The 71,544-nt window shown below is 45.6% G+C and overlaps 4 protein-coding genes across 4 annotated transcripts; 2 read left to right on the forward strand and 2 right to left on the reverse strand.

Moving 5' to 3' along the window:
* Positions 1-20,833: 20,833 nt before the first annotated feature.
* Positions 20,834-29,028, forward strand: LOC123128671 (pyrophosphate-energized membrane proton pump 3). The gene is made up of 15 exons (XM_044548734.1): positions 20,834-21,143; positions 21,904-22,106; positions 22,943-23,146; positions 23,955-24,106; positions 24,182-24,329; positions 24,425-24,557; positions 25,369-25,541; positions 25,943-26,063; positions 26,358-26,545; positions 26,869-27,306; positions 27,516-27,680; positions 27,765-27,920; positions 28,003-28,114; positions 28,229-28,448; positions 28,656-29,028. The coding sequence occupies exons 2-15, from the start codon at positions 22,017-22,019 to the stop codon at positions 28,753-28,755; spliced, it is 2,400 nt and encodes a 799-aa protein (XP_044404669.1). The 5' UTR covers positions 20,834-21,143; positions 21,904-22,016; the 3' UTR covers positions 28,756-29,028.
* A 441-nt stretch (positions 29,029-29,469) lies between these two features.
* LOC123128672 (26S proteasome regulatory subunit 7A) lies at positions 29,470-33,468 on the forward strand. The gene is made up of 10 exons (XM_044548735.1): positions 29,470-29,748; positions 30,276-30,357; positions 30,836-30,927; positions 31,030-31,107; positions 31,197-31,258; positions 31,810-31,954; positions 32,073-32,291; positions 32,406-32,587; positions 32,769-32,944; positions 33,062-33,468. The coding sequence occupies exons 1-10, from the start codon at positions 29,662-29,664 to the stop codon at positions 33,217-33,219; spliced, it is 1,281 nt and encodes a 426-aa protein (XP_044404670.1). The 5' UTR covers positions 29,470-29,661; the 3' UTR covers positions 33,220-33,468.
* On the reverse strand, positions 33,177-34,847 carry LOC123128674 (beta-1,3-galactosyltransferase pvg3-like). The gene has a single exon (XM_044548736.1). The coding sequence runs from the start codon at positions 34,806-34,808 to the stop codon at positions 33,708-33,710; it is 1,101 nt and encodes a 366-aa protein (XP_044404671.1). The 5' UTR covers positions 34,809-34,847; the 3' UTR covers positions 33,177-33,707.
* A 3,499-nt stretch (positions 34,848-38,346) lies between these two features.
* On the reverse strand, positions 38,347-39,903 carry LOC123131128 (ETHYLENE INSENSITIVE 3-like 5 protein). The gene has a single exon (XM_044550875.1). The coding sequence runs from the start codon at positions 39,848-39,850 to the stop codon at positions 38,492-38,494; it is 1,359 nt and encodes a 452-aa protein (XP_044406810.1). The 5' UTR covers positions 39,851-39,903; the 3' UTR covers positions 38,347-38,491.
* Positions 39,904-71,544: the final 31,641 nt, after the last annotated feature.

The following is a 71,544-nucleotide window of genomic DNA, read 5'->3' on the forward strand; positions in this document are numbered from 1 at the left end:
AGGCCATTGGCAAGGAGGTGGCTCGGCTCTTAGCTGCGGAGTTCATCCGAGAAATCTACCACTCCGAGTGGCTCGCCAACGTTGTTATGGTCCCCAAGAAGGACAAGTCACTTCATATGTGCATTGACTTTAAACATATCAATCGGGCCTGCCCGAAAGATCATTTTCCTCTCCCCCGCATCGATCAAATAGTCGACTCGACTGCGGGATGTGAGCGACTGTCTTTTTTAGACGCCTATTCCGGGTACCATCAAATCCGTCTGTATGGACCTGACGAGATCAAAACATCCTTCATCACTCCATTCGGCTGCTTCTGTTATGTTACCATGTCGTTCGGTCTCAAGAATGCCGGAGCCACATTCATGAGGATGATTCAGAAGTGTTTGCTCACTCAAATCAGTCGGAATGTGGAGGCGTACATGGATGATATTGTGGTCAAGTCACGAAAGGGTTCCGACCTGCTAACTGACCTTGCTGAAACCTTTGCCAACCTCAGGAGGTATGATATCAAGCTTAATCCATCAAAGTGCACATTCGGAGTTCCTGGCGGAAAATTACTCGGTTTTCTCGTTTCTGAACGAGGAATCGACGCCAATCCAGAAAAAGTCGGTACTATACTCCGAATGAAAAGTCCTGTGCGAGTGCACGACGTCCAGAAGCTTACTGGTTGCTTGGCCGCCCTAAGTCGATTCATATCTTGTCTCGGTGAAAAGGCATTGCCTCTTTACCGATTGATGAAGAAGTCCGACAAGTTCGAGTGGACTCCTCAAGCTGATGCAGCGTTTGCAGAGCTCAAAGCTCTGCTCTCCACCCAGCCAGTGCTTGCTGCCCCAATCAGCAAGGAGCCTTTGCTGCTTTACATTGCAGCCACAGGACAAGTCGTCAGTATGGTACTTACGGTCGAGCGGGAAGAAAAAGGAAAAACCTTCAAAGTTCAGCACCCAGTATATTATATTTCTGAAGTCTTGATCCCATCGAAGCAAAGATATCCTCATTATCAGAAGCTTGTATATGGGATTTATATGACCACAAAGAAAGTTGCTCACAAATTCTCTGATCATTCCATTACAGTCGTCAGCGACGCTCCATTGTCAGAGATCCTGCATAACAGGGATGCAACTAGTCGAGTGGCAAAATGGGCGATTGAACTCCTTCCTCTAGATATCAAGTTTGAGGCAAAGAAAGCTATCAAGTCCCAGGCAATCGCAGATTTCGTCGCCGAGTGGATTGAACAGCAACTACCGACTCAGGTTCACTCAGAGCATTGGACCATGTTCTTCGACGGCTCCAAGATGCTGAATGGTTCCGGTGCCGGAGTGGTGTTGGTCTCCCCCAGAGGAGATAAACTCAGATATGTCCTTCAAATCCACTTTGATTCCTCCAATAACGAGGCAGAATATGAAGCACTTTTATATGGGTTGTGCATGGCCATTTCACTCGGCGTCCGTCGCCTCATGGTCTATGGCAACTCAGGTTTGGTGGTTAATCAGGTGATGAAGGAATGGGACGTCAGAAGTCCAGCCATGACTGGTTATTGCAACGCAGTGAGAAAGCTGGAGAATAAATTCGAGGGGTTAGAGCTTCATCACATACCCCGACTGAAAAATCAAGCAGCTGATGATCTGGCAAAAATAGGTTCCAAAAGAGAAGCCATTCCCAGCAATGTGTTTTTGGAACACATCCACACACCATCAGTTCAGGAGGATCCCTTCACTGAAGAGGCCCCGCAGCCAAAAAGTGCCACGGATCCGACTGAAGTTGAAATTCCAGCTGTGGTCGACCTGATCATGGAAGTCTTGGTCATCACTCCCGTTTGGACAGTACCGTACATCGCGTACATCCTAAGGAAAGAACTCCTAGAGGACGAAGAAGAGGCTCGACAGATCGTCCGTCGATCCAAGGCCTTTACAGACATAAAGGGACAGTTATATAGAGAAAGCGTGACTGGGGTCAGCCAGAAGTGTATTACACCAGAAGAAGGTCAGATGATCCTTGATGATATCCACTCGGGGACCTGTGGTCATCATGCGTCCTCTTGGATCATTGTGGCTAAAGCCTACCGAGCGGGATTCTACTGGCCAAGAGCCAATGAAATGGCAAAAGAGATAGTCGACAAATGTGAAGGATGTTAGTATTACTCCAATATGTCGCACAAGCCCGCGTCAGCCCTGAAAACCATTCCACTCGTCTGGCCCTTCGTTGTTTGGGGGCTGGACATGGTTGGACCACTGAGAACGGGTAGGAGTGGCTTCTCTCATGTACTGGTAGCAGTCGATAAGTTCACCAAATGGATTGAAGCCAAGCCTATCAAGAATCTTGATGCTTGCACTGCTATCAGTTTCATCAGAGAGTTGATATTTAGATATGGAGTTCCACACAGCATCATCACTGACAATGGGTCAAACTTCTATTCTGACAAATCAGGGTCTTTTGCGCCTCTCAGGGCACTCGGGGCGACTATGCTTCGGTCGCTCACCCCCAGTCGAATGGGCAAGCAGAAAGGGCAAACAGCCTAATTCTCAAAGGACTGAAACCCCGATTGATGCGCGATCTCAAGCACGCAGCAGGTGCATGGGTCGACGAGCTTCCATCAGTCCTTTGGGGATTAAGGACAACCCCGAACCGATCGACCGGAAGAACCCCATTCTTTCTGGTCTATGGAGCCGAGGCAGTCTTGCCGAGTGACCTGCTTCACAACGCTCCCCGAGTCGAGCTCTACTCTGAAGATGAAGCAGAACAAGCCCGGCAGGACACAGTCGACCTCTTGGAAGAAGAAAGAGAAATGGCCATGATCCGATCGACCATCTATCAGCAAGACTTGCGTCGATTCCATGCCAGAAACGTGAAGAGTCGAGCCTTCCAAGAAGGAGACTTAGTCCTCCGAGTGGATCAGCAGAAACCACACAAACTCGCTCCTACTTGGGAAGGCCTCTTCATAGTCACCAGAGTCCTCCACAATGGAGCATACCACCTCTACAATGTCGATCGCCAGATTGATGAGCCACGAGCCTGGAATGCGGAGCTCCTCCGCCCCTTTTATACTTGAATTCTCACTCGGATGAGATGTAATAAGAAAAACTCCTGTAGTTTATTTATCAAAGACAAGAGCGTTATAATTTTCCCAGTGATTATTATTGTTTTTGTTTGCGTGAGAAATCCCCCAGTGGGTGGCTTAGCCGCGAATCCGCTTCGCCTAAGTTTGTAAAAACAATTTCCTACCGAGTGGCGAGCCAGCCTCCCACTCGGGGGCTTAGCTGCGAATCCGTTTCGCCTAAGTATTTGAAAAATCCTACCGAGTGGAGAGCAACCCTCCCACTCGGAGGCTTAGCTGCAGTCCAGTACTCGCCTAAGTTCTCTCACTTGGAGACTTAGCTGCAGTCCGGCACTCGCCTAAGTTTGAAAAAATCCTACCGAGTGGAGAGCAATCCTCCCACTCGGGGGCTTAGCTGCAGTCCAGTACTCGCCTAAGTTCTCTCACTTGGAGACTTAGCTGCAGTCCAGCACTCGCCTAAGTTTGAAAAAATCCTACCGAGTGGAGAGCAATCCTCCCACTCGGGGGCTTAGCTGCAGTCCAGTACTCGCCTAAGTTCTCTCACTTGGAGACTTAGCTACAGTCCAGCACTCGCCTAAGTTTGAAAAAATCCTACCGAGTGGAGAGCAATCCTCCCGCTCGGGGGCTTAGCTGCAGTCTAGTACTCGCCTAAGTATCTGAAAATCCTACCGAGTGGTGAGCCAGCCTCCCACTTGGAGGCTTAGCTGTAGTCCAGTACTCGCCTAAGTACGAAACACATCTGAATCCTCAAGGACGACGAGGTGCAGGTCGACTGCCACCTTCTCCGTGAGAGCTTCGCCTCAAATACAATGTGCGCTCCATCCTGCTCTACAGTAACGAGGTGCAGGTCGACTGCCACCTTTTCCTTGAGAGCTTCGCCACAAATACAATGTGCGCTCTGTCCCGCTCTGTAGTAGCAAGATGCAGGTTGACTACCACCTTCTCCTTCGGAGCTGCGCCACAAATACAAAAGTTGTCTCGAATGAAGAACGATTCTCACTCAACGGGGGATTCATGAAGATATTTAACGATAAACCAAGTTCAGATAAACCCTAAAGGTTCCGGACCACAGATCGAAGTGCTCAGGCTTTCAGCCTGAAAGAGATTAACGGTTACAAAAACCACTCGGCATCCCGAGGCAAATTTAAGGTGAGGCATAAAAGTTTGTTCACTCCGCGGGAGGAGGACTAGCAGGCTCAACGAACTCGTCCAGGTCGACGCCGTCGGCGATCCGAGTGGCTGCAGCGATGAAAGTCTCCATAAAAGATCGGAAGTCATGCTTCTGGGTGTTGGCAACCTTGATTGCCGCTAGCTTATCTTGATGCACCTCCTTGCAATGGACGCGAACCAGAGACAGGGCCACATCAGCTCCACACCGGGCAGAAGATTTCTTCCACTCCTGCACTCGATCAGGGATTTCGTTAAGTCGAGTCATCAGGGACTCGAGATCATTCTGGGCGTGGTCTCTGGCCAAAGTGCCGGGTCGATCCGCGACATGGCGACCTTCAGTCGAGCCAAGTAGTCCACGACACCGTCGATGCGGGATTCCAGTCGGAGCAGATTCATGGCAGTTTCATCTTTTATGGGAGAATTGATTGGGTCCAAACCTGGCTCAATCCGCCCAGTCTCCTCCTCGAAGTTCTGGCAAAACTCTGCATCCACGAGGATAAGTCAATTTTCGTACACTGAGTTGACATAAAAAAATTAGTCGGAACAAATTGTGCACCTTCAAGCTTGATGAACAACTTCTTGGCAAGGCTCCTCAGATAGCTCTCCAGATCGTCCCTCCTGCGAGCAATGCTTTCCATCTTCTCGCCCAGGATGAGATTCTCCTTCTTCCAGCGCGAGCACTCCTTGTTGGCGTCATTCAGAGCAGATTTCAACCTGGTATTCTCTTCTTCCAACTGGCCGACCGAAACCAGTTTCTGTTCAGCTAGAGAGGTTCAGTCATCAGCCTCCTTTCGAGCAGCATCCAAATCCTGATCCTTCTTCGCCAGAGCTTCTCTCAGTTTTTCTACAAAGAAATGATGCCTGATTCAGAAAGAGCAGAAGGGTACTCAAGCCTAAGACAGACCAGTCGACAAATTCGTTTTACCAGTGGCGTCGTCCTTGACCCTTTGCAGCTCTGTCTTGGCCAGCTCCAAGTCAAGGTTCAGTTGGATCTGCTGCTTCTCCAAGTCAGCAAAGCGAGCTCCAAGATCACAAGATTTCTGAAATCAAAGGAGAGAAGTTATTTTTACAGCGAAAAACAACAAAGTCAATAAGTACTAAGGCTACGGTCGACTGCCCGCAGTCCACCATAGCCTCGGGGACTACACCCAGTGGGTGCACTTTGCGTGCCCCCACCGGTTCTGATCCCACTCGACCGGCCCGCCGGAGTCGAGTGCAGGGAGTAAAAAAAGAGAAGAAGAGAGAAAGAACTCAGACCACAGTCGACTGCTAGCAGTCGACCGCGGTCTCGGGGAACCCAATGGGTGCACTTGGCGTGCCCCCACCGGTTCTGACCCCACTCGACCAGACCGAGTGGAAGAGACAAACTATCAATTCGGTTTACACTCGACAAAATGCAAAGACTACAGTCGACTGCCCGCAGTCCATCGTAGTCTCGGGGACTACACCCAGTGGGTGCACTCAGCATGCCCCCACTAATTCAAAGTTCAACCAACGCACCCAGTGGGTGTACTAACGCAAAGATTTTCGGAAAGAGTCTTCAGATATCATATCCTAACAGAACAAGCGGCGACCAACTAACCTGAACGTTGCTTTGGGGAGCCGAGCTGGCGTCGTAGGCAGCCTGACTGGCGTCCCGCACCATCTTCATCTTCTCCATCATGACGCCCGCCTGGCGTATCGCTTCCCTGGCAGCATTCACTTCGTCTTCTGGGACATGATGGGTCGCAAAAACTGAAGGTGGGTCGACAGGGGCCTGAGCAGTCGACGAAGAAGGCAAGGCACTCGACAGTGGCACGGCGAAGGTAACAGAACCCCGATTGGCGTCGCTAGTGTCCTGAACGACTGGTTCTGCCCTCGGTGTCGACTGTAGCGCCTCGCTTGCAGGAGCTTGCCTATTCTTCCTCGTCAAAGACCTCTCGGGCTCTTCATCATCATCGGGGAGGTCAATAATGTTGGGAGCTGTGCAAAGTTCAATTGCCAAAATCACGTCACCCAATGATGCACATTGTAGTTGAATCGACCAAACAAAGACAGTATGGCAGAAATCATACCCAGATTAGAAGTGACCGCATCCTCCATCACCTCATCATCGTCCCTGTAAGCTGAGGTCTCGGAAGTGGCAGCGCTGACAGTTCCAAAGTTCGTCCAGTTAAAACAAGAAAAACAAACAGCGCAGAGCATCGAGTGAATACAAAGAGAGACACTCACACGGAAGCGACAGGGATATCAATCTTGATCTTCGGCAACGCCTTCCGAGTCTCCGGCTCTACAACTTTGGGGTGCTTTGGCGCCTTCTCAGTCGGGGTTGGTGAAGAGATCCGAGGACGCTTCGAAGACTGACCAGCCTGAGAAGTTGCCTTTTCGCGGGCGCTCGGTCGTTCTTGGTCAAGCTTGGATCGCGTCTCCCTGCGAGGGGGCGACTCGACTTCTTCTCCATCGCTTGAGTCGTCGCTTCCTCCATCCCCTTCACCATCGAAAGTCCACTCGCCACTGTCGCCGCCACTCGCCTCGCCTTCCAGAGCTTGCTCTTGCTCTCCGTTGGGCATTGAATACATTTCAATAATGGCCTGAAAGAAAGCAGGGAGAACAAAGTCAGTCGACGCAGTATAGGCAGCTGCGCGAGTGAATTCAGATTACAAGCAAAAACTCAGAATCAGACCTTCTCTGGTGCATGAGACTGGTCGAATGGGGGAACTCTCCTGGCTCCCCTGGGGTTATCCTTGTTTCCGGTAATGCCCGACAGCCACTTCTCCAATGTGTCGTCATCGACCTCCTCCGGGTGAATCCGAGTGGAGTCTTCAAGACCCGAATACATCCACATCGAATGGTCTCGGGCTTGAAGAGGCTGGATGCGCCGCTGGAGGAAGATCTCCAAGAGATCCATACCAGTGACCCCGTCACGAATAAGGTGGACCACTCGCTCGACCAGCACCCTCACCTGCGCTTTCTCCTCCGGGAGCACCTTCAAAGGGGATGGTTTCCTCGCTCGGTCCATGGTAAAGGGAGGGAGGCCAGTCGACTGCCCTGACGTCGACTGGTCTTTACAGTAAAACCAGGTCGACTGCCATCCGTGAACTGAGTCGGGAAGAATCATGGCCGGAAAGGAGCTTTTCCCTCTCATCTGGATACCAAGACCCCCACACATCTGGATCACTTGGGTCCTCTCGTCACTCGGATTAGCCTTTTTCACTGTCTGGGAGCGACAAGAGCAAATATGCTTGAAAAGACCCCAGTGAGGCCGGCAACCCAGGAAATTCTCACACAAAGAAATGAAAGCGACGAGATAAATGATTGTGTTGGGAGTAAAATGGTGGAGTTGTGCCCCAAAGAAGTTCAGAAATCCTCGAAAGAAAGGGTGAGGAGGAAAGGAAAATCCACGGTCGACGTGGGTGGCAAGAAGAACGCGCTCACCCTCCCGGGGTTGCGACTCGGATTCCTTCCCGGAAGCCGCGCCGAGTCATAGGGGATCAGCCCTCCCTCGGCCAGGTCGTCGAGGTCTTCTTGGGTGAGCTTCGAGTGGATCCAGTCGCCCTCGATCCAGCCCTTCGACAGGCCGGTTCGCGAGGAGGATCCGCCCCGACTGGTCGCCTTCCCCTTCGACCTTGCCGTCACCTTCTTTGCCCGCTCCAGAGCCGCCGTCTTCTCCTTCCCCATCGTCGCCGGCAAGACGCGTACGGAACGGTGGCGCGAGGGCGAGAGCGAGCGCAGCGGAGGAGTGTGAAGAGGAGAAGAGATAATGGGGACGCACTGTTCGGGAGACCCCGGTCCAACGCCTTATATGAGGCCGCTTCCGAGTGGCTGACTGGTAGGCCCGGGCGGTTCTGTCAAATCCCGTAACAATCGCGCGCGCGATACATGGCAAAAAAGGTGGCGCGGGGATCTAGGCGGCTCCACTCTATCCCATCCGATTACTGCGGCCTCCCCCGTCCCGCGCACTTCCCAAAATTCGGATCCCACGAAATCTGCGGGCAGCAGAACAACTTGTCAGACCAAAGGTCTCCTCTGCACCGTCACTCGGAGCCTTTCAAGTAAAGAAACTCACTCGACAAAAACCTAAGAATGGATCAAGGCGACTGGAAAGGAAGTCGCTGCCATCGCTCAGGTTCATTGATCCGAAACAAGAAATGCTCATGGCATGAAAAATGAGTCAGAGAAGTGCTCAATCCCTTTCCCACTCAAACCTCGATCCATTAGGGGGCTAATGATGAAGCTATGTACCTAGGGTAGGGGCATGGACCTGTCCAAACTGACCTACCCAAGGACATCTCCAAAAGAAATCATCTTTCAATCGACTTGGTGGTGTTCCACTCGACAGACTCAAAGATACTCGACCAAGAAGCAACCACTCGACCAAGACCAAGCCACTTGACAGTCGGGAGACCTAAAGGCACTCCGCATGCTAACGGTCGGTTATTAAGTAGCTTTTATGGTCATCATAGCACTTTATTACTAGCGTTACCAGTAACGCCCTGCCTTAATGTACATTGAACCCTTTGTAACGTGGGCTGGCTGGGGTCCTGGCGCATGCTATATAAGCCACCCCCTCCTCCGAGACAAGGGTTCGCACCCCTGTAATTCATACACGCATAATCCAGTCGACCGCCTCCGGGCTCCGAGACGTAGGGCTATTACTTCCTCCGAGAAGGGCCTGAACTCATAAACCTTGCGTGCTTACAACTTCTCCATAGCTAAGATCTTGCCTCTTCATACTTACCCCCCTACACTACTGTCAGACTTAGAACCACGACAGGCTCGGATTCCCAATTCATCCGTTTCTCCGGGGGCTTCTGGAGTTCTATGGCCTCCAGCTGCACAATCTTACGCCTGCCTCCCTGTTGCATATCGCGGGATTCGTAGCCCTTTGCGAGTTATTTTTGGGCTGTGAGGCTCATTTCGCTCTGTGGAAGAAGCTGTTCTGCCTTGTGCCCCGTTCCAAGAAGGGATCAATATATCAAGTGGGCGGAGCCGAAGTGTGGCGTATCGCCGGGACCGGATACCTGTCCGGGACCCCGAAGAAGATGTCCGAAGACTGGCCTTCAGAATGGTTTTATATAGAAGATGTCCCCCTTCCGGACCCTATTCGGACCGGCCTTCCTGAGTTTGACAACGCCCCTTTGAAGAAGCGTCGGAGCTGGCGTCCACGGAGCTCCCTGGAGGAAGACGACAGGGACATTCTTTATCTAATGAGCCAGATAAGTTCTTTAGCTCGATCCGGATTGACCATGATCGGGGTCATGGATATATGCACTATGCGAGGGGTGCAGCCGCTCTAGTACAGAGGCCACCCCATGTGGGATTTCAACGGGGAGGATGACCCACCCGCCACGGCCGCAAAGGGCCGGGATCGGCTGCTGATCTAATAAAGATCTTGTCCACTTTGTACAAGGAAGAAGAGGAGGAATTCCTCCGTGTCAACCCGCAGGGCGGATTCTCCATGTACAATCCTCCGAGCTGGGTAAGTAGAGATTTTTTTTCTCGCCCATCCGTTTCGTATTCCCGTAGTTTAAGTATTCATTCTAGCGATTTCATCGCAGGAGCTGCGCCAGGCAGTAAAGGAGATAAACAGCCCTCCTCCACAGCCCGAGGACCCTGGACGGTCCCTTGACCTGGCCTCCCAGGAGGATCCGGACATATCCGTGGAGCTGATCGATGGGGTATTTTACCAAGGGAGTAATGACAATACCTTGGTGGCCATTACGGCCGATTACCCTGGGCTAGTTCCAGCCTCACAGGTGACTGAGACCGAAGTCCCAGCACTTAAAAAGGGATCTGTCCTTGTGCTCTTTTTTATTGCTGTATAACAGCTGTGTTTTGCAGTGGAGGTCCTCGGGGCAGAAGGCCGAGCCTGTGGCAACTAGCCAACAAGGGGCCGCTAGGCCAGGCAGGCTAAAAAGATCCACATTCCATATTGAGGCACCGGCGTAGCGGTATGGCGCGCCGTCTTTATTGCAATACATTATTTACAGAGGCATATTAACGCCCATGCCTTCTTTTCAGGAAAAAGAGCGCTCGCCGGACTATACCCGGAGAGGCTACCAACCGCGCCTCCACAAGCCAGGCTCCAAGGCCGGACTCAGGGGTGGGAACAAGTACAAGGCGTGCACCGGGTGCTCCTCCGACAGAGGATACAAACAGACTGTCCGCCACCCATTCCGTGGTGGAAAGTGCCATGAACCATAGGCGTCGCCGGACTGTTCTTCGTGACGCTTGTTTCTCCCAAGAGGCTTTGGATGCCTTCAACTCGGGAGATGCGCACCTCCGTGCCACTCAAAATGGTCTAGCTAGAGCCACGGAGCAGTATGTAAAAGACATATGGGTGAGAAAATTTGATGATTATATATATCAGTAGCTCCTGAGACTTGAAACAGTTAGGATAACTGATTTAAGGATCATTTGTTATGTAGGTTCTTACAGAAAAGATACTCAACTATCCCAGGAGCTGGAAGAGTGCAAAGCCCAACTTTAGGCTGCACTGTCCGCCGCAGGGGAGCCCAAAGAGACCCCCGCTGGTAACATATCCATCAAATGATAAGTATCATATTAGAGTGCGGCTTTATATGCAAATCTAACGATAAAATTGCAAATGACGCTGGAGCGAATCTGGATAAGCAGCAGCTCATACGCCAGCTAAAGGCTGGTGAGAGTGTGCTAATGAGGGTGAGGCAGGAGAAGAATGATCTCCAAGATGCCAACACCAAGCTGGGCGTGGAACTAGAAGATGTTCGTGCCCAATTATCGGATTCGTTAAGGAGAATCGGCGGCTTCGACGCGGCATATTTAGTGAGTGCTTGAACGAACTTTGAAAAAGAGTTCGGCGAGGAAGCTGGCTGACAGAGTTATGTCTTGTAGGTATGCTAACAAGACGTCCTGCCAAGGAGATGCCTGGTTCAATGAGTGATCTTCTTCCCGAGCTCGCACAGTTGCACGAACGAGTTCGACAGGTGATGCAAGGCGTCGCCCAGGCCTTGTGGCCATCCGTCTCCACACCCGCAGGCCTTGGAGAGCTTGCAGAAAAGCTGAAGGGAGCACGGCGGCGCTTCCGATTATGGAAGGTGTCGGCCTGCCGTCAGGGTGCCAGGGAAGCCTGGGCAATGGTGAAGACACGGTACACGAAGGCTGACCCGAACCACATGGCCAAAGTCAGACCTATGGGGCCTGATGGCAAGGAGATCCCTGTGAGTTTAGTGTACGGCCAAGTAGAATTGGCTGCAAAATATTCGCAATAGGATTGTAGACTAGACAGCCTATTGGATGGCATTGAAGAGGAATTTGACTAGTCAAATTGACTATGTAATTTTAAAGTGACATGTATGATGCCTTCTAGCCGGATTGTGGATTGTTTGTCGTGGCGGACCTTTTCGCTTCAACCTCGGGACCCGACAGTCCGGAGTGTATCCAAATACCCTCTTGGTTATGTAAGAACTGGGGCATGCGTGGAGACCAGGCGTAGGGGTCATTAGTGCTTTATCAGACAAGTACCCAACTAGTTATGTCATATTACATGGGTAGTAAGAAACATCTTCCAGAGAGAATAGTTCCATTAAGGGTTCCTTTCCCTGGGTAGGCATGCCCTAAAGTGCATGTCCGGCCTGCGACGAGAAGCGCAGAAAAAACATCTGGGGGCAGATATGGATAATAAATAAAAGTCATCTTTTGTTCACCGACCGAATATTCTCTTAAGAACGCTAGCTTTCGGCTCCCCCAGTCTGAGGTACACATCCGGCTGACCCGGCGGTAACAGTCGCAGAGGTGCTCCCCTTATGCCCTAGCCGAATTAACGGGAACCTAGGGCATAAATACAAGAGCCAGGCAACCCAGCTTGCCAAAACTTAAGTCATATCGATGCATATAATGGTGAAAAAAGGTACATGCAGAAGTATAACGCATGTGTTGGGCGTGATGCCCAGGTAAATAATTTAAGCTTCTGTGAAAGAAGCCCCCAGGTGTAGAGAGTGCGGCTAGCACATCTGTAATGTACAAGTGAGGCACAAGGTGACCCTTGAAGGCCTAGAGGAATAAAAGAAAGAAAGGGAAACAAGACAGATGACGCATATGCAGAAAATGGACAAAGGGAGGGGACTAACATAAAGTTCGATGCTAGGCATAGAATCTTCGAAGCCTGGCTGCGTTCCATGGGTTCGGCTCGAGTCGACTAGTCGATGCATCCCGCAGCCGGTATGCTCCGCCGGTCAGAACTTGGTCGATGATGAAGGGACCTTCCCATTTGGGATCTAGCTTGTTCTTCTTCTTATCCGGCAGCCGGAGAACTAGTTCGCCAACGTTATAAGTTTTGGCTCGTACTTCTCTGCTTTGGTATCAGCGAGCCTGTTGCTGGTAAAATGCGGAACGGGCTTTGGCTATGTCGCGCTCTTCCTCCAAGGTGTCCAGACTGTCCTGCCGATCGAGCTCGGCTTCTCTTTCTTCGTACATGCGCACTCAAGGTGAGTCATGAATTATGTCACAGGGCAGGACTGCCTCTGCGCCATACACCATAAAAAATGGTGTGTATCCGGTACTACGATTCGGCGTGGTCCGCAGCCCCCAGAGTACGGAGTCGAGCTCCTCTACCCAGTGCATGTCAGACTCTGTTAAGGAGCGCACTAGTCTGGGTTTAATGTCGCTCATTATAAGACCATTTGCTCGTTCGACTTGACCATTGGTTTGTGGGTGGTAGACTGAAGCATAATCGAGCTTGATGCCCATTTTGCTGGACCAGAGTTTTACCTCGTCGGCCATGAAGTTCGTGTCGTTATCAGTGATGATGCTGTGGGGGACGCCGTAGCGATGTACAACCCCGGATATGAAATCTATCACCGGTCCGGATTCGGCTGTTTTAACCAGTTTGGCCTCTATCCATTTGGTGAATTTATCCACCATGACCAATAAGTATTTTTTCTTGTGGGTTCCACCTTTAAGGGGTCCAACCATGTCAAGCCCCCAGACCGCGAAGGGCCATGTAATGGGGATTGTTCGGAAGGCGGTGGGTGGCATATGGCTTTGATTTGCAAAGAGCTGGCAACCGGCGCAACGCTGGACTAAGTCCCGTGCGTCTGCCCGGGCCGTTGGCCAATAGAATCTTGTACGGAAGGCCTTGCTCACAAGAGCCCGGGCTGCGGCGTGATGACCGCCGAGTCCGGCATGAATTTTTGCCAAAAGGTTTCGTCCTTCCTCTTCGGAGATGCACCGTTGAAGGACTCCGATAGAGCTTTTTTTGTACAATTCTCCCTCATGGACCATGTAGGCCTTTGATCGCCGCACTATGCAGCGTGCCTCATTTTGGTCCTCCGGGAGTTCCTGTCTAGTTGAGTAGGCCAGGAATGGTTCCGTCCACGGGGCAATAATGGCCATTATTTCACGGGCTGATTGTGTTATTTCGGTGGCGGAGCCTCCGATTGTGTCAGAGAGTTCGGTATCGGGTATTTTGGCCGGGTTCGGACTGTTGTTACCGGTGTCCCCTTCCCATGCTACGGATGGCTTGAAAAGCCTTTCCAGAAAAATGTTGGGAGGGACCGCGTCGCATTTGGCGCCAATGCGGGCGAGGATATCCGCCGCCTGATTGTTTTCCCGAGCCACATGGTGAAATTCGAGCCCCTCGAACCGAGCTGACATTTTTAGGACGGCATTGCGATAAGCGGCCATTTTTGGATCCTTGGCATCAAAGTCTCCATTTATTTTGGATATCGCGAGGTTTGAATCCCCGCGCACCTCTAGGCGTTGAATGCCCATGGATACTGCCATCCGGAGACCATGTAGAAGGGCCTCATATTTGGCTGCGTTGTTGGAGTCCGTATACATTATCCGTAGTACGTATTGAACGGTGTCTCCTATTGGGGATGTCAAAACGACGCCAACCCCCAGACCAGCCAACATTTTGGAGCCGTCGAAGTGCATGATCCAGTTTGAATATGTGTCGTACTCTTTAGGGAGTTCGGCTTCCGTCCATTCAGCGACGAAGTCAGCCAAAACTTGCGATTTAATAGCTCGCCGTGGCTTGTAAGTTATGTCGAACGGGAGGAGCTCAATGGCCCATTTGGCAATCCGGCCTGTCGCGTCGCGGTTGTTTATAATATCGTTAAGTGGTACTTCCGAGGCTACCATTATCGAACACTCTTGAAAGTAGTGTCGCAGCTTCCGGGATGCCATGAATACCGCGTATGCTATCTTTTGATAATGCGGGTACCGTGATTTGCATGGAGTAAGGACAGTGGACACGTGGTAAACCAGCTTTTGAAGGGGAAATTTGTGTCCGTCCACTTCTCGCTCGACGACAAGCACTGCGCTTACTACTTGATGAGTTGCCGCAATGTATAATAGCATTGGTTCGCCAATGTTTGGCGCGGCCAGGACTGGGTTTGTTGCCAATATGGCCTTTATTTTGTTGAGTCCGGCCGTGGCGGCGTCCGTCCACTCGAAGTGTTCGGTGCGCCGGAGGAGGTGATAAAGGGGTAATGCCTTTTCTCCCAAGCGGGAGATAAAGCGGCTTAGAGCCGCCACGCATCCAGTTAATTTTTGTATTTGTTTGAGGTCTGTTGGGGTAACCAACTGTGACAACGCTCAAATTTTGGCCGGATTAGCTTCAATACCTCTACTGGAGACAATGAATCCCAGGAGCTTTCCTGCTGGTACGCTGAAAACGCATTTTTCCGGATTGAGCTTGATGTCATATGTTCGGAGGTTGTCGAATGTGAGCCTCAAGTCGTCTACTAGAGTGTCGACATGCTTGGTTTTAACGACCATGTCATCCACGTATGCCTTCACTGTTTTGCCAATCTGGTTTGCCAGGCATGTCTAAATCATGCGCTGATATGTTGTACCGACGTTTTTTAGCCCGAAGGGCATTGTGTTGAAGCAGAATGGGCCGTATGGTGTGATGAATGCCGTTGCGGCTTGGTCTGGCTCTACCATTTTGATTTGATGGTAGCCGGAGTATGTGTCGAGGAAGCACAATGAATCGTGTCCTGCGGTAGCATCGATGATTTGATCGATGCGGGGGAGGGGGAAGGGATCCTTTGGGCAGGCCTTGTTAAGGTCCTTAAAATCGACGCACAAGCGCCAGGATTTGTCCTTCTTTGGTACCATCACCAGGTTTGCTAGCCAGTCCGGATGTTTTATGTCTCTGATGAATCCGGCCTCCAATAGCTTGGCTAGTTCCTCTCCCATGGCTTGTCTTTTAGGTTCGGAGAAACGTCGAAGAGCCTGCTTTACTGGCTTGAATCCTTTTAGGATATTTAGGCTGTGTTTAGCCAGCCTGCGTGGGATTCCTGGCATGTCTGAAGTGTGCCAGGCAAAAATGTCCCGGTTTTAGCGTAGGAACTCTCGCAGTGCGGCGTCGACATCAGGGTTTAATTGTGCTCCGATGGAAGCTGTTTTTGTAGGGTCCGTTGGATGGACTTGGAATTTGACTATTTCGTCCGCCGGCTTAAAGGAGGTGGACTTGGATCTTTTATCGAGTATCACGTCATCCCTGTTCACCGTGGAGCGCAGCGTAGTTAGTTCTTCAGCAGCTAGGGCTTCGGATAGTGCCTCAAGGGCCAGTGCAGCTGTCCTATTTTCGGCGCGGGGTGCCATGTACGGATCACTAACAAGAGTGATGATTCCGTTGGGCCCGGGCATTTTGAGCTTCATGTACCCGTAATGGGATATGACTTGGAAGATTGTAAACGCCTCCCGCCCTAATAGAGCGTGGTATCCGCTGCTGAACGGGGCCACTTGGAATGTAATTTCTTCGGACCTGTAATTATCCGGCGTGCCGAATACCACGTCTAGTGTGATTTTTCTGGCGCAGCGTGCTTCCCGACTGGGGATGATTCCTCTAAAGGTTGTGCTGCTTTGCTTAATGCGGCTCCAGTCTATTTCCATTTTTTGAAGAGTTTCCTCATAGATGAGGTTTAATCCGCTGTCACCGTCCATGAGTACCTTGGTGAGTCGAAAGCCGTCCACGATTGGACTGAGGACCAGTGCGGCTGGTACTCGGGCTATTCGGAATTTAGGTTCGTCACTGGCATTAAAGGCAATAGCTATGTCGCTCCAAGGATTTGTTTCTGCTATGTGGCAGATTTCGGACGTGCTGCGGAGTGTTCGCTTCCGTCTATTATTTGACGCAAAGGTCTCGAAGACCGTTAAGACCGTATTGTTGTCCTCGGGGTGGTGCTCTGTGGTTTTTGGGAGGAGTAAATCCTCACCACTTTTGGCCACCTGCCGGAGTATCCAGCATGCTCTAAGGCTGTGCGTTAGTATCGCATCCACTGTACTATGAATTTTGCAGGGTCCGTTGAGCCATCCCTCTAGTACGGTTCCTTGCCCCGTAGAGGGCTTTTGCTTTTTGGTAGTTAACCCAGGTGTATTGTGATAATGCACCCTTTTTATTTCGGACTGGGTTTGTATTCAGGGCCGGATTATCCCAAAATTTTATTTTGGTTTTCCAAGCGCTTTCCATCGCACAGTACTTTCGTACTATGGACACCAAGTCGGCAAAGCGTGTAATTTCGCGACGACTTATGGCGTTGAGGATTCCCTTGTCCGTGCAATTATTGCAGAAGAGTAAAATTGTGTCTTCCTCGCGGCAGTCCTTTATCCTGTTCTTGACCAGGAGGAATCTGGCCCAGTAATGGTGTACTGTTGCTTCGGGCTCTTGCTAATTTGGGATAGATCGTGTATGTTTGGGTGGGTGGGTGGAATTGAATCCGAATCCTCACCCAATCTGAGGCTCAGTGGCCAAGGAGTTTTCGAACTCGAAAGTTTGGATTCTTGGATGTTTTCCGGTGAATTTGGCCCGCTGCCTGATTCTGGGTTCAGGCTTTGAGTGACATCCTCCCCTCAACGGGTATCCGGCTTGGAGGGATCGGGAATCCGGACATAGCTAGTCCTTAAGATGGATGAAGGGTTGCCGCATTGTTCTTCCACCACTGCAACGTGATGGGTGACCTGGGGAGAGTTAATTTCTCTCAGATCGGGTTTAGGCCCAACCTGATCGTAGTTTGTAGCGACTCCTAGGGCGGCTATGCGATCCAAGAGCTCGTTCAGGGAAGAGAGCTCCATTGGATCTAACTGCTCGGCGAGTTCCGAGTTGACATGAAGATTGCTTTTGATGACCCGAGAAGTCATCGTTGGCTCAGCGGCCGAACATGCGATCATAAGAAAGCCACCTAGCCGGAGAGTTTGGCCGATAGCCAGAGCCCCCTCAGCGATAGTGACGTCTTTAAAGATGGGACGATACATCCTTCCTTGTGGCGACGGCACAGCGGAACTCTCAATGAAAGCACCAATGTTGGTGTCAAAACCGGCGGATCTCGGGTAGGGGGTCTGAACTGTGCGTCTAGGCCGGATGGTAACAGGAGGCAAGGGACACAAAGTTTTACCCAGGTTCGGGCCCTCTTGATGGAGGTAAAACCCTACGTCATGCTTGATTAATATTGAAGATATGGGTGTTACAAGAGTAGATCTACCACGAGATCAGAGAGGCTAAACCCTAGAAGCTAGCCTATGATATGATTGTATGTTGTGATTGTTGTCCTACAGATTAAAACCCCTCGGTTTATATAGACACCGGAGAGGGTTAGGGTTACACAATGTCGGTTACAAAGGAGGAGATATCCATATACATATTGCCTAGCTTGCCTTCCACGCCAAGTAGAGTCCCATCCGGACACGAGACGAAGTCTTCAATCCTGTATCTTCATAGTCTAACAGTCCGGCCAATGGAGATAGTCCGACTATCCAGAGACCCCCTAATCCAGGACTCCCTCAGTAGCCCCCGAACCAGGCTTCAATGACGACGAGTCCGGTGCGCAGTATTATCTTCGGCATTGCAAGGTGGGTTCCTCTTCAAATTCTGTGTACCTGTCAAAATAATGTCCGGTTCCTTGTGACGGTTTGTACTCCTTGGCTTCTACGCCCAATAATGGCCACTTTCCACGTGTCGAGCGAATGTGAAGAGCCAGGGTGTTTTCAAATTTACCCCTAGTTATGTAAATGAGCCGCCTATTTAAAAAGGCGAGGATTCAGATCCAAATCACATCATCCTCCCTTGCCGAGTCTTCATCGGAGCGTGCTCGACAGAGATCCATTCCATCATGGCCGGTCAATGCAGCTCCTCCTCTCGCACCCTAGTTCCAAGCCTGGAGATTGAGAGAGATGTTCCATCCCGCACAGCAAATTGGTGATGCTTCAGTCTAAGGGATTTCTTCCCCCAGCGTACCTGGTCCCGGTTCGAGCCGGGCTTGCCACCTACAATGGCGAAGAGCAAGCGGAGAGCCGTCCCAATCCCTCCAAGGGAGAGCGGGTATGCCTTGTCCCTTACCTGGTAAGAGGGCTCGGATTCCCAATTCATCCGTTTCTCCGGGGGCTTCTGGAGTTCTATGGCCTCCAGCTGCACAATCTTACGCCTGCCTCCCTGCTGCATATCGCGGGATTCGTAGCCCTTTGCGAGTTATTTTTGGGCCGTGAGGCTCATTTCGCTCTGTGGAAGAAGCTGTTCTACCTTGTGCCTCGTTCCAAGAAGGGATCAATATATCAAGTGGGCGGAGCCGAAGTGTGGCGTATCGCGGGACCGGATACCTATCCGGGACCCCGAAGAAGACGTCCGAAGACTGGCCTTCAGAATGGTTTTATATAGAAGATGTCCCCCTTCCGGACCCTATTCGGATCGGCCTTCCTGAGTTTGACAACGCCCCTTTGAAGAAGCGCCGGAGCTGGCGTCCACGGAGCTCCCTGGAGGAAGACGACAGGGACATTCTTTATCTAATGAGCCAGATAAGTTCTTTAGCTCGATCCGGATTGACCATGATCGGGGTCATGGATATATGCACTATGCGGGGGGTGCAGCCGCTCTAGTACAGAGGCCACCCCATGTGGGATTTCAACGGGGAGGATGACCCACCCGCCACGGCCGCAAAGGGTCGGGATCGGCTGCTGATCTAATAAAGATCTTGTCCACTTTGTACAAGGGAGAAGAGGAGGAATTCCTTCGTGTCAACCCATAGGGCAGATTCTCCATGTACAATCCTCCGAGCTGGGTAAGCGGAGATTTCTTTCTCGCCCATCCGTTTCGTATTCCCGTAGTTTAAGTATTCATTCTAGCGATTTCATCGAAGGAGCTGCGCCAGACAGTAAAGGAGATAAACAGCCCTCCTCCATAGCCCGAGGACCCTGGACGGTCCCTTGACCCGGCCTCCCAGGAGGATCCGGACATATCCGTGGAGCTGATCGACGGGGTATTTTACCAAGGGAGTAATGACAATACCTTGGTGACCATTACGGCCGATTACCCTGGGCTAGTTCCAGCCTCACAGGTGATTGAGACCGAAGTCCCAGCACTTAAAAAGGGATCCGTCCTTGTGCTCTTTTTTATTGCCGTATAACAGCCGTGTTTTGCAAGGGAGGTCCTCGGGGCAGAAGGCCGAGCCTGTGGCAACTAGCCAACAAGGGACCGCTAGGCCAGGCAGGCTAAAAATATTCGCAGTCCGGATTGAGGCACCGGCGCAGCGGTATGGCGCGCCGTCTTTATTGCAAGACATTATTTACAGAGGCATATTAACGCCCATGCCTTCTTTTCAGGAAAAAGAGCGCTCGCCGGACTATACCCGGAGAGGTTACCAACCGCGCCTCCACAAGCCAGGCTCAAGGCCAGACTCAGGGATGGGAACGACTACAAGGCGTGCACCGGGTGCTCCTCCGACAGAGGATACGGATAGACTGTTCGCCACCCATTCCGAGGTGGAAAGTGCCATGAACCATAGGCATCGCCGGACTGTTCTTCGTGACGCTTGTTTCTTCCAAGAGGCTTTGGATGCCTTTAACTCGGGAGATGCGCACCTCTGTGCCGCTCAAAATGGTCTAGCCAGAGCCACGGAGCAGTATGTAAAAGACATACGGGTAAGAAAATTTGATAATTATATATATCAGTAACCCCTGAGACTTGAAACAGTTAGGATAACTGATTTAAGGATCATTTGTTATGTAGGTTCTTACAGAAAAGAATACTCAACTGTTCCAGGAGCTAGAAGAGTGCAAAGCCCAATTTCAGGCCGCACTGTCCGCCGTAGGGGAGCCCAAAGAAACCCCCGCTGGTAACATATCCATCAAATGATAAGTATCATATTAGAGTGCGACTTTATATGCAAATCTGACTTGTTGTATACTATCGATCCCGTATGTAGTGTACCATGTATTATTGATGTACACCGGCTACCCTGCTGACCTGAAGATAAATTACCACGTAAAATTTTGGTCACCTATCATATGAGGAGCAAATAGATCTTTTCAGGTGTCATTTAACACTATTAAGGTTTAATGGACGAAAGTGTCATAAAGAACATAAAATTTAGAGACTGTGTTAGATAGGGAAAAAAAAGTTATTTGGTGTCAAATAGGGAAACAAAATTTAAAACAGTGTTATATAAGGAATTTTCTCTTTTTTGTTCAGGTAGTGTCTGACTGTCTAGACTGTCCAGCCGGGCATATTACCATGGAAAAAAAAAGAAGATGAACCATATGAGCAAATGCGAGCTGGGCTGGCTAAGGCTCGGCTGATTTGGTGACCGAGCCGAGCCGAGACTCGAGGCGGCTCGCAACGAGCTCCGTTTTTCTCCCATCCCTCCCTCCTGACCTTTCTCTCCCCCGCATCTCCACTCCAACCGCATCGCACCTCCTCCCCTCTCTCTCTCCACCCAGTCAGTGCGCGGCGACGAGGGGGACCGCGACCGCCGGCGGCCGCGTCGACGAGGGGGACAGCCACTTCCGCCAGCGCCGGCGACCGCGCGCGGCGACGAGGGGAGCACGGCAGGCAGCGACCGGAACGCGACCGCGTCAACGAGAGATCTCGGCGACCCCGCGGAGGGCCGTGCCACCGTTGGGCTCCACTTCTCTTCGTTCCCGTCGACGTTTCGCTGACCGGCTTCCGCCCCACCGAAAGCCGAAGGTACGGGCCCGCATCTGCTCGATCTGCGTAGGCGCTGGTAGATCAGGTTGATTCGTGGCGATTGCACAATGCTAGGCGTGTTAATTCTGGACGTTGGCACTACGTCTGTGATTGACTTAGGTGGATCCGTCATAGTTTTGGTGTCAAGTACGACCTGTTCGTGGTTACTAGTTTTTTGGGGTTGCGCAGTGCGCACTCGATGTAGATGGTTCATTCATAGTTATCCTCCTTTCGTACTAGCTGTGCATGGTCGCTAGTTTCCCTGGGCTGCACAATTTATGTGAAGTGCTTGTGGAGTTGTGGTTCATGGTTACTGCCCCATGGCCCCTGATATATCCAAGTAAACCAAATTTCCCTTTATTTTCGGTAGTCAAGGCTGGCATTGAAAATGAGTGCTATTGCTTTGCTTGTCCCAGGAACTATCAGTGTTTGACATACGTTCATCATTTTCAATTGTTCTTGTATATGTTAATCATATGCTGATCATACTCTGTTCTCTATGTAAACATAGTCTGATCTACGTATAGACTGTACCTGATTTCACATAATAACTCGACTTCGTGCTCTAGCATTTGAACATAAATTAGGCAATGATTATACAGATTGCGGATCATTTTTTAATGCTTTTCGTATAACATGAAATGTTTATCTTATATAATTTTGAGGGAGAAGGTTCTTTTTTAGCAAAGGGTAATTTGGTGGCTGAGGCCTAAGAGCTGGATGTGCCTGACCTTTTGAACTTACTGCTTGTGTTCTGAAGGTGTTTGATATAGATCATCCAAAATTGAGCGCCCAGGATCTGGGAGTGACCTGCCCCAAGGTAGGGAGTTCGCTCCTTTTCTAGTAACGAAGAGGGCAAACTCTTATTCCATCATGATGGAAAGTGAAATGGAAAAAGGAAGACCGTATCAGGAGAAACCAAGAACTTTTTCCACTGTACGAAGTAAATCATCTATTCCGCTGGTATGGCCTATTGCTAAGCATTCTCCACCTTTTACACACCGAGCTTAGCAGTTACTAGGAGTATCAGTTTAGCTCACTTTCATCTTTCCATGTGTCTTTCTCCCACTTCGATTTTGCTGTGCGTAGTATATGCAATTGCATGGGAGGTGATAGCTCTTTTCTCCTTAATCTCTGTCAGTTTGAATGGTCCATATGTTTAATTTGTCAAAATATCCACAGTATCATGTTTTGTATTCACCATTTTATTTTCTTACAACGTTACAAGTTGAAGTACACACCAACCCAAAATTCAACATGCTACACAATGCTGCATCATGACTACTCTTTCCTCTGTTTAACTTTATATTTATTACCATGTACTCCCTCCGTCCCAAAATTCTTGTCTTAGATTTGTCTAAATATGGATGTATCAAGTCAAGTTTTAGTATTAGATACATCCGTATCTAGACAAATTTAAGACAAGAATTTTGGGACGGAGGGAGTAGAATTTTCCCTCTCTTAAATGATGTAATTGCAGTAAACAAATGAGGTCTGCTCTGTTTATTGCTGCTTGTAACTCAACAAAAAAGGTTATGTTGCTAAAAAAAGTCAAAAGTTCAATGTCTACACCACTGCTGCTTGTTTATTAGTCTCGAAGCTGTTGCAGGTTTTGAAATGATTTAACCCAGGTAGCTGTTTTCATCTAGATGTTATGTGCATTTTTTAATATAAATTTGGAAGTTCAATAAGTAAAACAAGTGTTTAAACATTTCCACTGATCGGTTGGTTGGATATACTTTGCCCTGTTACGAGCAATTTATTTGTGCCTCATTTAGTTGCTATTCTGACTGCTGCAGGTCTTCCGTGTGTTGATGAAGATAAATCCTCGTGCCCTGATAGTTCTTCTTCTGCTGGTTGTCTGTGGTGTGTTCTACTTAGGAGCCAGTACATCACCAATTATAGTCTTCGTGTTCTGTATATGCACTCTCAGTTTATTCTTCTCTCTCTACCTCACAAAGTGGGTTCTTGCCAAGGATGAAGGACCTCCAGAAATGTCCGAGGTATTGAAAATGCTTGTGTTCAGCTCGTGGAGGATATAGCAGCGCCATCATTTTCTTAATGTTCACTTCAAATTATTGGTTTGTTTGGCATGTTTCAATGTCTGCAAAGTGCTGTATAACACATTTTCTATCATCTCTTGCTTGACAGTTAACCATACCATCCTATGAGACTACTGGCCCATTTATTCTGCAATTTACATTTAAGGTTTAATGGTTTTGTTTTAGTCCATGTGTTGATATTTGATATGCTAGATCATGGATATGATTAGGACACACAGTGTAAAATGCTATTTGTATGTGTTGATTGGGGTTGCAGAATGCTATTTAGCTGCGGCATGTATCATTTTATGGTAGCTACACAGTTCAATGCAAATTGAGAACATATCCCATATCATAGCATTTTACCAAATTAACATATCACACAATCTAGCATGATCCTGTTTCAGGAGGTTATTATGGGTTTGGAAGTAAGTCATACACTCATACAAAATATCAGCTTGTTGTGCATTGGCTTTATGTTTTATTTTATTTAATGACATTCTTAAATGCACAAAGCAACACATGTACACTCTACACTGTTATGTTGTGACTACTCATGTTGCTAATAAGTAAGTGTAAGTTCTTCTCTGTAAATATTTTATTTGTACCTGTAAAATGGTCATGGACTGTCATGGTGTAGCTTACATCAACGTTGCCCCTTTTGGAAATCCTGATTTTCAGTATTTTATTTATTTATGCATCTACTTCCGTGAGTTCTGTATGTAAGGTTATCAAGGTTTTGATCTGTCATGTTGCATGTACTGCTCAGATATCTGATGCCATAAGGGATGGTGCTGAAGGATTTTTTAGGACACAGTATGGGGCTATTTCTAAAATGGCTTGCATCCTGGCACTTGTTATCCTGTTCATTTATCTCTTCCGCACTACCACCCCGCAGCAGGAGGCATCAGGCCTAGGAAGGTGATTTTGTACTGTTATTATGAAATCTTAGCTGTACCCATCTTTTGTTGTCTCATAAATTTCATCGCTACACAGGACAACATCTGCATATATTACAGTTATTGCCTTTCTCCTTGGAGCTGTGTGTTCTGGACTAGCTGGATATGTTGGGATGTGGGTCTCCGTACGTGCAAATGTTAGAGTTTCAAGTGCTGCTCGACGGTCTGCAAGGGAAGCATTGCAGGTTTTGTTTCACGTCCTTGATACATTATCTTTCATGTTTTAATGTGTTTCCCCTGTACGGTGTAGTTTGAAATCATGACTGATTTCTCGAAACAGATTGCTGTCCGTGCAGGTGGTTTCTCGGCCATCGTTGTTGTTGGCATGGCTGTATTTGGTGTGGCATTACTCTATGCAACATTTTATGTTTGGCTTGGAGTAGATTCACCTGATTCGATGAAGGTTACAGACTGTAAGTTATTTCAAACATGATATATTCAATACCTGGGACAATAGAACTCTACTCGAATTGCCTGTTGAGCTATATGGTCTACTGTACATGGTCAAAATTGTTAAATTGGTTCATACATATTTTTTTCTTGTTAAACTGATGACCAATGATGAGTTCATAAAAGACAATTCTGTAGGAGTAATGTTGAGTAAGGAAAAGTACTTTGCTTCAAAGATTGTTAATGTGGTTTTTACATCATTTTTATTTGGCCTTTCACAACACCAAGATGCGACTTTGAACATTAAGCTAGTCCTTATATTATTAAGTAAAAGTAACTAATACTAGAAACATTTTTAACAGTAAATCTAGTTATTTAATCATCTCATGGCCAATTTATATACTCCCTCAGTTCCTAAATATTTGTCTTTCTAGAGATTTCAACAAGTGACTACATACGGAGCAAAATGAGTGAATCTACACTCTAAAATATGTCTATATACATCCGTATGTGGTAGTCCATTTGAAATCTCTAAAAAGACAAATATTAGGAACGGAGGGAGTAGTTTTGAACTTATGGTCAAACTTTTAAAAGAAAAGATGGGAACAATTATTTATTGGGAAGTACCACAATGTGATCAACACTGAAAGTTTGAGTGGATAAAATGACTCATTATATAAGATGTTCATGTTCTATAAAAAAAGTAACTTTAAGTCCTAAATTGACACTGGTAACTGATCCACTGCTGATATGCTTGTAGTTGCAAACTTGTATATGTGTTTTCAATTCAAAAGAACATAATTGCTGTTGCTGATTTCATGTGATTTTGTGTAGTGCCTCTTCTCCTTGTGGGGTACGGTTTTGGTGCGTCGTTTGTTGCCCTCTTTGCTCAGTTGGGTGGTGGCATATACACCAAAGCAGCTGATGTTGGAGCTGATCTTGTTGGAAAGGTTGAACAGGGAATACCAGAAGATGATCCTCGTAATCCTGCTGTCATTGCTGACTTGGTAATGGTGTTTCTTCAATAAAAAAATGTGGAATATTTTTTCTTCATGCTCTTAATTAAAACTTGTCTCATATTTTTCATGGAATATACCTAGACATAAGGGATGATATTCAATAATGATGAGCTCCATAAGTTTTATCAGAGATAATATGACCTTAACAGCTTGCATTCATTCTGAAACCTAAACAAATTATTGTTTCTGCAAGGGGTGGACTGGTCTTGTGGTCCAATGCGTTGTACAGTAGAATTCTGAAGTTCAGTAGATGCATTTCCTATGATCAAATATTTGTGCCTGTGCTGGAATGCAAGATTTGCTTGTTTCTAAAACTAATTATCAGATTGTTATTAGCCTATGTTTCTTTTATTGCTACTGTATATGCTAATAATAAGAAAACTTCACAGGTTGGTGACAATGTTGGAGATTGTGCTGCCCGTGGTGCCGATCTTTTTGAAAGCATAGCAGCAGAAATTATCAGTGCAATGATACTTGGTGCAACAATGGCACAGCGCTGCAAAATTGAAGGCAAGGCTCTTTTGCTTGCCATGCTAGATCTCTGATTGGGATGTCGAGTGAAATTTTTTTTTCCCTATGAATGTACTTTGGTCCATAAGAGCACTGTCCACAGGTAGTTGCTAATATGGATAATATAATAAATTAGCTTTAATCTAGGGACTATGTTGAGAAATAGTGTTGGCTGACTCTCGGTGCTTGGGATGTGCCTGGCTTTGAATAAAATTGATAACCACCTTTTTCTTTTGCGGGTCAACAATCCTTGTAATTGTGCTGGATTATAATCAACATTATTTACTGTTGCAGATCCCTCTGGCTTTATTCTGTTTCCTCTTGTTGTCCATTCTTTTGACCTAGTGGTGTCATCAGTTGGAATTCTCTCAATTAGGGGAACACGTGACTCTGGATTAATATCCCCTATTGAAGATCCCATGGCAATTATGCAGAAAGGCTATTCTATTACTATACTGCTTGCTGTTCTTACCTTTGGAGGGGTAAGTTTAGTTATTCATACTTCTCTTGTTTGACTATTGTAATATTTCTCTATGGACATATTTTATTACAAAAAATGATCCCAGGGGAAAAACATCAAACACGATCTGAACAAAGGAAAACATTTAGGGTGTCCCCAGTCCGGTAATCATGACCAATCCATTATTGGATGTAAATCAACCATATTCAAAAGGATAAATATTTGTGAACTATAAACCAGTTGAGCATTCAATATGTTTGTTTTGTCATGTGGGTAATAACTCTAGTTTACATTCCTTTTCCCTTGGAGTTGTTTTTCAACTACTTACATGTGTTATATTTGCAGTCTACTCGTTGGCTCCTGTACACTGAACAAGCACCTACTGCATGGTTCAATTTTGCCTTGTGTGGTTTGGTGGGCATCATCACAGCATATGCTTTTGTTTGGATTTCCAAGTATTATACAGATTATAAACATGAGCCCGTCCGCCTTTTAGCTCTTTCAAGTTCAACAGGACATGGAACTAATATTATTGCTGGAGTAAGTTTGGGAATGGAAGCAACAGCCTTACCAGTTCTAGTGATATCTGTAGCCATTATATCAGCATTTTGGTTGGGACGTACCTGTGGCTTGGTAGATGAGCTTGGCAATCCAACTGGTGGTCTTTTTGGGACAGCTGTAGCTACAATGGGAATGCTTAGTACTGCAGCATATGTTCTCACCATGGACATGTTTGGTCCTATAGCTGACAATGCCGGTGGTATTGTGGAGATGAGCCAGCAGGTACACTCGCAAATTTCTTCATGTATATAATATTCAAACATACATTTTACCTGTGCTAAGACGGTTTATGTTTTTGGTGTACATTTTCGAAGCATCTAAAATTGTAATGGCTATAAATAAATGTTAACATTTAATTAGTTATGTTTATACATGAGTTTGGACTATTTTTTTCTTTAATCATTGTAACACCGATCGAATAATTTCTGCAGCCTGAAAGTGTTAGGGAGATCACAGACATTCTAGATGCTGTGGGTAACACTACGAAAGCTACCACAAAGGGATTTGCTATAGGGTCAGCAGCACTGGCTTCCTTTCTCCTGTTCAGCGCATATATGGATGAAGTAGCTGCTTTTGCACAGTTGCCATTCAAAGAGGTATGTACTATTATCACCTCTATACATGTAATGTTGAGATTAGGTGCTTATGACACATGACTGGTTGTACACAATGGATTGCAGGTTGACATAGCAATTCCAGAGGTTTTTGTTGGTGGTTTACTAGGTTCGATGCTTATATTCCTGTTTAGTGGATGGGCTTGTTCAGCTGTTGGCAGAACTGCACAAGAAGTTGTTACTGAGGTCAGGAGGCAATTCATTGAGAGGCCTGGAATTATGGTGAGTACCTGTTTATGATTAAGTACTTGAGTTCTTATGCCTGGAAAAACTAATGCTAACTTACAAGATGATATAAACACAGGATTACAAAGAGAAGCCTGATTATGGTCGTTGTGTTGCAATTGTGGCCTCTGCATCCTTGAGGGAAATGATAAAGCCAGGGGCTTTAGCAATTTTGTCTCCCATGGCTGTTGGTGAGTTTTATGGGTCTGGGAGTAGTGGTGCTATGGTTCTGATATTTCATGCGTTTTGAAACTCAATTTATGATATTTGGTGTTGTTTTAAAATTTCATTTACATGATCTGTAGGCATCATCTTTCGGATTTTGGGCCATGCTACGGGGCAGCCTCTCCTTGGAGCTAAAGTCGTCGCCTCTATGCTCATGTTTGCGACCGTTACTGGTATCCTCATGGCACTCTTCCTGAACACTTCCGGCGGTGCCTGGGATAATGCTAAGAAGTACATCGAGACTGGTGCACTTGGTGGTAAAGGCAGTGAGGCTCACAAGGCTGCAATTACTGGCGATACGTAAGTTCCTCGTTTCTCAGTAATGTGCTGCTGCTTTTGGTTTCTTGAACTGAGTTTCTACTGTTGATCAACACATGCTAAACTGAATAACAATGTTCTTTTCCTATAATAAGTACGTATACACGTAATGTGACCTGGCATTGTTTTTGACTCATTCTTAACGATCATGCAACCCGAAGTAACATCTACGAGTATGTTATGCCGCAGGGTTGGAGATCCGTTCAAAGACACGGCGGGGCCTTCAATCCATGTTCTCATCAAGATGCTCGCCACGATCACACTGGTCATGGCCCCCATCTTCTTGTAATCATTGGTTGAGCTCGCCGTTAACCCTGCGGAGAAATATCTATGGTTCTTGTAGATGAGGCATTAACATGAATGGGATGTAATGATTCACTTTTAGTTTATTTTGCCACATTGAGAGGAGAGGTTCAGTGCTGCCCATTTTGATGGTGCCCGTATTTTACAGTTGCTATTTGGACAAGTGATGCAAACGTTGGAGAATATATATGCTGTGACAGAGATTAGAATGGACATCAAAATTCATATGCTTTGTATGCAGAGATCTCTTAATTGTTTATCCTCCAAATTTACTGTCTTTCCAAATACGTTCTCCCAAAATAGCACGACCAGAGCACTAGATGCAATCGGATGAAGCAGTAACACTATCCAGATGCTGGATAATCATCTGTTAATTTTACAAACCAGCATTTTGGGTCGCAAAATTTGCCACACAAATCTTTGAGCTGTACAATGTGCGACTCAATCATGCTCTCGGTTTGAAATCTCAGTTTGAATCTACAGACGCCCCTCACCTGGCACTTGCAGTCATGAATGAAATCAAAAAGAAAGAAAAGAAGAATTTTTGTTCGAATCCGTTTCCGTCTTTTTTTTCGAGAGAGAAGAGAAATCCGTTTCCGTCTTGGGAACACGGGTTCTGGATATACTATCCGACCCGGGTTGCCTTCTTTCTTGGAGCGGGAACACGGGTTCTGGATATACGTATCCGGCCCGGGCTGCCTTCTTCTTGGAGCAGAAGTTGATTACTACTAGTAGTAGCCAAGCCAACAGAGGGCAGGCCCAGCGCACCCGAACCCGCAGTCTCGCCTCTCGCACACGCAGCCGAGCGAGCCAGACACCACCAGCGCAGCGCAGCGCCTCCCCTCCCTCTCGGCCTCGCGCCCGCCGCCCGCCGCCCGCCGGAGAGGACGCCATGGCGCCGGAGCCGGAGGACGACATCATGGCCGAGAAGAACCCGCGCCCTCTCGACGAGGACGACATCGCCCTCCTCAAGACCTACGTGAGTGCCGCCGCGACCCCGTCGGATCTCCCCCCTTCCCCTCGAATCTGCGTTTCCGTTTGGCGGCGATCTGGCCCCGGGCTGGGCGCGGCGCACGGGTTCGCGCCCGCGACCTGCCTAGTCTAGGGTTTCGGTCTGGGGAATCTGTCGTCGCCTTCTGTGAATTTGTCTGGGGAAGGCCCCTTCTGTGGATTTGTGATCTGGTCTCGGGCTGGGCGCGGCCGGGTTTGCGCTCGCGGTCAGCTTAGGGTTTTGGTTCCTGCTCTCTGGGGAACCTGGTCGTCGCCTTCTGGTGGATTCGTTTGGGCAGGCCCCGTGGCCTGTGCCCTGTTGGTGTTTCGCAGTTCTATGTGGGGTGGCTGTTGATTCCTCTAGGGCTTTGATGCGGGCGACGGGATGCTGTTTATTTTGTATTGTTTGCTCCTTCTCCGCGGCGGAATTGGGGTGTTTCTGCGAGATGTGGAGTGCTCTCTCTTTAGGGTTTCTGCTCAAGTTTGCTGATTCTGGCTGCTGCTGACACCTGACAGGGGCTTGGGCCATACTCCACGAGCATCAAGACGGCCGAGAAGGAGATCAAGGAACTGGCCAAGAGGATCAATGACCTATGTGGTGAGTAAGGACTTGGTAATCTGTTTGTTGGTTTGGCTCTAGAATTTGTTCCTGGGCTAGATAGAGATCAGTTGTCTGCACTTCGTTTTGTTGTTTCACACTTTCACCAGGCAGCTTTCATTCATATGATAAATATTGAGGCATGTACCTACTGAAGGTAGTGTTTGTAGTTAGTAATTATGGTAAGTTGTTCAGAATTTAAGGTGTATGACTGCAGTGTTCGTTTTGACAGACTCAACTAGTAAAGCATTTGTTTGATGATATGTGCATCTGACTCCTGCTCTTGCTTGCAATGTTCTTCCTGTTTGGTTTGTGTTTTAGAAATTTTGTTTTAGCGGATTCATGAACATTCAGAATGTGCGATTAACTTTCGAACTTCCATACAACTGTGCAGTTTATCTGGTTATTAAAATGTTAGGAGGGTAACATTTTTAGTTAGCTTGCCTGACCCGTTATGCCCTTATATATTAAATCTCAGGGATAAAGGAGTCTGATACTGGGCTGGCTCCACCTAGCCAGTGGGATCTGGTGTCAGATAAGCAAATGATGCAAGAGGAGCAGCCATTACAAGTATGCTACTTGGCCTAATGTTTTCGTACTTCTTCCCAATTTTATAGTTGTGGTTTAGCATGCATAATTGTTTGGGTCTAAGTTACCTTCCTCATGCTGCAGGTAGCAAGGTGCACCAAGATTATAAACCCTAATACCGACGATGCCAAGTACATGATTAATGTAAAACAAATTGCAAAGGTATACCGTGCTTATCCTATCTTATTATTTCAACCATATACACATTGATTCCCACCAGCCTCCTTATGCTTTATCTTTTGATCTTGCAGTTTGTGGTTGGATTGGGGGATAAAGTTTCGCCAACTGATATCGAGGAAGGGATGAGAGTCGGGTAGGTTACTACCTGTCTTTTGGTCTTACTGTATCATACATCTTTCATTCAGATCAACCTGAGTAATTCGCACCTGGTGATTTATGTATTTGATTTAAACCATGTTATAAGGCTGCAGCATATACTATACATGTAGGATGTGTTATATGCCATCATGTAAGCAGAGAAAAACTTTGTAAACTGAGGAGTGGAGCAGTGTTTGCTACTGTGACTATATCAGATGTTAATTTATCATACGTTTGTTCCCCTAGTGTATGAGTATCATTGATTGAAAGGCAATGATTATTAACTAAGAACATGCTGAATCTCTGAGGCAGTATCTTGTCATCATCTCCTTGGCCTAGGTATAAGTTCCTTCTGGTTGTTCATAGAATGCAGAAGGTGGGAGCACGGAACTTACTTCCCTACTTGATTTTTGGATCTTGCTAAACTAATACTGATTTTATGAATGCATTTTTTTGGATAAATCATCATTGATGCTACCCAGAATTGTTATCCTTTTCTGTGCTTGCACACTATCATTCTCACTGTGGAATTGTGATCTGATGCAGTGTCGATCGGAACAAGTATCAGATACAAATTCCATTGCCACCAAAGATTGATCCCAGCGTCACCATGATGACTGTTGAGGAAAAACCAGATGTCACGTATAATGATGTTGGCGGGTGCAAGGAGCAGATTGAAAAAATGCGTGAGGTATGTCAAAAAATTCCCTGTGATTCAGAACTTGTGCTTAATAAGTGAACCTGTGCATGCTAGTACATTCTAGTATTGGACCTGCTTTATTTACTGTTTTCTTAACAACTATTCACAGGTAGTTGAGCTCCCCATGCTTCACCCGGAAAAGTTTGTGAAGCTTGGTATCGACCCTCCGAAAGGTGTCCTTTGCTACGGTCCTCCTGGCACTGGCAAGACTCTTCTTGCTAGAGCTGTTGCTAATCGCACGGATGCTTGTTTCATCCGTGTAATTGGTAGTGAATTAGTTCAGAAGTATGTTGGTGAGGGCGCTCGGATGGTTAGGGAGTTATTTCAGGTATATCCAGCTCTGCAGATAACCTACAGGCTACAGGGTTTCATCTGGTTTATTCGTCTTGAATGTTCTGTCGTAGAAACAATCGTTTTGATTGAAAATATTATTGCTTGTCAGATGGCTCGGTCGAAGAAAGCATGCATCATATTCTTCGATGAAGTTGATGCAATTGGTGGTGCTCGTTTTGATGATGGAGCTGGGGGCGATAACGAAGTACAGCGTACTATGCTTGAAATCGTCAATCAGCTTGATGGTTTTGATGCTAGGGGGAATATCAAGGTTCTCATGGCCACCAACAGGTACTTGCCTTTCCTTTCATGCGCATTCTCATGTGGTCCAATATGGCATGATGCTCGCCTTACATTCTGAATATCCTACTTGTATGCTATTAATAGATGGGACTTGTGAATTAATTGCAGCTAAAATATCATGGCCACATGAATAGAGTCAAGAGGGTAACCATCTTTTCTTGTTTTTCAGGCCTGATACACTTGATCCTGCACTTCTGCGTCCTGGTCGTTTGGACAGAAAGGTGGAATTTGGGTTACCTGACTTGGAAGGCCGTACCCAGATATTCAAAATACATACGCGCACCATGAACTGTGAGCGTGATATACGCTTCGAGCTACTGGCGCGACTCTGCCCCAACGCCACTGGTGAGTACATGGGCTTTGCACTCTGAACAGTTTCTGTTTGATTTGATTCGACTGTTTCAGGCACCTTGGATCCAGCCTCTGAACAATTTGATCTGACTGTCTGATTTGTTGTTTCAGGCGCCGACATCAGGAGTGTCTGCACAGAAGCTGGCATGTACGCCATCCGCGCCCGCAGGAAGACTGTGACTGAAAAGGATTTCCTCGACTCGGTCAACAAGGTCATCAAGGGGTACCAGAAATTCAGCGCAACCCCAAAATACATGGTGTACAATTGAGCAAGCAGGCTTCCATTTGTTTCTGTGCATGTTCGCATCCATGCCGTAGCAGTAGTGCTTTGGTTTTCACATCCTTTCTGTGTGCCCGTGATGGTTGTAAGCAGCACGGTGGTGTTTCGGTTCATGTATGTCACTGTAATCTGGTAAACCCAGTGAAATCACTCTAGCTTTTCTTAAAGCTTCGTTGAAACACAGTTTTCAGCTTGTCCGCTAATCAGAATTAATTGCATGCATTTTATTTGGAGATAAGTCTCTCTTGTTAGAACTTTGTATGTACACGCTGAACATATGGGTAATGCCCGTTGAGAACAAAACTAGTTCTGTACTAGTAGAACATACCCTCAGTCTGTGTAACTTCTTGGTTATCTTTGGTATGCTCAGTTTAATTGTTCATACAAGCTTCTCCAAAATCAATGATGATATATAGGTACAGGTAGCAACTCTTTTTTTAAATGTAAAAAACTGAACCAAAAATAACGGCGAAACAACTAGGGGTCGAACTTGTAGAACTTGGAGGGCTTGAGCCCGGCGGTGAAGTTGAAGTATCCGAGGGCGTGCGCCCAGCGCGGGTTGTCCTTGAGGCGGTGCACGGCGATGGTGTCGGGCACGAACTCGTGGGAGCACTGGTCCACGGGCACCGGCAGCGGGTAGTCGTACATGGCCGGCTTGGCGTTGAACCTGTTGCGCCCCTTCCCGCCCACCCTCAGCCACTCCCCGGTCATCCTGTCCTCCGGCCCGACCGTGCGCCCCCGGGTGACCTCGCCGGCGCCGGCCACCCACTGCACCAGGTCCCACGACAGCGCGTACCCCATCCCGGACATGTACCCCCTCCCGGGGTCCATGCTGTTGCACGGGATGGTGGCGCCGTAGTACATGTCCTCCCGCGGCATCGCCCCCAGCGACGTCACCAGCGCCGGCAGCCGGATCAGGATGTCGTCGTCCGCCTTCATCACGTAGTCGTAGGGCGCGTCGGCGTAGAGCTCCGCCACGGCGGAGAAGAAGGTGTGCGTCTTGCCGCCGTTGAGGTTCTCCTCGCACCCGTCCAGCACGATCACGTCCCCGTGCGCCAGGATCTCCAGCGGGATCAGCACGCGCTGGTCGTCCTTGTAGAGCCGGCAGAAGACGAACCGCACGTCCACCTGCGCGGCGAGGGCGGGGTCGGCGGCGAGCTGCAGCCCGTACACCATGCGCAGCAGGTGGCGCCGCTCGTACACGTCGGCGCGCGTCAGGATGCCGATGAGGAGCCGGAAGTCCGGCTTCTTCCGGGCGTACGCGATGGCGGACGTGGACGACAGGTTGCCGGCGGCGGTGTAGGTGCCCGGCGGCGGGACGCAGGAGCTCATCAGCGACTGCAGCTCGAACTCCTTGGGGTACACGAAGAGGTAGATGAAGGCGAGGAGCAGGAGCGGGAGCAGGACGAGCGCCTTGCTGGACGTGGACAGACTCGGGAAGCCCACGGCGTGCTGCTGCTGCTTCCTCGCCGCCGTGGCGGCCGGGTGGTGCTCTCCTCCCCCTCCCCCTCCTCCTCCTCCGTGCTTCGCGGCGGCGGCGGCGGCCATGGACTTGAGGAAGTTGCTCGGCGCCGGCATTGATTATTGGTCGAAGAAGAAGAAGATGCTAAATGTATAGCAAGCTTGATAGCTTGGATGCAAATGAAGCTAGCTAGCTTCTCGTGTGATAGGAGTACGTGGGGGAGCTTGGGATGCACGGGACCGTCTCACGCTTTGCGTAAAGGTTTGCCGAGCCCGGCATGCGAGGACGCCGGATATTTGGGGAAGCGCGGCATGGGGAGTCAACGCGCCTACTTCTTTTTTTGACGGTGTGATTTCTTTTTGTTTTCGAGAGAAACTTCTCATCTATTCATAATTACAGTACAAAGAACATCAAAGATAATAAAAAATAATACTCCCTCCGTTTTTTTAGTCCGCATATAAGGTTTGATCAAAGTCAAGATTTATAGAGTTTGATCAACTTTATATTAAAAATATAAACATTCACAATATGAAATCAATATTATCAGATGCACCATGAAACGTATTTTCATACTATATAGTTTTAGTATTGTAGACGTTCATATTTTTTAATATAAATTTGATCAAACTTTGTGTAGTTTGACTTTGACCAAATCTTATATGCGAAGTAAAAAACGGAGGGAGTATCTAATAAGTTAATGAAAAATTATTTTAGCGTTTTACAGATGGAGCTAAGTTGTTAACCTGTGTGATAAAGCAGTGATCAAGTTGTCGATTAGCGACCAGTTGTCATGGTATGTCAAAGTATTTATCGAAGATCACAACCGCCCACTAGCTAAGAGTTGTGGTAAAAAAAAAAACATCTGTTATCGAAATATAGACATACACCAAAGAGAATAATCAAACATCTTACAGAGCATAATACTACCTTGAGTAGGGTTAACGGTAATTTAGGAAGTCTTGTCTCCAAATCTATCCGATTGCATTTAACACACAAGCTCAAGCTTCGTATACAAAAGCTTTGTCTCAAAGATCCAAAACCCTAAAAATTTGCAACGATATGACGACTTGTATTAGACTAGGGGTAATTGGAATGCGGAGAACAGCCGCAAAACCTAGCCATGAACAACAGTAAGCTTATCTTGCACCTGATGGGGAGGACGACAACACCAACGAGCTCCGCACTAGCGGTGAAGAAGCAAACAAAGTGGAAGAAGAAAGGTCTGGCGCGTCCCATTTTCTAAATGTTCAGAATTTTCAGAAAGTGTCCGCTTTAAAAAATATTTATCAAACCTATATGCTACAGTAGCTCGCTCCTTCCAGACTCCCTGTGCTTTGTTCGAAAAAAAAAGGACAGGTCTACGCAGCGGCCGGCTGCTCCCTGGCTGTTCGGAGCGGCCGGCCTAATTTTTTTTATCCTCTAATCTAATTTGGTCCCCTAATTAGTACTTCTATATAATAAAATTTTATTTCATATTAGAAAAAGAACCACATAAACAGAAAAAAGAAAAGTGAATTATAAAACCATCCATGTGAACGCACTAATTCAAATTTCTAAATTTATGAAAAGCCATAATTTTTAAACCGCACGTAGAAATTAAGATCCATTTTCACTATTCGAACTCTCGCGGCGTGCTCTTCGAAACTAGATCTAATATGAGTATGTTTCGACGAAATATTTTTTGTGCAATTTTGACCCCGTTTTGTGCAACTGACTAGCCGTCGATGTGCAACTACCTGAGGGGGATGTGCAACTTTTCTCGTACACCGTACATGTGCAGTTTTCCTCTATGATACCTCCACCCCCAAACCGCCTCCTTCTAGTGAGATGTGCAACTTCATTTGTTGCCTAGGCCATACAGTTTTCACTAGTGGCACCACCCCAACTACTCTCTAACAGTGAAATATGCAATTTGGTCAGCTACCGCGGTACCCTGGCCAACTCCATGCCTGGTAGTCGCCGCACGTGCACCCCTCACAACCGCGTTTGAGTGTTTTCACTGTTCGCTGCATCAGCCAACTATCTATCAGTGGATGTGCAACTTAGGATACTGCCACGGCCAACTGTCTAACAGTAATGTGCAACTTTTTCTTGTATCCCATGGATGTGTAGTTTTCGTGCTGGCACCTAGAGCAAACCACCCCTGCTAGTGAGACGTACAACTTTAGCGTCTTGTCTATATGCAAATTTTCACTATCCTCATGAATGTGGAGTTTTCGTCATCAAACTATCCTGCCTGTGAGATGTGCAACTTCGTATGTTGGCCCGGCCAACTGCCTGGCGGACTTGTGCAACTCCGTGTATTGCCTCCGCCAACTGAAACTGCATATCCACAACAAGGGAGGGGAAGGAGTTGCACATCAACTAATAAGCTGTTGGCGTGAACAACAGACTAAGTTGCACATAGCACTGGTAGGAGGGTGGGCAGGGTGTGCAAAAGCATGAAAAACTACACATCCACGAGTAAGGATGAGAGTTGCACATCGACTACTAGGTTGTTGGCGGGGGCAGTAGACTAGTTGTACATTACGTTCTCATGGTTGGTAGGTTGCAATCTCATAGAAAATTGGATCATGCAGCTACCAAAACTAAGTTTATAAAAAAGTTGCACCATTCAGTACTAAAGTTGCATAATGCAGTACTAAAATTGCACGATATAGCACCAAAGTTGGCATCAATTTTTTTCGTCAAAACATACTCATGGGGGATCTAGTTTCAAAGATTTCGCCGCGAGGAATCCAGCGGTGAAGACGGATCTGAATTTGGATTCACGGTTTGAAAGATATGACTTTTCAAAAATTTGAAAACCCAAAATAAGTGCACATGCACACCCATCAGACAAGGAATCTCCTCCTCACGTGAATGTCATTACTATCCGCCACATCATGCATAAAGACAAAATTTTAGACCACAACACTGCATGCATGCATGTGTGAGAGTCCGGCCGCTTAGTTTCGCTAATTAATGCGTATGCACTTTTTAGAATTCAGGAAAAAAATAGACTCCCTTGTGCCATGGGCAGGCCCACCAAGATGCCCCATGTGCGGCAACCAGGATGCAAAGAGCGTCGAATAGGAGGCCCCACTAGCTCGCCACGGGCAGAACAAATTCGGCCGCGGTCTTGCGAGACACAAACACACGTCTCGCCTCAAGAACGCCCAAATGGGTCGGCTCACCGCGGGAGGAGCGCTGCTCTCCAGCGCAAGTCTATTATCATTATTATTATTATTACTTATATTTCTCCTGAAATTTTTGGAACGTCCATCGTGAGTTAAAAAAATGTTAATACCCTTGGACAAATGTAGGTGTCATTTTAAAAATGTTCAGACATTTTGAAAAAATCTTCGCGATTTTCTAAAAGTAAAATTATTACAATTTAAAAAAACATTCTCGTAATTCAAAAAATCCATGTGACGTTTTTAAACTGCTCATGCGTTTCGAACAAATGTTTGTGAATTTTCTACAAAATACTTATACAAAGTAAAAATAATGTCCATGTAATTTAAAATAAAGATTTCTACCATTTAGAAAAATGAATCGCACCTGACATTTTAAAAATGTTCACGTGGTTAAAACATATGTTCATGACATTAAATAAATATTTATACAATGTAAAAATGTTTTGTTAGTTAAAAAATTTGTGCCATTAAAAATGTTGAACATGTGTTTAAATATACTCCATCTCACAGTAGAGTAGACGAGAAATGGCTCCCGCATTTGCCCGAAAGGAAAAAGAGAAATAGTAGCTCCCGCACTGTGGGGTATGGCTTGGGTAGAATTCATTTCTCCACACGACACATCACTCCTCCATCAAGCGCAGCACATGATCTACTTCCGGGCAGCTCCCGATGACATCCATCAGGAATTGCTGCGCCACATCATCGACGCCTCCCGGCGCTCCCTGCATCGCCACGTCGTGTTTCTCCTCCGCACCGCCCCCCTGCAGGCAGCTGTAGTACAGCTCCATGAGCTCGTTGATGGGGCTCTGGCTCTCCTCGGCGAGGACTCCGGCCTCGAGCCCGGGCACCACCGCAGCCAGGTCCCGGCTCCCGCCTCTTGGCCTGCGGCGGCACTTCCCGCCCGAGCTGCCGCTCGGGACGCCCTCGCACTTGCGCTTGTCATGCGGGCCACGCGCCACGTCTTCCGGGCCGTCCTCCAGCCCCTCGCCGTCGTCGTAGTCGTCGTCGAGGGGCGTGATCCGAAGCGAGCTCTTGAGCCGGCCGCTGAGCGCCTCCTCCTGCCGGAGCACCTTGGACCAGGTGTCGGACTCCTTGGCGCTCATCCTCTGCTGCAGCCGCTTGGACTGCCACACGAGCCTGCGCATCTGGTCGAAGCGCGGGCTCATGTGCTTGATCACCGCGCTCAGCAGGGACACCTTCCACGCCTTCTTCAGGTCGTGCGGCTTCCGGTACGGCGGCGCCCCCTGGTGGGCCTGCGTCTCGCCCTGCGTGCCCCACCACGGCTCCTTCCCCGTCGGCCACCACGGCGGCGCCAGGCCCCGCTCCAGGGGAAAGTTGCGCTGCGGCGGCTCGCAGTGCTGGAGGAGCGCCGAGAGCACCGAGCCCAGCGTGTTGTCCTGGATGCCCTGGAGGCGGTGGAGGTAGGAGGCAAGCCCCAGCGGGCTGCTGCTACCGGCGGCGGCGGAGCTGCCGGTGATGAGGGCCTTCGGGCCCCTGCGGTCGAAGACGACCTTGTCCTTCCACCAGCCGCGGAGGCTGTCGGAGGAGCCGGACGTGGGCTCGCCGGCCTCGTCGATCACGCCGTACACGAACCCGCGCGCGTTGCAGGACTGCATCATCTTCATCATGTGCCAGAGCACGCCGTCCTGCGCGCGCAGCATCGCCTTCCGCCGGCACCGCGCCTCGGGACCGTCCTCCTCCTGGTCCTCCAGCTGCCGCCGGGCCGGCGCACCGCTCCTGGCGCCGGCACGGCCCTCGAGCTTCATGAGGCGCATCTGGTCCTTCCACATGCGCTTCTTGAGGTTGGAGATCTCGACCGATTCAGAGGAGCCCGGCGGCTCTGCCTCGAAGTCGATTATCTCCTCTTGCTGCTCCACGTCCACCTCCAGCGCCTTGAGGCCACCGCCATGCGCGTCCACGCGCTCCATGGGCGACCCGGGAAATGGACTCCTCCATCGACTGTGGGTGCCCTGATCCATTGATACTGCACAGGTAACAAGTCTGTTTTAGTTCGGAGCTCGGCGACGAGCGGTCTATCATCCATGGCGAGGGAGTGAGTTGCACCGGCGGTTTATTTATGCGCGCTGTCAAGTGCAGAGTTTCAGAGGCCAGCAAGGACGCCGTGCGTGGGCGCGTGGCTGCTCAGGCAAGCCATGCACGTTCCCGACAAACCAACTCACTGACTCAGGCACGCACTTCTTTCTGCTAAAACAACAAGAGCATACACGTATACGACTACACATGCTCGGGCTTCATAGTCGAACTGGAAAAAATAAATCGAAATAAAGGATGACCCTGACCTATGTACACAATCATTTTATTATATTATTCGACACTACTCGTCAAAATAAATCCATGAATCAACTCAAAGGTCAAAGCAATGTTTTAAATAGCGGGTTATGAAAAATAGCGACGGGTCTATAATTAACTATGACGAAGCTATAACAGGCTATTTATAAAGGCGCCCATTTAGCGACACCCTGCTGAAAAAGCTATAAACTATGGGTCAAAGTCACCTTCCTAGCAACTATTGTCGTAACAACTACATACTTGATCATGTATCCTGACCTCATATCAACACACATCAAATATTTGGATGGCTTCACTAGCCAGCCGAGAGCACCGATCGGTCTAACTAGACCCATTGCGCACACCGCATGCGCATGGAGCGATCAATACATTCACCTCGCCATGTCATACTGTCATCGACTACACTGCGACGCCAGGCAACGGCATCATCCTACGCACACCCATCCACACGCGCCCGCCGCGACCCATCTCCAGGCAGAAGAGCCTCACCATGTCGGCCATGGAGTGTCGACCACCGCCGCCACCCGGAAGCCCTAGCCGTTGGCCAAGGGTCGCCGGCCGCTGCCCTGCCTGCTGCCCACAGACGCACCACAACAGGTGTCCCTACCCCCTTCGGGGGATTCCGGCTACGATCCACCCACCCTAGCGCCTTGCGCACTGGGCTTGTCGCCACCGCGGACCTCGCCGGCGGCAGGGCGGCAGGAGAATGGACGAGGGGGATGCTGGCGGCGCTAGGTTTTGGGGCCCCTAGCGTCGCCCAAGGGAGGCGACGCAAGGGGGTATGGCTTTGTTTGTTTTTTTCCTGCGGCGAACTGAAAAAATGAGTATGCTTTTGTCAAAACCTGCGGTACAGCATGGACGCACACGCAAAACTTAGGCATAGCTAGGCATGGTCTGTACATAGCGTGCGTACGTGTAACATGCGGCTACGACTTACGTGGTGGAAGTATACGGCGTATACGGCGTGCCCGTGACTCGGCCGGCGGTCAAGTTTGCTCTGTTTCCTCGCCACATTGCTAATGCTACCTCTTTCGGATTCCTTTTCACTGGAAGCACACGCTCGCCTTGCTGCGCCGTTTTTCCTCTTACCCTTTCTTCACTGGATGTTAATTGACCCTTTGGTTTTTGATTCTCTATTCGAAGGTTCATCAATGATGGTGTTCACTGGCGGAGGGCTCCGGTGGGCAGGGCATGGCGCCCGCCATACCTTGTTTTTTGGCCAAAATTTTTTTATGTCTACGTATCTATCACTTTTGTAGTGCCTAGACATCGGCTGAAGCATCGACCGCGGCCAGATGGGGCTCTGCATCGAGCGCCCACTAATGTATACCTAGAAAAACAGAAAGAAATGAACGCCCGCACACACCGACGCCGTGACGCGAACGCGACCAACTCCACCCACCCAGACGCGACCAAACCTAGCGCGGCGGCGGCGGCTGGCCAGGTCGCGAGGTCCAGGCGGACTCGACGACGGGGCAGTCGACGACGTCAGCGGGCTGGGGGCTTGGAGGGCTGCTGCACAGCGGCGCTTGCAGCGGCGGCTCCGGCGGCGCAGCAAGCGGCGGCTCCAGCGACGCGGGGGCTTCACCGGCGGCTTCAGCAGGCGACGGCCACAGTCGGGGTCGGGGATTTTTCTGGTAATCCCTAGGGGCTAGGTCTGAACTCTGAACTTTGTTGGGGCATTGGCGTTTTTTCTTCTGTCAGTTATCCATGATCTGAAGTTTCTGAACCAGAACTCCAGAACTTCAGATTTGTTTATATTCATTCATACTAGTGTATTGTCATTGCCTGGGTCTTCTAGACGCCATTGAAAGCATTAAGCATCATTATCGGTATGTTTTAGGTTGTTTTCCTATTGAAACATGCCTACATTTTCAGTGTATTTCATTTTGAGTTGTAATGTGTATTGACTCTTTCGATTTGCATCAAAAGAATTTTTTTCTTAAAACTACGTCACACCTTAATTTTTTTCCATCCTCCGCCTCTGATGGTGTTCATCTTTCACTCGGCCTTTTGTGTTTTTGGCTTCAAGGATTTTGGCATGAGAACACACTTTACTTTTGCAGTCCAGTAACAAGGTATAGAAATGTCCAGCAAAGACACATGATCCTCAAAACTCGATAGGACATTAATCCGTATTTTCACAACAATTGTTCTTGACAATCATGAATATAAGCATCACTGCCAAAAAACAGTACTATAAATCTTGTGGTTGGCGTCACGGGCATCCGAGCTTCATGGACAAACCATAGTACTGGTAGGACATAAGAGCATCTACAGTCCCCAAGCAAATCCAGCCCGCGGACATTGACCGGACACCCCTTAAATAATGTAATCCATATTCGGACACCTTAATTATCATATCTCAAATCCATACAAACCCATGCAACTACGTCGATGCACACACATCGTCCGGCTACTCCATCACTACTAGTTAAGTACCGGTCGAAGGCGCAATACGGATTGAGCCGGATCTGCTCGTCGCCGGAGTTGTCCTCCTTCTCCTCCTTCGGCGGCAGTCCGGCCATGGCATGGACCGCCCGATTCTACTCTCGAGCGAGGGCGCGCGTGTTCCTCCGCTGCCGTTTCTTCACAATGCAGGCACAAATCGCTTCCTCCTCTGCGGCCGCCTCCGCCGCCGCCATTTCTGTCACGATACGGGCCTCAGCGGCCCTTGTCCTCTCCTTCCCACGGCAGGCCGCCCGCTCCCGGTGGGACTCATAGTATGCCCGCCCGGTGATGGGGAAGGAGAGGGGTTCCGGCTGCCGGGACTGCGAGGATCCAGCCCCAGAGGACCCGAGCGCCCGTTGCGCCAACGCTATGGAGTCGCGGCGGACAGATCCGTCCGTCGGCCGGGCGCTGTCCTCCCCGGAGCGGCGGAGTGCAATGCGGACCGCCATTGCCTCCTCCAACCCGCACGGAATGACACCCCACTTGACGGATTCAGATTGGTCGGAGTCAGATCCGCTGCCTGCCATGCCGGAGAAGGCCGAAAACCGCCAGAGGTGAGCTCGGGTGGCGGAGAGGAGTGGAGTGAAGTGGCTAGTTTGGTCCGGCGAGCGGATGGGGAGGAATATATGTGGGGTCGGGTGGGCCAGCATGGATCGAGTCCGATGCGTGCCCGGGCGCCCTCATATCCGCCCCATATTTGGGTTGGATATGAGGGGTGCCGGTCAGCCCGGGCATTTGTGGCCCGTTTGAGGCGGCCGCCTGGGTCGAAAAATCGTGACCGGTCAGTGACTGGGTGGTCCGTCCGGGCATTTGAGGAGGGTTTGGGACGCCCGGCTGTAGATGCTCTAAGAAGTCAAAATTGTGCACATTAGACCGAGTTTTTTAAAAATATAGTAAATATCTATATTTCAAATTTGTATCATTAGATCCATCACGAAAATTATTTATATATTTTACTTTATTTTTGGTATTGCAGGCGTTGATATTTTGTTCTATGGTCTTGGTCAAGCATACATATGTTTGACTTTTATGAAAATCGATGCACCCTGTATTCTGGAATCATTAAGAGGAAAAACCTTATACACAGAGGTATAGTAGTAGCGCTGGTCAAAACTAAGCGCTACTGCTACTCAGTAGTAGCGCTTGTCACAAAAGCGCGCTACAACTATAGTTGTAGCGCGCTACTACTATAGTTCCCACATTGTTGCCGGTAGGCTAGAAATAGTAGTAGCGAGCCTGAGGGAAACACGCTATTGCTAAGTGCCTTGTAGCAGCGCGTTTGTGTTGTAGAGCGCTACTGCTAAGAAAAAGAAAATAAGTAGAAAAGTAAATATAAATGAAAGAAATAGAAAAAAGAGAAATGAAAAAAAGAAAAAGAAAAGAAAAAAATAGTGAAGAAAGGCATAGCAGTAGCGCTTGTTCTCACAAAGCGCTATAGCTACATTAGCAGTAGCGTGTTTTGTGTTACCGTGCTATAGCTAACTTCCTTAGATAAAAGGAAAAGAAAAAGGGAAATAAATAGCTATTTCCTGTAGCAATAGCGCGTTTTGGCTAAAAGCGCTATAGCTAACTTAGCTGTGGCGCGTTTTTCCTACCAGCGCTACTGCTAGTTTGACTTAACCACGCGCGAGCTCAAAATTTTGCTAAGTCCTTTCCCCCCTCTCCCCCTATTACCCCAACTCCCCCAACTCCTCTGTCGCCGCCGTAGATCGCGCATGCCCTCGACCTCACCGCCGCCGCCCGAGGCCGCCCTCAACCTCACCGCCGCCGACCGAGGCCGCCCTCGACCTCACCGTCGCCGTCCGAGCCCGCACAGGACCGCCGCCGCCCGAGCCCACCCTCGCTGCCAATCGTAAGGCTCTCACTCTCCTCTCCCCTGCCCCCTATCTCTCTCTCTCTCTGGTAAGGCAATTCATATGTTGCTGCTTGATGATGTTCATATATATGAACCCTAGATTTGTTTAGGGCAGTAGGCACTTTTTTAGCATTTAGGAAAAAAGATGAGCAATTTTTTTAGGAAATTAGCTAGGGCAAAATTTGATGAAAATGCCTAAACACTAATTCCATTTAGCTTTAAATTAACAGAGGGTATATAAATTATAGTAGCATTTAGCTTTAAATTAATACATGCTATAAACAAAAAAACAGTAGCATTTAGCTATAAAAATTATTTGGACTATGGACCTGAATCTGGTCCAAATTTCATTCAAATGAAATTTGAATTATTTGGACTATGGACCTGGATATTTTTGAAGAAATTGGGTGTAGGTACTAAGGGTCTTGCTGTGGAAAATTGGGTGAGGTCAGAAGGGTTAGAGAAAATGGAGTTCCTTTGCAATTTCTAATAAGGCCAAGTATTGTTGGAATATTTGCTCTAAAACAATTTGGATGAAAAGAAAATAATGTGTGTGTGTGTGAGAGAGAGAGAGAGAGGAATAGCTAGAACAGAATTTGGGTTCTGTCCTAGGTAGAGAAGTGTTTAGTGAGGTCATTTTGCAAAGGTTTTTGATCTTTGAAAAGACCGTTATTTTTCAAGGAAAAGAATTTAGGCTAGTTTTATTTTAAGTATGATCCCTTCCTAGACTTTTAGCTTTAAACAAAAAACAAAAGCATTTAGCTAAAAATAAAAAACAGTAGCTATGGCATTTAGCTATAAACAAAAAACAGAATTGATGTTATATGATATATGTCATTGATGTTCATTTGCATATTCCATTATTGTTGAATATATCTTTTCATTGAAGTGATTCGATTGTGCCCAATTGGCCTTTTGTTGTTTCCAGGGAAAATTTCGGCATGACCTTTGCTAAAAAGTGGCCTATGTTTTGATTCATTTCCGTTCTGGCAAATTTCAGGTGCTCGATTTGTCCAATTTTTAGCAAAGGTCATGCCGAAATTTTTCGTGAATTTCGGCATGACTTGTGCTACAAACTAGGACATATCGAGTGCCCGGGATTTGCCGCACCAGGAAGGAATCAACGTTCCTGCAAAACATAGGCCTTTGTATGTCATTATTCACTTTATTAGGTCTAGAATTAATTGACTAGATTTAATCGTAGGAAACATGGCTAGCAACGATGAAGGACAGGGTTATGGTGATTGCGATGACGTCTACCTGGCGGCAGACAAATATTTAAACCTTGCCGATGATCAACGGTTGTTGTTGCTAGGCCCACCTGTCACATCGAAGACTAAGACCGACATCGAGACCGTCGCTGAGACTGAGACCGGCGCCGAGACCGGCACCGAGACCGGCGGAGCCGGTATAGAACCGAAACCAAAGAGACAACGGCGCCCAAACCAGCTCATCACTACTAGAGTGGTGGTCACGGAGGTAGACGACGGCAATTTTGAGCCAAAAGATGTCTCACATCGAGACCGTTGCCTTTCGGATGTCTCACGTCGCAGACATGTCTTTGCAGGCCGACGAAACCCCATGCACCATAATATACAGTATTAGCGGCTAGAAGGTGGACGTGGGGAAGGCGACGATAATGAAGCCGAAGTAACAATTGTTCCACAGCCGGTACACAGTGATCTAAGGAGACTTTATGACGATGTGATGCGGAGAGAGAAAAGCCTAATCGCCTCGAAAAATCCAGGATACCCACTCTATGTGGTTAACTTGCCGCGGCAAAGGTCGTACGTCGACACATTCCCCGCGGAGAAGTTCTTCCTTCGATTCGATTACATCTTCGACGTATTTCACTTGAAGAAGCTGGATTTTATCTTTGTCCGTCTTTATGCCTTGTACATGAACTACATCATCGGGATTGAGCAGATACCTTATATCTGTGTCGCTGACCCTACTTCATGCACGAGGGCTTCTTGGCAGTCTACGCAAAGCACCGTGAATACGCGAGGGACTACATCGTCGATTTCATGGTCGCCAATAAGGACAAGGAGACGATTCTCGTGCCTTATCATCCCTTGTAAGTCATCCGCACGGATATCCTTTCTTTGATTTCAATCATTCATTTGCACAGTGGAGGCTAATTAATTTGAGGTGTAATTATTTTGCGCAACCATGGGCGCGCCGTCCTCATCATCCTTTACCCCCGATTCTCCCATGCTCTTTACTTGGACTCGTCGAAGAACATGCACAAAAAGGATTACACCCACATCAAGTTTGTTCTCGACAGTGCTATCTTTTTCTATGACTTACGGGGTGGAGAGATCTAGACCAAGAAGAAAAGGAACGGCAGGACCGCCTTCGGCCATAAGACCGACTTCTGCTGCATCCAGCAACCGAGTGATACTCTTAGTGATGGATTCTATGTCCTACACCACATGCGGAGTACAGACGGGATCAACAGAACCTTCGCATGTCACCTACATCCGGCGATGCCCATATTCTGCAATGGGCAAAGAACGTAGGAGATATCCCGGATCATCGACTTCGAGCTGAGTTCCATCACATCCAGCGTGAACTTGCCCAAATCATCATGAAGGAGGTCCTCGGAAAAATAGGGATGTTCTACGAGGAAGGGCAAATGTCGCGGGAAGACGTCCGAACACGCGTAGCCGCTCAGCGTCTCGACCTGAAGCCTTTCACTAAGCTCAGGGACTATCTAAGTGATCACGTGATCCATCTCAACTAAACCATGTCCGATCATCACGTGAGATGGAGTAGTTTTCAATGGTGAACATCACTATGTTGATCATATCTACTATATGATTCACGCTCGACCATTCGGTCTTAGTGTTCCGAGGCCATATCTGCATATGCTAGGCTCGTCAAGTTTAACCCGAGTATTCTGCGTGTGCAAAACTGTCTTACACCCATTGTATTTGAATGTAGAGCTTATCACACCCGATCATCACGTGGTGTCTCAGCACGACGAACTTTCGCAACGGTGCATACTCAGGGAGAACACTTTTACCTTGAAATTTAGTGAGAGATCATCTTATAATGCTACCGTCAATCAAAGCAAAATAAGATGCATAAAGGATAAACATCACATGCAATCAATATAAGTGATATGATATGGCCATCATCATCTTGTGCTTGTGATCTCCATCTCTGAAGCACCGTCATGATCACCATCATCACTGGCGCGACACCTTAATCTTCATCGTAGCGTCGTTGTCGTCTCGCTAACTATTGCTTCTACGACTATCGCTACCGCTTAGTGATAAAGTAAAGCAATTACAGGGCGATTGCATTACATACAATAAAGCGACAACCATATGGCTCCTGCCAGTTGCCGATAACTCGGTCACAAAACATGATCATCTCATACAATAAAATATAGCATCATGCCTTGACCATATCACATCACAACATGCCCTGCAAAAACAAGTTAGATGTCCTCTACTTTGTTGTTGCAAGTTTTACATGGCTGCTCCGGCTAAGCAAGAACCGTTCTTACCTACACATCAAAACCACAATGATAGTTCGTCAAGTTAGTGTTGTTTTAACCTTCTCAAGGACCGGGCGTAGTCACACTCGGTTCAACTAAAGTTGAAGAAACTGACACCCGCCAGCCACCTGTGTGCAAAGCACGTCAGTAGAACCAGTCTCGTGTAAGCGTACGCGTAATGTCGGTCCGGGCCGCTTCATCCAACAATACCGCCGAACCAAAGTATGACATGCTGGTGAGCAGTATGACTTGTATCGCCCACAACTCACTTGTGTTCTACTCGTGCATATAACATCTACGCATAAACCTGGCTCGGATGCCACTGTTGGGGAACATAGTAATTTCAAAAAAAATCATACGCACACGCAAGATCATGGTGATGCATAGCAACGAGAGGGGAGAGTGTTGTCCACGTACCCTCGTAGACCGAAAGCGGAAGCGTTAGCACAACGCGGTTGATGTAGTCGTACGTCTTCACGATCTGACCGATCCAAGTACCGAACGTACGGCACCTCCGAGTTCAGCACACGTTCAGCTCGATGACGTCCCGCGAACTCCGATCCAGCAGAGCTTCACGGGAGAGTTCCGCCAGCACGGCAGCGTGATGACGATGATGATGTTGCTACCGACGTAGGGCTTCGCCTAAGCACCGCTATGATATGATCGAGGTGGATTATGGTGGAGGGGGGCAGCGCACACGGCTGGGAGAGATCAACAGATCAAGTTGTGTGTCTAGAGGTGCCCCCTGCCCCCGTATATAAAGGAGCAAGGGGGAAGAGGCGGCCGGCCAAGGAGGGCGCGCCAAGGGGGGAGTCCTACTCCCACCGGGAGTAGGACTCCTCCTTTCCTAGTACGAGTAGGAGAAGGGGGAAGGAGGAGAGAGAGGGCAAGGAAAGGGGGGGCGTGGTACGTCCATTTTCCATCATGCTTTTGTATCGATATTTACTGCATTATGGGCTGTTATTTCACATTATGTCACAATACTTATGGCTATTATCTCTTATTTTACAAGGTTTACATAAGGAGGGAGAATGCCGGCAGCTGGAATTCTAGGCTGGAAAAGGAGCAAATATTAGAGGCCTATTCTGCACAACTCCAAAAGTCCTGACACTCCACGAAACACCTTATAATAAATAATAAAAAATCCTTGCCAAAGATGAAGACCAGGGGGCCACACCCTGCTCACGAGGGTGGGGGGCGCCCCCCCTAGGGCGCGGCCCCCTACCTCGTGGGCCCCTTGGTGGCTCTCCGATGACCATCTTCTTCTATATAAAGTCTTTCGTCGAGAAAAAAAAGAAGCAACTTTTCGGGATGAAACTCCGTCGCCACGAGGCGGAACCTTGGCAGATCCAATCTAGAGCTCTGGCACAGCTGTTCTGCCGGGTAAACTTCCCTCCCGGAGGGGGAAATCATCGCCATCGTCATCACCAACGCTCCTCTCATCGGGAGAGGGCAATCTCCATCAACATCTTCATCAGCACCATCTCATCTCAAAACCCTAGTTCATCTCTTGTATCCAATTCTTGTCTCCAAGTCCAGGATTGGTGCTAGTAGGTTGCTAGTAGTGTTAATTACTCCTTGTAGTTGATGCTAGTTGGTTTAATTGGTGGAAGATCATATGTTCAGATCCTATATGCATATTAATACCCCTCTGATCATGAACATGTTTATGCTTTGTGAGTAGTTACTTTCGTTCCTGAGGACATGGGAGAAGTCTTACTATTAGTAGTCATGTGAATTTGGTATTCGTTCGATATTTTGATGAGATATATGTTGTCTAGCCTCTAGTGGTGTTATGTGAACGTCGACTACATAACACTTCACCATTATTTGGGCCTAGAGGAAGGCATTGGGAAGTAATAAGTAGATGATGGGTTGCTAGAGTGACAAAAGCTTAAACCCTAGTTTATATGTTGCTTCGTAAGGGGCTGATTTGGATCCATATGTTTCATGTTATGGTTAGGTTTACCTTAATACTTTTGTTGTAGTTGCGGATGCTTGCAATAGAGGTTAATCATAAGTGAGATGCTTGTTCAAGTAAGAACAACACCCAAGCACCGGTCCACCCACATATCTAATTATCAAAGTACCGAACGTGAATCATATGAACGTGATGAAAACTAGCTTGACGATATTCCCATGTGTCCTCGGGGCGCTTTTCCTTATATAAGAGTTTGTCCAGGCTTGTCCTTTGCTACAAAAAGGATTGGGCCACCTTTCTGCAATTTATTTACTTTTGTTACTTGTTTCTCGTTACAACTTATGCTATCACAAAACTATCTGTTACCACTTATTTCAGTACTTGCAGAGAATACCTTGCTGGAAACCGCTTATCATTTCCTTCTACTCCTCGTTGGGTTCGACACTCTTACTTATCGAAAGGACTACGATAGATCCCCTATACTTGTGGGTCATCAAGACTCTTTTCTGTCGTCGTTGCCGGGGAGTGAAGCACCTTTGGTAGGTGGAATTTGGTAAGGAAAAATTTATATAGTGTGCTGAAATTTACTGTCACTTGTTACTATGGAAAGTAATCCTCTGAGGGGCTTGTTTGGGGTATCTTCACCCCGACAAGTAGAGCAAAGAGTTGCTCCTCAACCTACTGAACCTACTGAAAATAAAAATGCTTGCTTTGAAGTTCCTTCGGGTATAATGGAAAAACTGCTATCTAATCCTTTTTTAGGAGATGGAACAAAACATCCTGATAAACATCTAATATATGTGGATGAAGTTTGTGGATTATTTAAACTTGCAGGTGTACCTGGAGATGTTGTTAAGAAGAAGGTCTTTCCTTTATCTTTTAAGGGAGATGCATTGACATGGTATAGACTATGTGATGATATGAGGTCTTGGAATTACAAACGATTGAAATTGGAATTTCATCAGAAGTTTTATCCTATGCATCTTGTTCATCGTGATCGCAATTATATATATATATATATAATTTTTGGCCTCACGAAGGAGAAAGCATCGCTCAAGCTTGGGGGAGGCTTAAGTCAATGTTATATTCATGCCCCAATCACGAGCTCTCAAGAGAAATGATTATTCAAAATATTTATGCTCGGCTTTTTGGTAACAATCGCACCATGCTTGATACTTCTTGTGCTGGCTCTTTTATGATGAAGACTATTGAATTCAAATAGGATTTATTGGAAAGAATTAAACACAACTCTGAAGATTGGGACCTCGACAATGGTAAGGAGTCAGGTATGACACCTAGTTTTGATTGTGTTAAATATTTTATGGATACCGATATTTTCCGTAAGTTTAGCACTAAATATGGACTCGACTCTGAGATAGTAGCTACTTTTTGTGAATCTTTTGCTACTTATGTTGATCTCCCCAAGGAGAAGTGGTTTAAATATCATCCTCCCATAGAAGTAAAAGTAGCCGCACCTATTAAAGTTGAAGAAAAGACTATCACTTATAATGATCCTATTGTTCCTACTTCTTATGTTGAGAAACGACCTTTCCCTATTAGAATAAAGGATTATGCTAAAGCTTCAACTGTGGTTCGTAAAAGCAATATTAGAACTCATATACCTCCTGAACAAGTTAAAGTTGAACCTAATGTTGCTATTGTTAAAGATCTCTTGTCTGATAATATTGATGGGCATGTTATTTACTTTTGTAATGAAACTGCTAGAATTGCTAAACCCCATGATACAGATAAACCTAGACCTGTGGTAGGCATGCTTGTTATTTCTGTTAAAATAGGAGATCATTGTTATCATGGCTTATGTGATATGGGTGCTAGTGCTAGTGCAATACCTATTGACTTATACAAAGAAATTATGCATGACATTGCACCTGTTGAGTTAGAAGAAATTGATGTCACTATTAAACTTGCTAATAGAGATACTATTTCACCAATGGGAATTGTTAGAGATGTTGAAGTCTTGTGTGGGAAAACTAAATATCCAGCTGATTTTCTTATTCTTGGTTCCCCACAAGATAGCTTTTGTCCCATTATATTTGGTAGACCCTTGTTAAATAATGTTAATGCTACCATAGATTGCACAAGGAATGTTGTTACTATTGGCTTGGATGATATGACTCATGAATTTAATTTCTCTAAATTTAGTAAACAACACCGTGAAGAAGAATTGCCTAGTAAGGATGAAATTATTGGTCTTGCTTCTATTGTCGTACCTCCTAGTGATCCTTTAGAACAATATTTGGTAGATCATGAGAATGATATGTTTATGAATGAAAGAAGGGAAATAGATGAAGTATTCTTTAAACAGGAACCTATTCTGAAACACAATTTGCCTGTTGGAATCCTAGGGGATCCCCCTCCACCTAAGGGTGATCCCGTGTTTGAGCTTAAACCGTTGCCTGATAATCTTAAATATGCTTATCTTGATGAAAAGAAGATATATCCTGTTATTATTAGTGCTAACCTTTCAGAGCATGAAGAAGAAAGATTATTGAAAACTCTGAAGAAGCACCATGCTGCTATTGGATATACTCTTGATGATCTTAAGGGCATTAGTCCCACTCTATGTCAACATAAAATAAATTTGGAAGCAGATGCCAAACCAGTTCGTGATCCTCAACGACGTTTGAATCCTAAAATGAAAGAAGTGGTAAGAAAAGAAATACTAAATCTTCTGGAGGCAGGTATAATTTATCCCGTTGCTGATAGTCAGTGGGTAAGTCCTGTTCATTGTATCCCTAAGAAGGGAGGTATTACTGTTGTTCCTAATGATAAAGATGAATTGATTCCACAAAGAATTATTACAGGTTATAGGATGGTAATTGATTTCCGCAAATTAAATAAGGCTACTAAGAAAGATCATTACCCCTTACCTTTTATCGATCAAATGCTAGAAAGATTATGCAAACATACACATTACTGCTTTCTAGATGGTTATTCTGGTTTCTCTCAAATACCTGTGTCGGCTAAAGATCAATCTAAGACTACTTTTACATGCCCTTTTGATACTTTTGCTTATAGACGTATGCCTTTTGGTTTATGTAATTCACCTGCTACCTTTCAAAGATGCATGATGGCTATATTCTCTGACTTTTGTGAAAAGATTTGTGAGGTTTTCATGGACGACTTTTCCGTCTATGGATCTTCTTTTGATGATTGCTTGAGCAATCTTGATCGAGCTTTGCAGAGATGTGAAGAAACTAATCTTGTCTTGAATTGGGAAAAGCGCCACTTTATGGTTAATGAAGGTATTGTCTTGGGGCATAAAGTTTCTGAAAGAGGTATTGAAGTTGATAAAGCCAAGATTGATGCTATTGAAAAGATGCCATGTCCGAAGGACATCAAAGGTATAAGAAGTTTCCTTGGTCACGCCAGATTTTATAGGATGTTCATTAAGGACTTCTCAAAAATTTCTCGGCCTCTGACTAATTTATTACAAAAAGATATACCATTTGTCTTTGATGATGATTGTGTAGAAGCATTTGAAATACTTAAGAAAGCATTAGTCTCTGCACCTGTTGTTCAGCCACCTGATTGGAATTTACCCTTTGAAATTATGTGTGATGCTAGCGATTATGCTGTAAGTGTTGTTCTAGGGCAAAGAGTTGATAATAAATTAAATGTTATCCATTATGCTAGTAAGACTCTAGACAATGCTCAAAGAAATTATGCTACTAGTGAAAAAGAACTTTTAGCAGTTGTGTTTGCTTGTGATAAGTTCAGATCTTATATTGTTGATTCTAAAGTAACTATCCACACTGATCATGCTGCTATTAAATATCTTATGGAGAAGAAAGATGCTAAACCTAGACTTATTAGATGGGTTCTCTTGCTACAAGAATTTGATTTACATATTGTTGATAGAAGAGGAGCTGAGAACCCCGTTGCAGACAACTTATCTAGGTTAGAGAATGTTCTTGATGACCCACTACCTATTGATGATAGCTTTCCTGATGAACAAGTAAATGTCATAAGTACTTCTCTTAGCACTCCTTGGTATGCTGATTATGCTAATTACATTGTTGCTAAATTTATACCACCTAGCTTCACATACCAACAAAAGAATTGAGACATTACTTTTGGGATGACCCACATCTTTACAAAGAAGGAGTATATGGTGTTATTAGACGTTGTGTACCTGAGCATGAACAGGAACAGATCCTACGCAAGTGCCACTCCGAAACTTATGGAGGACACCACGTGGGAGATAGAACTGCACATAAGGTATTGCAATCCGGTTTTTATTGGCCTACTCTCTTCAAGGATGCCCGTAAGTTTGTCCTATCTTGTGATGAATGTCAAAGAATTGGTAATATTAGTAGACGTCAAGAAATGCCTATGAATTATTCACTTTTTATTGAACCATTTGATGTTTGGGGCTTTGATTATATGGGACCTTTTCCTGCCTCTAATTGATATACACATATTTTAGTTGTTGTTGATTACGTTACTAAGTGGGTAGAAGCTATTCCAACTAGTAGTGCTGATCATAACACTTCTATTAAAATGCTTAAAGAAGTTATTTTTCCGAGGTTTGGAGTCCCTAGATATTTAATGACTGATGGTGGTTCACATTTTATTCATGGTGCTTTCCGTAAAATGCTTGCTAAATATGGCGGCAATCATAGAATTGCATCTCCGTATCACCCACAGTCTAGTGGTCAAGTAGAATTGAGTAATAGAGAACTCAAATTAATTTTGCAAAAGACTGTCAATAGGTCTAGAAAGAATTGGTCCAAGAAACTTGATGGTGCATTATGGGCCTATAGAACTGCATATAAAAACCCTATGGGTATGTCTCCTTATAAAATGGTATATGGAAAAGCATGTCACTTACCTCTCGAACTAGAACATAAGGCATATTGAGCTATTAAAGAGCTCAACTATGATTTCAAACTTGCCGGTGAAAAGAGGTTATTTGATATTAGCTCACTTGATGAATGGAGAACCCAAGCTTATGAAAATGCCAAGTTGTTTAAAGAAAAGGTTAAAAGATGGCATGACAAAAGGATACAAAAGCGTGAGTTTAATGTACTCCCTCCGTTCCTAAATATTTATCTTTTTAGAGGTTTCAAATGGTGACTACATACGAAGCAAAATAAGTGAATCTACACTCTAAAATATGTCTATATACATCCGTATGTGGTGACCATTTGAAATCTCTAGAAAGAAAAATATTTAGGAACGGAGGGAGTAGGTGATTATGTATTGCTATACAACTCTCGTTTAAGATTTTTTGCAGGAAAACTTCTCTCTAAATGGGAAGGCTCCTATGTTATTGAGGAGGTCTATCGTTCCGGTGCCATAAAAATCAACAACTTCGAAGGCACAAATCCGAAAACGGTCAAAGAATCAAACATTATATCTCAGGTAATCCCATAAATGTTGAAACCAATATTATTGAAACCGTAACCCCGGAGGAATACATAAGGGACACTTTCCAGAACGTTTCAGACTCCGAAAAGGAATAGGTATGTGGTACGGTAAGTAAACCGACTCCAAAACAGTTTTTAAGGCAATATTTCTCCGTTTTGGAATATTTAGAAAAATAGAAAATTAAGTAGAAGTCCGGGAAGGACACGAGGGCCCCACGAGGGTGGAGGGCGCGCCCTACCCCCCTGGGCGCGCCCCCTACCTCGTGAGCACCTCGTGTGCCTTCCGGACTCCGTTTTCTTGCACGATACGTATTTTGGTCAGTAAAAATTCACTATATATTCTCCCGAAGGTTTTGACTCCCATATCACGCAAATATCCTCTGTTTTTGTTTTGAGCTGTTGCTGCTGCAGATTAGATCAACATGTCTTCCCAGGATTTGGAAGGAGAAAGCTGTGTGGATGATTACTTAGCTAATCCTAAGATCTATGGAGATGTGGAGCATGATGGTTGGACCACGGAGGAAGAAGAGGACTAGAACCCAATGGGAAGGAGGAGACGAGCTCAGATGAAGATGAAGCCCCATTACCTCAACCTGGGGATATGCACGTGGAGTTCAAAAAGTCAAGTCTCCCTCATAGGGTAAAGAAACCAAAATTCGAGTTTATCCCTTTTCGTCTCTTGCGGGAAAATAAGCAAGACCTATGCAAAAAGATATTAACCCTGGAGTGGGAGATTGATGATTTGTGGGATCAAAATGACGTCCTCAAGTGTAAATTAAGGGAGAAGTCTATGCCATCAACTAAGTCAACAACACCTCCACCTTCTTCACCAGCCAAGGAGACATAATAACATGGATATGGGCACTCCCCTTGGCAACTGCCAAGCTTGGGAGAGGTGCCCCGGTATCGTATCACAATCACAACTCCTATCTTTACCATTTTCCTTAGTTCGATCATATTAGTAGTATTTTGATTTAGTAGAATAAAGTTTATGGCATGATCTAGTTTTGAGTTTTACCTTATGATCTCTCTATGTAATCGAGTCCATGAGCTATATAATAAAGATTAGTGTTGAGTCAAGAGCTTGACTTTCTTGCTATGATCTTGGGTGAATAAAAGAAAAGAGAAAAAGAATAAGAAGAAACAAAAGTTCATATTGATCTTATTGATAGTAATGACTTCACATAGAAAGAGTGTGATGATTAAAAGTTGTTGGGAGTTAGCAGATATAGCTTTGGTCATCGTTGCAATTAATAGGAAGTAATAAGGAAAGAGAGGTTTCACATATAAATACACTATTATTGACATCTTTTATGATTGGGAACACTCATTAAAATATGACATGCTAAATAGTTGATGTTGGACAAGGAAGACAACGTAATGAGTTATGTTTTCTTATATCTGAGATAAGTTGTCATGGATTATCCAACATGTTGAGCTTGCCTTTCCCCCTCTTGCTAGCCAAACTCTCAACACCAAGTAGAGATCCTACTTGTGCTTCCAAATACCCTTAAACCAGTTTTGCCATGAGAGTCCACCATATCTACCTATGGACTGAGTAAGATCCTTCAAGTAAGTTGTCATCGGTGCAAAGCAATAAAAATTGCTCTAAATATGTATGATTAGTGTGGGAGAAATAAGCTTTATACGATCTTGTGATGTGGAAGTAATAAAAGCGACGAACTGCATAATAAAGGTTCATATCACAAGGGGCAATATAAAGTGACGTTTTTCGCATTAAGATTTTGTGCATCCAACCATAAAAGCGCATGGCAACCTCTGCTTCCCTCTGCGAAGGGCCTATCTTTTATTATTATCTTCTACCTTATGCAAGAGTCATGGTGATCTTCACCTTTCCTTTTTACATTTTATCCTTGGGCAAGCATAGTGTGTTGGAAAGATCTTGATTGCTATATCTAATTGGATGTAGGGGGGCATGAGTTATAATTGTTGACATTACCCTCGAGGTAAAAGGTTGTGGGGCGAAACTATGAGCCCCTATCTTTCTCTGTGTCCGATTAAAACTCCGTAACCATAAGTATTGCATGAGTGTTAGCAATTAGGAAGGACTAGATGATAGTTGAGTATGTGGACTTGCTTTTTAGCTCTGACATAGACTCTTTCTGATGTTATGACAAATTGCAATTGCTTCAATGACTGAGGTTATAGTTTGTTGGTTCTCAATAAGGTTTCTGATTCATACTTTTGCATTGTGAATAGATCATCACTTGAACATAAATAATCATATGAAAATATCTATATATGTTGCTGTTATGAGAATAATCATGATGCCTTCATGTCCGTATTTTATTTTTATCGATGCCTCTACCTCTAAACATGGGGACATATTTATTGTTATCGGCCTTCGCTTGAGGACAAGCGAGGTCTAAGCTTGGGGGAGTTGATACGTCCATTTTGCATCATACTTTTATATCAATATTTACTGCATTATGGGCTGTTATTTCACATTATGTCACAATACTTATGGCTATTCTCTCTTATTTTACAAGGTTTACATAAGGAGGGAGAATGCCGGCAGCTGGAATTCTGGGCTGGAAAAGGAGCAAATATTAGAGGCCTATTCTGCACAACTCCAAAAGTCCTGAAACTCCACGGAACACCTTATAATAAATAATGAAAAATCCTCGCCAAAGATGAAGACCAGGGGGCCCACACCCTGCTCATGAGGGTGGGGGCGCCCCCCCCTAAGGCACGCCCCCTACCTCGTGGACCCCCTGGTGGCTCTCTGATGACCATCTTCTGCTATATGAAGTCTTTCTCGAGAAAAAAAGAAGAAGCAACCTTTCGGGATGAAACTCCGTCGCCACGAGGCGGAACCTTAGCGGATCCAATCTAGAGCTCCGGCAGAGCTGTTCTGCCGGGGAAACTTCCTTCCCGGAGGGGGAAATCATCGCCATTGTCATCACCAACGCTCCTCTCATCGGGAGAGGGCAATCTCCAATAACATCTTCATCAGCACCATCTCATCTCAAAACCCTAGTTCATCTCTTGTATCCAATTCTTGTCTCCAAGTCCGAGATTGGTGCTAGTAGGTTGCTAGTAGTGTTAATTACTCCTTGTAGTTGATGCTAGTTGGTTTAATTGGTGGAAGATCATATGTTCAGATCATATATGCATATTAATACCCCTCTGATCATGAACATGTTTATGCTTTGTGAGTAGTTACTTTCGTTCCTGGGGACATGGGAGAAGTCTTGCTATTAGTAGTCATGTGAATTTGGTATTCGTTCGATATTTTGATGAGATGTATGTTTTCTAGCCTCCAGTGGTGTTATGTGAACATCGACTACATAACACTTCACCATTATTTGGGCCTAGAGGAAGGCATTGGGAAGTAATAAGTAGATGATGGGTTGCTAGAGTGACAGAAGCTTAAACCCTAGTTTATGCGTTGCTTCGTAAGGGGCTTATTTGGATCCATATGTTTCATGCTATGGTTAGGTGATACGTCTCCAACGTATCTATAATTTTTTATTGCTCCATGCTATATTATCTACTGTTTTGGGCAATATTGGGCTTTATTATCCACTTTTATATTACTTTTGGGACTAACCTATTAACCGGAGGCCCAGCCCAGATTTGTTGTTTTTTTGCCTATTTCAGTGTTTCGAAGAAAAGGAATATCAAACGGAGTCGAAACGGAACGAAATCAACTAGAGAAGTTATTTTTGGAAGGAAACCTACCGGATAGACTTGGACCCTACGTCAGAAGATGAAGGAGGAGCTCACGAGGGTAGGGGTGCGCCCACCCCCCTGGGGCGCGCCCCCCGCCTCGTGGCCCCCCCTTCGGTCCACCGACGTACCTCCTGCGCCCATATATACCTATGTAACCTAAAACTTCCAAAACAGACAGTAGATCAGGAGTTCCGCAGCCGCAAGCCTCTGTATCCACCAAAAACCAATCGGGACCCTGTTTCGGCACCCTGCTGGAGGGGGCAATCCCTCTCCGGTGGCCATCTTCATCATCTCGGTGCTCTCCATGACGAGGAGGGAGTAGTTCTCCCTCGGGGCTGAGGGTATGTACCAGTAGCTATGTGTTTGATCTCTTTCTCGTGTTCTTGATTTGGCACGATCTTGATGTATCGCGAGCTTTGCTATTATAGTTGGATCTTATGTTTCTCCTCCCCCTCTTCTCTCTTGTAATGAATTGAGTTTCCCCTTTGGAGTTATCTTATTGGATTGAGTCTTTAAAGATTTGAGAACACTTGATGTATGTCTTGCCGTGCGTATATGTGGTGACAATGGGATGCCACGTGATTCACTTGATGTATGTTTTCGTGATCAACTTGCGGGTTCCACCCATGAACCTATGCATAGGGGTTGGCACACGTTTTCGTCGTGATTCTCCGGTAGAAACTTTGGGGCACTCTTTGAGGTCCTTTGTGTTGGTTGAATAGATGAATCTGAGATTGTGTGACGCATATCGTATAATCATACCCACGGATACTTGAGGTGACATTGGAGTATCTAGGTGACATTAGGGTTTTGATTGATTTGTGTCTTAAGGTGTTATTCTAGTACGAACTCTAGGGCTGTTTGTGACACTTATAGGAATAGCCCAACGGATTGATTGGAAAGAATAACTTTGAGGTGGTTTCGTACCCTACCATAATCTCTTCGTTCGTTCTCCGCTATTAGTGACTTTGGAGTGACTCTTTGTTGCATGTTGAGGGATAGTTATGTGATCCAATTATGTTATTATTGTTGAGGGAACTTACACTAGCGAAAGTATGAACCCTAGGCCTTATTTCCTATCATTGCAATACCGTTTACGCTCACTTTTATCACTTGCTACCTTGCTGTTTTTATTATTTCAGATTACAAATACCTTTATCTACTATCCATATACCACTTGTATCACCATCTCTTCGCCGAACTAGTGCACCTATACAATTTACCATTGTATTGGGTGTGTTGGGGACACAAGAGACTCTTTGTTGTTTGGTTGCAGGGTTGCTTGAGAGAGACCATCTTCATCCTACGCCTCCTACAGATTGATAAACCTTAGGTCATCCACTTGAGGGAAATTTGCTACTGTCCTACAAACCTATGCACTTGGAGGCCCAACAACGTCTACAAGAAGAAGGTTCTGTAGTAGACATCAAGCTCTTTTCTGGCGCCGTTGCCGGGGAGGTGAGTGCTTGAAGGTATATCTTTAGATTTTTCAATCGAGTCGTTTAGTTTCTTGTTTTATCACTAGTTTAGTTTATAAAAGAAAACTATAAGAAAATGGAATTGAGTTTGTCTCATACGCTTCACCTTTTTAATATCTTTCGTGAGTATGATGGAAAGGATAATTGTGCCCAAGTGCTAGAAGAAGAAATCTATAGAATGTTTGGCACTAAATATTTGAATGATGAGCATGATTTCAATGTTGTTAGTATTAATTCCTTGAATATCCATGATGCTAATGATATGCAAAGCCACAAGCTTGGGGAAGCTATGTTTGATGAAGATGATATTTTTTGTCCCCCAAGTTTTGATGAGAAAATTTATTATGATAAAAGCATGCCTCCTATCTATGATGATTATTGTGGTGACACGTATGCTTTAAAGAATAATGATAACCATGAAACTTGTCATCTTGATCTTAATTTTCAATCACATGATAGTTATTTTGTTGAGTTTGCTCCCACTATTATTCATGAGAAGAATTTTGCTTGTGTGGAGAGTAGTAAATTTTCTATGCTTGTAGATCATGAAAAGAAAGCTTTAGGTGCTGGTTATATTGTTGAATTCATTCATGATGCTACTGAAAATTATTATGAGGGAGGAACATATGCTTGTAGGAATTGCAATAATATCAAGTTTCCTCTCTATGTGCTTAAAATTTTGAAGTTATCCTTGTTTTACCTTCCCATGCAAGTTGATTCTTGTTCCCACAAGTTGTTTGCTCACAAAATCCCTATGCATAGGAAGTATGTTAGACTTAAATGTGCTAGTCATATTCTTCATGATGCTCTCTTTATGTTTCAATTCTTATCTTTTATGTGAGCATCGTTGAAATCATCATGCCTAGTTAGGGGCATTAAACGATAGCGCTTGTTGGGAGGCAACCCAATTTTATTTTAGTTACTTGCTTTTTGTTCTTGTTTAGTAATAAATAATTCATCTAGCCTCTGTTTAGATGTGGTTTTATGCTTTTAATTAGTGTTTGTGCCAAGTAGAACCTTTGGGAAGGCTTGGGGAAAGTCTTGTTAATCATGCTGTCAAAAACAGAAACTTTAGCGCTCACGAGAACTACTGCCATTTTTATTTGGAGAGTTCTATTTAGTTAATTATTTTTGCATAAGATTAATAGATAAATTCCTCAGGTCCATCAATTTATTTGAGAATTTTTTTGAGTTCCATAAGTATACGTTTGATTCAGATTACTACAGACTGTTCTGTTTTTGACAGATTATGTTTTTCATGTGTTGTTTACTTATTTTGATGAATCTATGGCTAGTAAAATAGTTTATAAACCATAGAGAAGTTGGAATACAGTAGGTTTAACACCAATATAAATAAAGAATGAGTTCATTACAGTACCTTGAAGTGGTGTTTTGTTTTCTTATACTAACGGAGCTCATGAGTTTTCTACTTTAAGTTTTGTGTTGTGAAGTTTTCAAGTTTTGGGTAAGGATTCGATGGACTATGGAATAAGGAGTGGGAACAGCCTAAGCTTGGGGATTCCCAAGGCACCCCAAGGTAATATTCAAGGACAACCAAGAGCCTAAGCTTGGGGATGCCCCGGAAGGCATCCCCTCTTTCGTCTTCGTTCATCGGTAACTTTACTTGGAGCTATATTTTTATTCGCCATATGATATGTGTTTTGCTTGGAGCGTCAATTTATTTTGTTAGGATTTGCTTGCTGTTATTTAGAACAATGTTTTGCATCTTTTATTTCAATAAAAGTGGCATTGATAGCCTTTACTATGCCTATGTTACAAGTATACATGTTGATGTTTGAAAACAGAAAGTTTACCGCTGTTGCAATAATTCCCTAGAAAAGTCAGAATGTGATAAAATGTTGAAACCTTTTGCATATTAAGATATGATAAATTTACTACAGTGGGAATTTTCTTTCATAATTTTTGAAGCTAGGGAAGTATGGATGTTGCAGCATTCTTTACAGACTATCCTGTTTAGGCAGATTGCTGTTATGTTTGCATTGTTTGCATATGTTTGCTTCTTTAATGATTCTATTTGTGGATAGGACTATTAAATATGTAGAGGCATTTAGTATGCAATGTTGAATAATAATTTTAGTGATTTGCTACAGTAGAGTATGATAAGGTTTTTGCAATGGTTTATACTAACTTATCTCACGAGTCCTTGTTGAATTTTGTGTGGATGAAGCTTTTGAGATTTAGGGAGACCTTGATATGAGAGGAATTAAGGAGACACAAAAGCTCAAGCTTGGGGATGCCCAAGGCACCCCAAGATAATATTCCAAGAAGTCTCAATCATCTAAGCTTGGGGATGCCCCGGTTGGCATCCCACCTTTCTTCTTCAACAATTATCGGTTAGTTTCGGTTGATCCTAAGTTTTTGCTTCTTCACATGATGTTTGCCATTCTTAGAATGTCATTTTATTTTGATTTGCATGCTATTTGAACAGAATACCAAGATCTGAAATTATTAAATGTTAGAGAGTCTTCACATAGTTGCATAATTATTCGACTACTCATTGATCTTCACTTATATCTTTCGGAGTAGTTTGTCATTTGCTCTAGTGCTTCACTTATACCTTTTAGAGCATGGTGGTAGTTTTATTTTGAAGGAATAGATGAAATCTCATGATTCACTTAGATTATTTTGAGAGTATTAAATATCACGGTAATTTGCTTAAAATCCTAATATGCTAGGTATACAAGATTAATAATAAAATTCTCTTATGAGTGTGTTGAATACTAAGAGAAGTTTTGATGCTTGATGATTGTTTTGAGATATGGAGGTAATAATATCAAAGTCGTGCTAGTTGAGTAGTTGTGAAATTGAGAAATGCATGTGTTGAAGTTTGCAAGTCCCGTAGCATGCACATATGGTAAACGTTATGTAACAAATTTGAAACATGAGGTGTTATTTGATTGCCCTCCTTATGAGTGGCGGTCGGGGACGAGCGATGGTCTTTTCCTACCAATCTATCCCCCTAGGAGCATGTGCATAGTATCGAGGTTTTTGATGACTTGTAGATTTTTGCAATAAGTATGTGAGTTCTTTATGACTAATGTTGAGTCCATGGATTATACGCACTCTCACCCTTCCATCCTTGCTAGCCTCTTCGGTACCGTGCATTGCCCTTTCTCACATTGAGAGTTGGCGCAAACTTCGCCGGTGCATCCAAACCCCGTGATATGATATGCTCTGTCACACATAAACCTCCTTATATCTTCCTCAAAACAGCCACCATACCTACCTATTATGGCATTTCCATAGCCATTCCGAGATATATTGTCATGCAACTTTCCACCATCCAGTTTATCATGACACATTCATCATTGTCATATTGCTTAGCATGATCATGTAGTTGACATCGTATTTGTGGCAAAGACACCGTTCATAATTTTTCATACATGTCGCTCTTGATTCATCGCAATCCCGATACACCGCCGAAGGCATTCATATAGAGTCATATTTTGTTCTAAGTATCGAGTTGTAATCATTGAGTTGTAAATAAATAGAAGTGTGATGATCATCATTCATAGAGTATTGTCCCAACAAAAAAGAAAAAAAAGAAAGGCCAAATAAAAAAAGGGGCCAAAAAAGGCCAAATAAAAAAAGAAAGGCCAAATAAAAAAAGGGACAATGCTACTATCCTTTTTCCACACTTGTGCTTCAAAGTAACACCATGATCTTTATGATAGAGAGTCTCTTGTTTTGTCACTTTCATATACTAGTGGGAATTTTTCATTATTGAACTTGGCTTGTATATTCCAACAATGGGCCTCCTCAAGTGCCCTAGGTATTCGTGAGCAAGCAAGTTGGATGCACACCCACTAGTTTCTTTTGTTGAGCTTTCATACATTTATAGCTCTAGTGCATCCGTTGCATGGCAATCCCTACTCCTTGCATTAACATCAATCGGTGGGCATCTCCATAGCCCATTGATTAGCCTCGTTGATGTGAGACTTTCTCCTTTTTTGTCTTCTCCACATAACCCCCTCATTATTTTATTCCACCCATAGTGCTATATCCATGGCTCGCACTCATGTATTGCGTGAAAGTTTATAGGTTTGAGATTACTAAAGTATGAAACAATTGCTTGGCTTGTCATCGGGGTTCTGCAAGATGAGAGCATTCTTGTGTGACGAAAATGGAGCATGACTAAACTATATGATTTTGTAGGGATGAACTTTCTTTGGCCATGTTATTTTGAGAAGACATAATTGCTTAGTTAGTATGCTTGAAGTATTATTTTTATGTCAATATGAACTTTTGTCTTGAATCTTTCGGATCTGAATATTCATATCACAAGTAATAAGAATTACATTGAAATTATGCCAACTAGCATTCCACATCAAAAATTATCTTTTTTATCATTTACCTACTCGAGGACGAGCAGGAATTAAGCTTGGGGATGCTTGATACGTCTCCAACGTATCTATAATTTTTGATTGCTCCATGCTATATTATCTACTGTTTTGGGCAATATTGGGCTTTATTATCCACTTCTATATTACTTTCGGGACTAACCTATTAACCGGAGGCCCAGCCCAGATTTGTTGTTTTTTTGCCTATTTCAGTGTTTCGAAGAAAAGGAATATCAAACGGAGTCGAAACAGAATGAAATCAACTAGGGAAGTTATTTTTGGAAGGAAACCTACCGGATAGACTTGGACCCTACATCAGAAGATGAAGGAGGAGCTCACGAGGGTAGGGGCGTGCCCACCCCCCTGGGGCGCGCCCCCCTGCCTCGTGGCCCCCCTTCGGTCCACCGACGTACCTCCTGCACCCATATATACCTACGTAACCTAAAACTTCCAAAACGGACAATAGATCGGGAATTCCGCCGCCGCAAGCCTCTGTAGCCACCAAAAACCAATCGGGACCCTGTTTCGGCACCTTGCCGGAGGGGGAAATCCCTCTCCTGTGGCCATCTTCATCATCCCGCTGCTCTCCATGACGAGGAGGGAGTAGTTCTCCCTCGGGGCTGAGGGTATGTACCAGTAGCTATGTGTTTGATCTCTCTCTCATGTTCTTGATTTGGCACGATCTTGATGTAACGCGAGCTTTGCTATTATAGTTGGATCTTATGTTTCTCCTCCCCCTCTTCTCTCTTGTAATGAATTGAGTTTCCCTTTGGAGTTATCTTATTGGATTGAGTCTTTAAAGATTTGAGAACACTTGATGTATGTCTTGCCGTGCGTATCTGTGGTGACAATGGGATGCCACGTGATTCACTTGATGTATGTTTTGGTGATCAACTTGCGGGTTTCGCTCATGAACCTATGCAAAGGGGTTGGCACACGTTTTCGTCGTGATTCTCCGGTAGAAACTTTGGGGCACTCTTTGAGGTCCTTTGTGTTGGTTGAATAGATAAATTTGAGATTGTGTGACGCATATCGTATAATCATACCCACGGATACTTGAGGTGACATTGGAGTATCTAGGTGACATTAGGGTTTTGATTGATTTGTGTCTTAAGGTGTTATTCTAGTACGAACTATAGGGCTGTTTGTGACACTTATAGGAATATCCCAACGGATTGATTGAAAAGAATAACTTTGAGGTGGTTTCGTACCCTACCATAATCTCTTCGTTCGTTCTCCGCTATTAGTGACTTTGGAGTGACTCTTTGTTGCATGTTAAGGGATAGTTATGTGATCCAATTATGTTATTATTGTTGAGGGAACTTACACTAGCGAAAGTATGAACCCTAGGCCTTATTTTCTATCATTGCAATACCGTTTACGCTCACTTTTATCACTTGCTACCTTGCTGTTTTTATTATTTCAGATTACAAATACCTTTATCTACTATCCATATACCACTTGTATCACCATCTCTTCGCCGAACTAGTGCACCTATACAATTTACCATTGTATTGGGTGTGTTGGGGACACAAGAGACTCTTTGTTATTTGGTTGCAGGGTTGCTTGAGAGAGACCATCTTCATCCTACGCCTCCTACGGATTGATAAACCTTAGGTCATCCACTTGAGGGAAATTTGCTACTATCCTACAAACCTCTACACTTGGAGGCCCAACAACGTCTACAAGAAGAAGGTTGTGTAGTAGACATCATTAGGTTTACCTTAATACTTTTGTTGTAGTTGCGGATGCTTGCAATAGAGGTTAATCATAAGTGGGATGCTTGTTCAAGTAAGAACAGCACCCAAGCACCAGTCCACCCACATATCAAATTATCAAAGTACCGAACGCGAATCATATGAACATGATGAAAACTAGCTTGACGATAATCCCATGTGTCCTCGGGAGCGCTTTTCCTTATATAAGAGTTTGTCCAGGCTTGTCCTTTGCTACAAAAAGGATTGGGCCACCTTGCTGCAATTTATTTACTTTTGTCACTTGTTGCTCTTTACAACTTATCCTATCACAAAACTAGCTGTTACCACTTATTTCAGTACTTGCAGAGAATACCTTGCTGGAAACCGCTTATCATTTCCTTCTACTTCTCGTTGGGGTCGACACTCTTACTTATCGAAAGGACTACGATAGATCACCTATACTTGTGGGTCATCAGGGCGCCGCTCCCCCCTCCTTGTCCAATTCGGACTAGAGGGGGAGGGGGCGTGCGGCCTGCCTTGGCCGCCCCTCCTCTTCTCCACTAAGGCTCATTAGGCCCAATATACTCCCCGGGGGGTTCCAGTAACCCCCCGGTACTCCGGTAAATGTCCGAAACCTCCCGAAACACTTCCGGTGTCCGAACATAGCTGTCCAATATATCGATCTTTACGTCTCGACCATTTCGAGACTCCTCGTCATGCCCGTGATCATATCCGGGACTCCGAACTACCTTTGGTACATCAAAACACAAAAAACTCGTAATACCGATCGTCACGAACTTTAAGCGTGCGGACCCTACGGGTTCGAGAACTATGTAGACATGACCGAGACACTCACCGGTCAATAACCAATAGCGGAACCTGGATGCTCATATTGGCTCCTACATATTCTACGAAGATCTTTATCGGTCAAATCGCATAACAACATACGTTGTTCCCTTTGTCATCGGTATGTTACTTGCCCGAGATTCGATCGTCGGTATCTCAATACCTAGCTCAATCTCGTTACCGGCAAGTCTCTTTACTCGTTACGTAATGCATCATCCAGTAACTAACTCATTAGTTACATTGCTTGCAAGGCTTATTATGATGTGCATTACCGAGAGGGCCTAGAGATACCTCTCCGACAATCGGAGTGACGAATCCTAGTCTCGATCTATGCCAACTCAACAAGTACCATCAGAGACACCTGTAGAGCACCTTTATAATCACCCAGTTACGTTGTGATGTTTGGTAGCACACAAAGTGTTCCTCCGGTAATCAGGAGTTGCACAATCTCATAGTCATAGGAACATGTATAAGCCATGAAGAAAGCAATAGCAGTAAACTAAACGATCAAGTGCTAAGCTAACGGAATGGGTCAAGTCAGTCACATCATTTTCTAATGATGTGACCCCGTTAATCAAATGACAACTCATGTCTATGGCTAGGAAACTTAACCATCTTTGATTCAACGAGCTAGTCAAGTAGAGGCATACTAGTGACACTTAGTTTGTCTATGTATTCACACATGTACTAAGTTTCTGGTTAATATAATTCTAGCATGAATAATAAACATTTATCATGATATGAGGAAATATAAATAACAACTTTATTATTGCCTCTAGGGCATATTTCCTTCAAGTACTAGAGGAAGTATAAGCTTCATCGTTAGAGCAACATGGCAAGGAAAGCAATTCATCACAAGATGTACCAACATTGTGAGTAGATGAATTACAAGGACTAACACATGGCAATATAGCATTTTGACTAGAAGTAGTGCTAGTATCCACATGAGGCTCACTATATGTTACCTTAGCAATCATGGCCTCGTGAGCTATCTTTAGCACATTATGGGATACTAAAAGATCATCATGAGAGCTTGAGAGCTTTTCATGGCTTTCTTCCAATCATAATTGCTAGGTAGCAACTCAAGTTGAGCCCTTAGCTCAACATTCTCCTTCAAAATGGATGATTCACAAGAAATGGAGTTAGTAGCAGAAGCATCAACATTAACAATAAGGGAAGAAGGCAACTTGGCAAGCTCTTTTAAATATGAAGCTTCAAGTTGAGCATGAGACTCGGTGAGTTTGATGAGCTCACCCTTGATGACCCTTGAGCCATTTTCGAGGTGCTCAAAATACTCAAGGAGTTTAGCATGCGCAACTTCAAGCTTATCATTTTTACTTTTGAAATTATTGGCCACCTCAAGGGATCTATCATGGGATTCCCTTATTGTAGATAATTCTAGTGCAAAGGTCTCCTCAAGAGATTCCTTGGTGGTTTGTTCAAGTTCAAGAGCTTGAGAGAGGTCGGCGATCTCATTAGCGTAATCACGCTCATGACCTTCCATTTTATCAATGGTGACCTCATGCTCCTCAAGATGGGATTACAACTCCTCAATATATTTCTTACCCTCAATGGCAATAGACATGATTTCCATGAAGTTGGAATGAGCAATTTTATTTTTATAAAGAGCTTTGAAAATAATTTCCCCCTTAATTTTTAAGGAAGCAACATTATCATTCTCTTCATCATTATCCTCATCATCATCATCCTTAACATCATCATCACAAGATATATCGGCATTCGAAGTAGGAGATACCTTCCAAGCCTTAGCCATAAGGCAAAAAGCAATAGATGATGATGTAGGATCCCTTGAAGCATCATACAAGACCACATCTTGTTCCATGGAGTGTTGAGTTTCCTTTACATTGTTAGCGCAACAACTTGAGGGAATAGAAGCATTTTTATCATGGCAACAATACATAGCAAGCATATCATCACGCGATTTAGTCAAGCAATTTCTACATGATATGCAAGGACTATCAACACAAGCATGTGAGACATTTGGAGTGCTCGAAGTGCTAAAGTCCAAATATGGAGCATTGCAATAAGAAAGTGATGAAGGATTATCAACAATAAGCCCACTATCATCATTGCAATGAACACCACTACTCACCATGTCGTTACCTTGTGGCAAACCTATTGGGGAACGTAGTAATTTCAAAATTTTCCTACGCACACGCAAGATCATGGTGATGCATAGCAACGAGAGGGGAGAGTGTTGTCCATGTACCCTCGTAGACCGAAAGCGGAAGCGTTAGCACAACGCGGTTGATGTAGTCGTACGTCTTCACGATCCGACCGATCCAAGTACCGAACACACGACACCTCCGAGTTTAGCACACGTTCAGCTTGATGACGTCCCATGAACTCCGATCCAGCAGAGCTTCACGGGAGAGTTCCGTCAGCACAACGGTGTGGTGATGGTGATGATGTTGTTACCGACGCAGGGCTTCGCCTAAGCACCGCTACGATATGACCGAGGTGGAATATGGTGAAGGGGGGCACCGCACACAGCTGGGAGAGATCAACTGATCAACTTGTGTGTCTAGAGGTGCCCCCTGCCCCTGTATATAAAGGAGCAAGGGGGGAGGCCGGCCGGCCCTGTATGGGCGCGCCAGGAGGAGGAGTCCTCCTCCTAGTAGGAGTAGGACTCCCCTTTCCTACTCCTACTAGGAGGAGGAAAGGAAGGAGGAGAAGGAGAAGGAAGGAGAAGGAGGAAAAGGAGGAAAGGGGGGCCACCCCCCTAGTCCAATTCGGTTTGGGCTAGGGGGGCCGCGTGCCCTGCCTCCTCTCTTCCACCACTTGGCCCATGAGGACCATTACTTCTTCCTCGTATTCCCGTAACTCCCCGGTACCCCCGAAAATACCCGAATCACTCGGAACCTTTCTGATGTCCGAATATAGTCGTCCAATATATCAATCTTTACATCTCGACCATTTCGAGACTCCTCGTCATGTCCCCGATCTCATCCAGGACTCCGAACTACCTTCGGTACATCAAATCACATAAACTCATAATACAATCGTCACTGAAACTTTAAGCGTGCAGACCCTACGGGTTCGATAACTATGTAGACATGACCAAGACATGTCTCCGGTCAATAACCAATAGCGGAACTTGGATGCTCATATTGGCTCCCACATATTCTACGAAGATCTTTATCGGTCAGACCGCATAACAACATATGTTGTTCCCTTTATCATCGGTATGTTACTTGCCCGAGATTCGATCGTCGGTATCTCAATACCTAGTTCAATCTCGTTACCGACAAGTCTCTTTACTCATTCCGTAATACATCATCCCGCAACTAACTCATTAGTTGCAATGCTTGCAAGGCTTAAGTGATGTGCATTACCGAGAGGGCCCAGAGATACCTCTCCGACAATCGGAGTGACAAATCCTAATCTCGAAATACGCCAACCCAACAAGTACCTTCGGAGACACCTGTAGAGCACCTTTATAATCACCCAGTTACGTTGTGACATTTGGTAGCACACAAAGTATTCCTCTGGTAAACGGGAGTTGCATAATCTCATAGTCATAGGAACATGTATAAGTCATGAAGAAAGCAATAGCAATAAACTAAATGATCAAGTGTTATGCTAACGGAATGGGTCAAGTCAATCACATCATTCTCCTAATGATGTGATCCCGTTAATCAAATGACAACTCATGTCTATGGTTAGGAAACATAACCATCTTTGATCAACGAGCTAGTCAAGTAGAGGCATACTAGTGACACTCTATTTGTCTATGTACTCACACATGTATTATGTTTCCGGTTAATACAATTCTAGCATGAATAATAAACATTTATCATGATATAAGGAAATAAATAATAACTTTATTATTGACTCTAGGGCATATTTCCTTCAAAACCACATGTAGGTGAAGTAGAAGAAGTTGAGAAGGCAACATGGCCAGAGGTGGAGGGAGGACAATCATCCCCACAAATCTTGGATACACCATCTTTATCTTGAAGCTTTGTCCACAACTCATGAGCATCCCGGAACGACATGAGTTGAAATATAACTACATTGCTCAAAGCATCGAAAAGCACATTAGAAGCTTGAGCATTGAGATAAGAGTTTCTCTCATCCTCTAAGGATAATCTTTGGGGATCCTTTGGAGGAGAAAAACCCATATCTACAATTCG

The sequence above is a fragment of the Triticum aestivum genome, chromosome 6A (assembly GCF_018294505.1).
Source record: "Triticum aestivum cultivar Chinese Spring chromosome 6A, IWGSC CS RefSeq v2.1, whole genome shotgun sequence".
Taxonomy (NCBI): Eukaryota; Viridiplantae; Streptophyta; class Magnoliopsida; order Poales; family Poaceae; genus Triticum; species Triticum aestivum.

What these genes read in the sequence shown, in the direction of transcription:
- LOC123128674 (XM_044548736.1), bottom strand. Translation starts at nt 34,808, where the DNA reads ATGCCGGCGCCGAGCAACTTCCTCAAGTCCATGGCCGCCGCCGCCGCC.
- LOC123131128 (XM_044550875.1), bottom strand. Translation starts at nt 39,850, where the DNA reads ATGGATCAGGGCACCCACAGTCGATGGAGGAGTCCATTTCCCGGGTCG.
- LOC123128671 (XM_044548734.1), top strand. Translation starts at nt 22,017, where the DNA reads ATGATGGAAAGTGAAATGGAAAAAGGAAGACCGTATCAGGAGAAACCA. An exon ending in GTAAATCATCTATTCCGCTG is followed by an intron (nt 22,107 to 22,942) that starts GTATGGCCTATT and finishes TGACTGCTGCAG; the next exon opens with GTCTTCCGTGTGTTGATGAA. An exon ending in TTGTGGAGATGAGCCAGCAG is followed by an intron (nt 27,307 to 27,515) that starts GTACACTCGCAA and finishes TAATTTCTGCAG; the next exon opens with CCTGAAAGTGTTAGGGAGAT.
- LOC123128672 (XM_044548735.1), top strand. Translation starts at nt 29,662, where the DNA reads ATGGCGCCGGAGCCGGAGGACGACATCATGGCCGAGAAGAACCCGCGC. An exon ending in TCGCCCTCCTCAAGACCTAC is followed by an intron (nt 29,749 to 30,275) that starts GTGAGTGCCGCC and finishes GACACCTGACAG; the next exon opens with GGGCTTGGGCCATACTCCAC. An exon ending in GTTCTCATGGCCACCAACAG is followed by an intron (nt 32,588 to 32,768) that starts GTACTTGCCTTT and finishes CTTGTTTTTCAG; the next exon opens with GCCTGATACACTTGATCCTG.